The sequence below is a fragment of the Pseudochaenichthys georgianus genome, chromosome 15 (genome assembly GCF_902827115.2).
Source record: "Pseudochaenichthys georgianus chromosome 15, fPseGeo1.2, whole genome shotgun sequence".
In the NCBI taxonomy this organism is placed as follows: Eukaryota; Metazoa; Chordata; class Actinopteri; order Perciformes; family Channichthyidae; genus Pseudochaenichthys; species Pseudochaenichthys georgianus.
This window is the reverse complement of record NC_047517.1, coordinates 34,786,024-34,858,112: the sequence shown is the minus strand read 5'-3', so window position 1 is coordinate 34,858,112 and position 72,089 is coordinate 34,786,024. Positions and strand designations below refer to the sequence as shown.

At 42.2% G+C, this 72,089-nt stretch overlaps 2 protein-coding genes across 3 annotated transcripts in view; both read left to right on the top strand.

Moving 5' to 3' along the window:
- Nucleotides 1-2,839, top strand: part of LOC117459435 (homeobox protein Meis1-like) — a 100,837-nt gene extending 97,998 nt beyond the window's left edge. The window contains exon 10 of the mRNA XM_034100213.1: nucleotides 2,765-2,839. Within this exon, the coding sequence (XP_033956104.1) occupies nucleotides 2,765-2,839 (75 nt within the window). The remainder of the gene's footprint in view (nucleotides 1-2,764) is intronic.
- A 56,630-nt stretch (nucleotides 2,840-59,469) lies between these two features.
- On the top strand, nucleotides 59,470-67,571 carry etaa1b (ETAA1 activator of ATR kinase b). 2 transcript variants are annotated; one of them, XM_034101223.1, is made up of 6 exons: nucleotides 59,470-59,772; nucleotides 62,149-62,260; nucleotides 62,626-62,690; nucleotides 62,818-62,927; nucleotides 63,101-63,963; nucleotides 66,621-67,571. In XM_034101223.1, the coding sequence occupies exons 1-6, from the start codon at nucleotides 59,743-59,745 to the stop codon at nucleotides 66,731-66,733; spliced, it is 1,293 nt and encodes a 430-aa protein (XP_033957114.1). In that variant the 5' UTR covers nucleotides 59,470-59,742; the 3' UTR covers nucleotides 66,734-67,571. The 2 variants fall into 2 exon arrangements, with proteins under 2 accessions (XP_033957114.1, XP_033957113.1); XM_034101222.1 differs by having other exon boundaries at nucleotides 62,149-62,266.
- Nucleotides 67,572-72,089: the final 4,518 nt, after the last annotated feature.

Below are 72,089 nucleotides of genomic sequence, written 5' to 3'. Positions count from 1 at the left end.
ACTGGCCCATCAGCGCTTTCCTGCCCGGCCTCCTGATCCTGTCCGGTCGACACCGGCTCGAGCCCGGCCCCCTGAGAGCTGCGGTCTTCGCCCTCGGGCCCGACCCCCTGACTCTTCCTGCCGTTGCCTTCGCCCTCGGACCCGGGTCCCTGACTCTTCCTGCCGCTGCTTTTGGTCCTCCATGGTCCCCACCTTGGACTCTGTTTTGACCCCGGGCCGTCCGCCCGAGACCCCTTCCTGGTTCTCTGCCTTGTCCCCGGGCAGTCCGCCCGAATCCCCCTTTTTTGGACTGTACCTTGCCCCCCGGGCCGTCCGCCCGAGACCCCTTCCTGGTCCTCCGCTGTGTTCCTGGGCTGTCAGCCCAAGACCCGTCCTCCGGACCCCCTCCGCCCACCCTGCTTGGGGTTTTGGACTTTTTTTTAGGGACGTCTGGAATCCGTCCCTTGAGGGGGGGGTTCTGTCACAATTCACATGTTAGGTCACATTTGTAGTTTTGTCTGTGTTGGTGTTTTTCTTGTCTTTGGGTTTCCTGTCTTATTGTGTTAAGTGTTCACCCCCGTTTCCTGCCTGTCTGCTTTCTGTCTGTTTCCCTCCCTGATTACCCGATTGTGTTCACCTGTTGTCCTTGTGTTTCTCCTCCCCTGCCCGGCTGTTTCTCGTTGTCATGATTACCCCTTCTTGTATTTAGTCTTGTCTCTGTCTGTGTTCAGTGTTGGGTCATTGTTTGTTGGTGACGGAGTTCACCGGAGAGTGTTCTGTTCGGTATTTGTCATTTATCCTGTTTCCTTGGAATAAAGGGTTTCTCAAAAGTTATCTGCATTTGGGTCCTGCTTCCTTCACTCATCCGTGACAGTTGCACTGTTTAGGATTACAGCTGTCATCACAATTAGCTGCATTGATCTACAACCAGCTGTAAACAGTAGTCATGGACTCATGCAGCCTTTTCACAATTTCTTTTTTTATAAGACATCGTGAAACTAGGGATTCGTTCCTCTATCATCAGAAAGAACTGTTGGAAAGGGTTTTTTCTCAAGCTACAACGACAATGTTTATCTCTTGTGCATGGAGTTTCAACTAAACCTTGGTCATTTTACACATCACAGAATATTTATGATATTTAGAGCATAGCTCGCCAAAGACAGAGATAAATCAATTTAAGAAACACTTCATATATTCCAAGACCCAATTCTTCAAAAATGGGTACAACGAAATAAAGGATGATTTAGTATTTCCCATAACCTGTAAGTGACACTTCTCTACACACACACACACACACACACACACCCCGTTCATTCTGTCTAAGCTCATGTACAGTGTTGTCTTTTTCCCAGCGGTGTTCCCACTGCCCAGGTTTTTTAAGGAACGTTGGAGAAACTCTGGACAGTGTCTAATGTCTGGAGCATGTTGTATGGAACAGACACACCTTTAGACAAAAAGCTGGTAAAGCTCACAAAGAGGTGACCAAAAACATAAGCAGAGGAGGAAAGACTCCATCCATCATGGCAGCTAAACATACAGGAGCAGGGCGAAGGAAACAAGGCCACAAAGCGCCGAGAAGACCAGTGTGTGTGTGTGTGTGTGTGTGTGTGTGGTAAGATGACCACCATGTTTTAATGCATGGATGTGGTTAGATACATCTTGTATCAATATATTTTGGAGGTGTAATGACCATGAACAGGTAGATTGTTGACACTGAGATACAGCAGACAGTAAGGTCAGCACCAACTTATGCCAACACGCTTTTCACTAAGAAGGACGTTTTAATTCTCACCAAAAGTGTTCCTGTTAAAAATTTCAAAAACGTGCCAATAAATGAGAAAAGTAAAGTCTATACATTGTAAAAAGTATAATAGTAGATGTATTTATTCCTGTGAAGAAGTGTTGTAAGCTATTTGCTATCATCAATTGGATTTCACCAGCTTTATATTGCAACTTAGGTATATTAAACTCAGCTTAGGTGACTTCACCCCCCAGAGTCCATGGTCAGGCAAAACAAGGCATCCACGATGACGCACGCACGCACGCACGCACGCGCACACACACACACACACACACACGTACACACACACCCACGCGCACACACACACTGGGGTTTGATTGTTGGAGATCCCTGGTTCCCAGCACCCATGTGCTCCACACTGAACTTCTGTTGTCAATAAATAAATCACAGATGAAGTCAGACTCCCGTATTTACACAGTCATTAAAACTCACGAGCCGAGGCGCTTAAACGAACCTAAACAAAACAAATGAGTGCAAAGGTTTCCCACACATGTGTACCGCTAATGTAAACACGTGTACACGGACAGACGTGGAGCTAATCTTAGAAAACACACAGGCACAGGCATCTACAGAGAGCCAAGGAGTGTGTGCATACAGAAATAACTCAAAGTATGTTTCTTATCACTTTATATGCTGGAACATACTGTTTACAGCAACAACAAATCAACATTTATTCCCTCAAAACTATCGTACATGTCAAATGATAAGACTGTGCTTTTGTGAAGAAGATGCCATCTGGTTTGATGCAGCTGTTATGACTTTACTGGAGGCATCCTATGTATACCTCCTCGAGAGCCCTGTGGAGCTGCAGTGTCAATTGTGGCACTCTTGGTTTTAGGGTAAGCAATATGTGTGTTTGTGTCTACCGTGTGCATAAGACATTAAGTGTGGTCCCGTTTCTATCTTAAGACTTAGAAGCCACACGATTTAACATCCATCACAAGTTGAATATCAACTCTCACTTGCTGTTCTCCTTATTTGCAGGCCGAGCCAGATCTCAAGCAGCTGCAGCAGTGGCAGCCCTCAAACTGCAACACCCCCAGAAATCATGTCAGATGACAGGAAACCAGAGGGGAGTGGATCCGACATCAGCGACTCCAGCTGTGTCACTGACAGTTTCCACTTTTCGCTTTAGTTTGTGATTTATACTAAATTCCCAGTGTGTTTCGGTTAATTTCAGTTTCCATGTGACAACTCGACATCGAGCCTGGGTTAGGAGTTCGATTTCTACGAGGGCAAACAAATCAGAGTCTTTTCAGAAAATAATAAGCGATCGGATGGCACTTCAGATTATTATGTGCAGTAAAGAACGCCTGAAGATCACTACAAATGAAAATATTCGAAGCTGGTTTCATCGCAGACCTTTTCTAAGCTCATCAAACATATTGATCAAACATGTAATTTTGTTTATATTGAACAACTGCTGCTAAAAGTCTACTCAACTTCCAAGCAGACTGAAACCTCCTGAGATGGACTTTGATGAGAAAAGCGTCAAATTGGCAGATGGGAAAATCACAGAGCTTCGAATAAATGTCCCTGGGTAAATAACCGACTGCAACACACACACACACACACACACACACACACACACACACACACACACACACACACACACACACACACACACACACACACACACACACACACACACACACACACACACACACACACACACACACACACACACACCTCCAAACCCCGGATCCCTCTGACTCAATCTCCGCTCGAAGCCTCATCCAAGAGCAGCGTCTCGCTAACTATCGGAGAGAAAATCAAATATTTAGTTTTGAGCTTCACTAATATCAGCGTTTTTTACTCCACCCCTAATGGCATTTTTATTGATCGGCTTCTTAATGGCCGGCCCATATATCTGACGGCACTCATTTAAAGTAGAAGTGAGTAATAGCTGTCTGAGGGAAGGCCGTAAAGCTGTGTGTGTGTGTGTGTGTGTGTGTGTGTGTGTGTGTGTGTGTGTGTGTGTGTGTGTGTGTGTGTGTGTGTGTGTGTGTGTGTGTGTGTGTGTGTGTGTGTGTGTGTGTGTGTGTGTGTGTGTGTGTGTGTGTGTGTGTGTGTGTGTGTGTTTTATCGTATTCTGTCAGTGGTGGTATGGATGGATGGAAGGAGATGAAGGAGAAAGGGAGGAAAGAGGAGAAGGGAAGAGATGGCGTTTTAATTTACTGAGCGCTGGAGAGCAAGGGGGAAAAGGGAGAGGAAGTGTAAGAAAAGGGAGACTTTAGAAAAAAGGGGTGAAGGATATAAAAACACATTTTCCATACCTAACTAAATTTGTGCTCAAGCATTTCGGCAAACGCACCTCGTTTCGCCGACACACGGTCATACATCAACTTTCCGCTTTAGCAAACAAACCTCACAACCCCCTTTTTGTCCCCTCCTTCATTTCTCCCTCTCTCCATCCCTCCATCCCTCTCAGGTCATCAGCGAGAGAAACCACAACAAAGGGGGGCCGTTGCCGCGGTGACCTTGGCTGTGACATCATGTGGCGGCAGAAAGAAATGAAGCCATTAGGCCGAGGCAGCGCTCGCCCATAAATCAGACTGTTTCCAATAAGCTGCCTTAATGGTCATCCATCACCCCGCCAGCCAGCGCCCTCCGCACCCAGCAGCCGGGGGAACGGCCAGGGGATGAGGGGAGGGGGGGAGGAATAGTGGGGGAGAGGGAGAGAGCGAGAGAGAGAGAGGAGAAACAGCCCGGGTAAAATCTCAGTGATATGGGGAAGGAGGGAGAAAGAGGAGACGTAGGGATGCGGGAAAGGACAAGGAGGTGGGGAACCAAGTGTGGATGAAGGAGAATAGCGAGGGTTGATGGAAGGATGTCGATCTATGAGAGGGGAGGGAGAGAGATGGAGGGAAAGAGAGTCAAAATGGTTTAATGACAGAAATTAGGAAAACAAAGGAAGCCGAGGAGAGGAGTAGAGGAAGAAATAGGTCTAAAGAGAGGCAGCATTGGGGAGGAGAGAAGGAGAGAAGGGGATAAAAGGAGGAGTAAAAGGGGAGAAAGGAGAAACAGCCAGGGTAAAATCTTGAGGATATAGGAGGACAGAAAAGAGGAGATGTAGGGGCAAGGGAAACATAGTGAGGTGAGGAACCAAGGAGAAGAGGGAACGTTTGAGGAGATAGATAAGGGTTGAGGGAGCGATGTCAATAATGAGGAACGAGGAAGGAAGACAGAGAGAGGAGGAAAGATAAGGTAAAGGGGAACCAAGTGTGGATGAAGGAGAATAGAGAGGGTTGATGGAGGGATGTTGATCTATGAGAGGGGGGAGAGATGGAGGGAAAGAGAGTCAAAATGGTGTAATGACAGAAATGAAGTAGACGAAGACAAAGGAAGCAGAGGAGAGGAGTAGAGGAAGGAATAGGTCCAAGAAGATGGGGCAGAAATGAGGAGCAGGGAAGACACTTTGGGGATGATATTGAAATGCCCAATACCAACTGAGAACAAGAGAGAGAGGAGGAGAGAGGAGGAGTGGCAAAGAATAAGGAAAGGTGATGGGCGTCTGGAGAAAGAGAAGAGGAGAGAGGCTAATATCAGAAACACACATGTACAGCTAGGAGATATAGAACAGGAGGGCAGAGACATGCAAGAGAAAAGGGAAGGCTTTCGGTTGAGCTAAACTAGATGTGGTTGAAGGACAGAATTCAAGAGTGTTCGTCCAATGAAAGAGAAGATGCTGATATGGACGGTAGTGAGGACAGGAAGTGAAGGGCACTCGCTGTCTCCACCTAAACGTGTCAAACTAAATGTGATGTATTCAATCCGATGTCCAGATGCTTCATGGTCCCACAGTGCCAGTCAAGGTGTAGTGCATTAACCGCTGTGCATCTATTCGTGATGCCCACATCGTTCACTCAGTGTATTATCAATAATAATAAATCAACACATTTTCGGCTGCATCTTTCAGAGTCAGGATTGAACGTTACACCACCATGTTTTGTCGAATTACAACCTGCTTTTTATTGTTTTATTACTGCTTTACACTTTATCTGGATATGCCATACTAGTTGTTTTGAGCTAGATAAAGAGAATGATTATACAAAGACCTGGTATATGGTGGCCAGGGACTTTGGGCCCCATGAAAAGATATCACATTGGTTACTTAAACATTTTTTTCTTAATGTTCTTCAAATGTTTGGGCCCCTGTCAGTCAAGGGCCCTTAGAATCGTCCTAACTTTTCACCCCCTTACGGCGCCCCTGATGGCGGCTAAGGTTGGTTTGGTACAATTGGTAAAAAGGTTGTTGTTAATTGCAAAATGTCCACGTTAGTCACATGTGGCTTCAAAATGTGCATCCATGACAAAAAAGACCTGAAAAGTGTAAAACGCGTGTCTCATACTACCACACAGAACAATGAGAACTTCCCTCGTAGCCCACTAAATGATTTGAGTTAATTTAGTTATATCTGTCTTTGCTTTTGGGGCATTTTTTAGTCAAGTCACTGCATTTCCCAAACATTAACATATATATGTATTCCAACCCAGCTGACAGCATATAACAATTGCGACATTTAAAACGCTTAGCAACAGTTCACTTGACCATCTGATGGAAGCCTGCAGCCTTCAGAACAAACCCACAGAGTGAAGAAGTGTATTACATAAAAACATCCCTTTGCTGTGGATAGACGCACGTGTGCCAAACCCAAACCCCTTAGTAGCTAACCATGCTGCCGGAATTACTCCACGCAGCCAGTAGTCATGTCATCAGGAGCCTGTGTGGAGCCCACACCACACCGGCCTCATGATGAAAGCTTCCATGTAAGTTATGACGCCTGCAGTCTGCAATTGTGGTCCAGCATCCTCACTTTCTCTCATTGCTATGTTGCTTTCCATCCTGTCTATTGCTTTCTTTCCTCATCCTGATCCTAAATATTCTCCCTCTTTCTCTTGTTCTCTTCACATTTCTTATCATTTTAACTCCCCTTCTCCACCTCTCTCCGCCTCCCAAGTAAGTCGAGAGCCCATTTTGGCCAAAATCAACTCACCCAGAAGTCACTTTACGACCCCTGCTCTTATGAGACCTCTGAATGCAAGCTGAGAAATAATGTGTGCGGCGCGGCTCTCCTCTTAGGTTTCCCCCAGTACAGCGGCCAAATTGTTTTCACGAGGAACTACGAGAGGCATTATCCATCATTTTGAACGAGCTCTGTAATTGGGATTATAGGAGCAAAAGTGCAGAAATGGACTTTGAGAGTGATAGCATTACAAGTGGACCTTTCAGATGAAATAAGAGGGTGTGTGTGTGTGTGTGTGTGTGTGTGTGTGTGTGTGTGTGTGTGTGTGTGTGTGTGTGTGTGTGTGTGTGTGTGTGTGTGTGTGTGTGTGTGTGTGTGTGTGTGTGTGTGTGTGTGTGTGTGTGTGCGTGTGCGTGTGCGTGTGTGTGTGTGTGTGTGTGTGTGTGTGTGTGTGTGTGTGTGTGTGTGTGTGTGTGTGTGTGTGTGTGTGTGTGTGTGTGGTCTATGCATGTAAGTCAATGTAATGTCCCCTGAAGTGATGTAAGCATGGTATGTGTGTGTGTGTGTGTGTGTGTGTGTGTGTGTGTGTGTGTGTGTGTGTGTGTGTGTGTGTGTGTGTGTGGTGTGTGTGTGTGTGTGTGGTGTGTGTGTGTGTGTGTGTGTGTGTGTGTGTGTGTGTGTGTGTGTGTGTGTGTGTGTGTGTGTGTGTGTGTGTGTGTGTGTGTTTTGGCACATGTGTGTATAACACTGTGTCGCACTGTGTGTGTATTTCGAGCCAATGTCTTTGAATAAACATGTAAAGGTGTGTAGGTGTGAAAATATATACATTTCTGTCTGTGTGTTTTTGCATTGTGGGAGCAAATACATCATGTTATCATGTTACACACTATAGCTTGTTACACGTGAAGCTTAAACCAACAAGCGTACAGTTCCTCTTTAATTAGCTACATTGAAATGGGTTATTTTGGACGGTATTTAGAGGGTTATTCGACACCGTATAGTTCATTTTTCTTAGGAAAATAAACAGTAAAATCAGGATTACAAAAAAGAGAGAACTATATTTAAATTAAAACATTGTAGCAGGCATGTGGAACAAATTAACTTTTCTCTATAACATGTTAAAGACAATATAATATATTGCTGAAACCTGCTAAACAATGTTGCTAGTTTATGATTATAATCCACTCATAGCTCGTATCACTCTCACTATTCATTTACACTCGATTGAAGTACATTATTTATTTTCTGTATGTGTTTTTGTCTGTAAACTAAAGTGCTTCTGAACCCTGTGTTTGCCTCCATGTGTGTGTGAGTGTGTTTTACTGTGAGTGCTGTGGAGTGTGTACAGGGTGTGTACAGAGTGTGTACAGAGTGTGTACAGAGCAGGCAGGCAAACAGGCCCAGCAGGTTCTATTTTATCCATGGTGGGTAATCCCTGCTCTGCACCTCCTTAATCTGCTGCCAGGCCGTGTTTGCCCAGAGGTCAGCCCCACACCGCCTGCCATGTCTCTGCCTCTCAGGCTGCAAACACCCATTCTGATTTCTCCCTTAGCGTGGGACACAGATCAGATGGTTTCCGATAACTATGGCTTCATATTCTGAGTTTGAAGCTTTGAGTACACGGTGAAAAATGACCTGCTGCATGACATGTAGGTTAAACATTCGAATCAGAACGTCCTTTGGTCAGATGTCCGACCTGAGGCCTTATGTGTGAGCTCAGACAGATTTAGTTATGTAGCAAAAAGTAATTTACAGTTGTAGAATATAACTAGGTACAAGTGTACCCAAGTAATCCACTTAAGTACAATTTGAAAGAAGGCTACGTGTACTTTACTACTACTGTTATGTACGGCACTTTATGATTGTATTTTTCACTTTAATCGACTCCATTTTTTTAACTTTGTTTTCAGATTTAGATCTCAAACAACACACTTTCCATTTGACTCACATACACACACGCAGACAAACACACACACCCACACACACAAAAACGCACCCACAAAGGACCTCGATGGCCCTTCTCAGCTGGTACAGAGCCCCATATGCTCCAACTCCTGTTGTTATTGTTGTTGTTTGGCTCCCGGCTCATTTAACATGTGGACCTGTGACAGTGTCCAGGACCCCTTCAAAGACCTGCCCGGTGCCCCTTTCAGTGTGTGTGTGTGTGTGTGTGTGTGTGTGTGTGTGTGTGTGTGTGCGTGCGTGCGTGCGTGCGTGCGTGCGTGCGTGCGCGTGTGTGTGTGTGTGTGTGTGTGTGTACAAACCTCTATATTTCTGGGGACCATGTGTTGGACCTTTCGAGTGAGGAAATCTTCGGAAAGTTGTTACCTCTTCAAAAAGATGTTTGAGGGCTAGGATTTGGTTTTATGGTCACAGTTACGGTAAGGACTGAAGCCGACATGTCAGCGAGGGTTTTTACAACTTTGTGTCTATGTGAGAAAAAACATCTTATCAAAAATAACTCACACAGCCCGATATGGATAGAAAGCCACCCACGTTGACACCACTCTCCCTCTCCCTCTCACACACACACACCCCCCCCCCCCCCCCCCCCCGCATACAGGCACAGGATATAAAAATACATATTTTAAGCAATCTGTATTTTTCAAATTTAGTTAGGTACGAATTATACTTTTATATTCACATTGATATTATCCAAAACACCTGTGAATTTGGAACCATATGCTGCAATATCTCGAATCAAAGTGAAACGAAACCTGAACACGAGTATGGAAATGATAAATGTTACCTCATACTGTTTGAGTTTCCACAGCAGTATTAGGAACATTTCCTTCCCGCTACATGGGACAAACTATAGGGAGATATACAAAGGGTGTCACTTAAACACGACCCTTACAAATACTAAACGCTACTGTTTGGAGATGTTCTGCATGTAAACAAGGACTGTGTTTCTATACTGTGCAACATGTGATGTTTGGCCATCTGTCCGCTGAGCACGCCGCCCACATTGCTTCTTCTGATGAGTTACAGGGATACATTATCTCCACTTAGCCCTTCGCCACTTGGCAACTGCAAGAACCATAACAACCAGTCTTTATGAAGAAACACACATTAAAGCCACAGCTCTTATTGCCTTTGGAGCATTAGGCAACACACTGAGGGCTTTCCAGACCTTTCTTCCTTCCTGGCTCTTTCCTATCCAAGTCCTCCTCCTCTGAAAGTCTTTGGTTTTCATCGCCGAAAGAGAAATGTATTCAAGGAGACATTCATCAGCCAGCTGCCTGTCACGGGGGACGGTATTGGCGGCCATTTTACAGGCCGGGTCAGGGGAAACAGGAAAAGGAAAATGCAGTGAAAGAGAATGACATTTACATGTATATTTACATTTATTCACCGCTGTTGCCGAATGGAAGCAACCCCAAGCGGGAAGACTAGAAAGGTCGCAGCCTGATGCATGCATTAATGTTTTATTAGCTTAGCTTTAGCGTTAGCTTCATCTGCATTCAGGCAGATCCAAGATTCTTCCTTGAGCTTTTGAACTGAGAGAATGTTTCTGTGGCTCATTCTTCTTTTACCAGAATCTTTCACTCGCTGTTAAATCGTGTTGTTAAGCAGGAATTAACATTTTATATGCACATATAAGAAAGATATGAGGCCGGGTTTAAAAGCACGTGTTTGAAAGCATGCTCGGTGAACTGGGAATGTATTTTTCTTCATTTTTTCTGATCTTTCTCTCCACATATTTAATGACATTGGGATTAAAGAGGCAAACATTTAGCTCCAACTGCAAAAAGACTAAAGTGTGATTTCTCAATATGCGAGCGATAAAATCTAAATGAATGCATAGCGCCTGCTGTGTTTAAGTCAGAGATGTGATGCTCATTTCCCTCATTTAATGTGTTAGATTACACAATTACTTCTTCCCCATAAAGAACTGCAGCTGTGATAGTTGCCTGTTAATTACATTAGCTAACACGTTTTTTCAACATTTAAATAATCCTCCCAAATAACATATCTTATCTCCAGAGATGCACATGGCAATGATTCAATTAGGGAGTGGAAACGAAGGACATAAAAAAAAAACGAAACTAAAACAGCAAAGCATCTTCCGTTCCCTTTTATTTAGAAATCTCTTCCCCAGAGTGTTTCAATTTATTTCTGTTCCCATTGAGCGTCAGTGTCTCTGGTCACTGGAGGCTGAAGATACAGTGGTACTAATCCTGAGCTGTTAACGTTGATGTGGCTGCACACGGCTTCCAACAACAGACACTGTCAATGTCTGAGCGGGGAAACTCTTGACACAATGATAAATGACACCTTCCTATTCACAACCACACACATTCAAGCACATAAATACTGTCGGCTTTACACCCACACATATGCATATAAAACACACCTCCACCAGGTTCCCTTCAGACTGATGTTGGCCGAGAGCACACGCTGGCCTTAGAAACCACAGCATGCACCCCCCACTACCTCCAAACCCCCCTTCGTGTCCCTCGCAGGAGCCAAAATGGCGTCCATAAATCAAGGAGCTAGATGTAATCTGCAGTGTCCAGAATGCAAGGGGCGAGGCTGCGGAGCATAATGCGACTGGTTCTCCATTGTCATTCAGACGCAGGCAGCAGCACGGAGAGTCTTGCCTGCACCTGATAAGGGTCCGCTCAGAGTGAGCCATAAATCACACGCCGAGCCAACGGTTACTCCACTGATTTCACACACTGGAGGAGAGACGGGGTGTGTGAGAGGCAGAGAGAGGGGAGGATTAAAGCACAAAGAGTATGGAGACGGAGGTTTACAATACGAGTGGTAGAGGGCCAAAGATGAGGATGAAAATATGAGACGAAGAAGAGAGGAAGAGAAGATGGTGAAGGGAGAATAAGGGAAGATGGAAAAGGAGGGAGGGATGATAGATCTGCAAGTTGCTGCCCTATCTCATCTGGCAAGAAGTTTCTCCACACAAAAGGCCTGACCTTCAGGAAATAAACACCTCGCGCTCCCAGAGAGCTGCTGATGTCTGCGCTGCATGTCAATTCACCAGCTCAGGGCACAACTACAACCAAAGCACAGAGTTCTTGGAAAATACAATCCAAAATATTCCATGGAATCCCAAGGTGTTGGTGATTGCCTCATATACAGTACATGTTGTAAAAGACCTTTGATGGTTAGACTTATATTTGTTCTTTTCAGGTAAAGTCAAAAGATCAATGTTGTCAACCTGAGGATATGATGAAGGTTTCACCCTGACCACAAACACGTTTTTTTATGTTGATGAAAATATATCCCGACGTCCTCATCAAAAAACGTGTTATTTCCTACAAAAACCACAACAAAGCATTGTTACGAATGCACTTTTTGTAAATGACTATGTTTTCATACATTCTCATTTAAAGGAACTGAATGCTAAACTTCGGGAGAAAATGGAGAAAGAAAAACGTGCCTTGTCTTAATTATAGTATTTTATGGGTTCTCTGTTTTTTTAAACCAATGATGAGGTCAGTGTTTTATAATTTTCCTGTTTTCAATTTGCAAAAAACTGCGAAAAATATTATATTATATAATAATAGTTTAGTCTGCCATAAGTGATTAATTCATATACAATATAGGAGGTGCTCTAACTTATTCTGGTGTAGGCCTTGTCCAATAAGTGATGGATTTGTAGTTTTCCATCTATGGTTTTCTCGTCCCTTGACCACCTCGTTGACTAACAAAGTAGCACACTCTCCATACATCTCTAACAGGTGCCACAAAACCAATTGTTATTTCATGCTTTTAAGAACAATTCTTTTAAGTAAAGTAAATGAATGATTCACTCTCCATTTGAAATTAATTTAACAAGGAAGTTTAATAAGGGAGCTAGCATCCCACCATCCCATCACAATCAAAACACTGAATTCAAAATGAAACCATTCAGTCATCCAAGTGAATTATTCCATTATTGTCCATTTTATCACTTCATCACAAACTTTAAAAGATAGGCGATAAATTAGCTCGGTGTGCCTCTAGCTAAATTAAAAACCAAATTTCAAAGTGATCGTCCTGAAGGCCACATGAGCGAGCTTAGTTTCCACCTTTCATGAACAATAATGAAACAGACGATCCCAAAGTGAAATCAGTCAAACTCATTCAGCTGAGAGCGATCCTTCCTCCGAGAGGTTTCACTCTTTGTGTCTCGTCCTAATCACTCTCCCCCCACCGCTCCACCTCGAGTGGCAGCTCTCACTCTCCCATAGCCTCTATTCAATCATCCCCTTATTCCTTATTCATATGCTAAACCCCTATAGCAGAGCCCCTTTGGCCAGGCGCACTGTGAGATAGATGTTAACATGTGTAATCCCCCATTAACGCGAACGAGACAACGTATCCTCCGCGGACGCCCACTCTCCCTCTGGGATTAGCCCTCTGAGAGTGGAGGGGCTGATGGGTAAAGGTTCAGAGAAGCTCCTCTCGGTTTCAAAAGACGTCCTCCCTCCCCTTCAACCCTGGAGTTTGAGCTGGGATCACGGAGGCTAAGTGTGTTTGCTCGAAGGATTTAGCTGATTGTGAAGAGCGATGGTATTTAAAAGACATTCTATTCAAAGCCACTACAGGAGCTGTCTTGATTTTAACTGCACTAAAAAAACAGGAACAAAATATCCAAGGTAAAATAAAGCAGTTGTTGTGGCAGTTAGCTTTGCAGGAAGCAAATGTGACTATCCCGCTGGCAAGACTACACAGTGTATGTGAAACATCTGCATAACGTTTATGACTTCTATGCTGTTGTCAGGGGCGCCGCCAGGGATTTTGGGCCCCATGAAAAGATATCACATTGGTTAATTAAACATTTTTTTCTTAATGTACTAAAATAGTTTGGGCCTCTGTCAGTCACGGGCCCTCAGAATCGCCCTAACTCTTCACCCCCTTACCGCGCCCCTGGCTGTTGTGCAAGTGTTCACAACCCTAGATTCATGGTTGTACGGTTGCTGATTAATAGCAGTGGTCAGTGTTCACCACCATTTTATTATTTACATTTTAAGGAAGCAATGTTGCAGGAAAACAAATCAGACACAGTACATAATAAAGAATGTAATAGGATATACATAACATTAAGACTGGGTAACCTATCAATAAGGCCTACTATGTTAAAATGTTGGTGGCTGCAGTGCAGTTGTATCGCATTATGCTAACAAGTGCTACTATCATTTGTCTATCATTTGTTAAAATATACTTTGAGTCGGTAGGCTAAGTAACAGAAACAAATATCAGTATGATGTATTTTATTGCAGGACTGTTTATAAAACTGCATTCGTTAATAAAGTGTAGATACAGGCGTAAGTTAACCCTTGTGTTATGTTCACATTTCACACCCTTTGGTAATGTTCGGGTCAAATTGACCCGGGACATATTTCAGGGTTTAAAAAAAATACAGAATTAAATTCAACTTGCACAATTCCTTATATATATGTATTTAACTCATTCCCCAACAATATAAATGAAATATATGATTAGTTTTTGAAAATACTCTTTGCTAGATCAAATTTAACAATGGAAGTGTCCATCGCTTTTTGTGATAAAAATGTAATTTATGTTAAAAAATAATACACTGTAATAAAAACTAGGTTTACATTTTGCTCTTGCTTTTCTAGGACAAATGTAAATTAAACGTTTTTTCATTAATGTTTATTATTTTTAATCTGTCACATAATAATCAAAGCCCTGAAGGAAATAAAGCAATTTATCAGCAATTGGAACACAAGAACCACATCCAAAAGTATTTGGCTGTGAAATATAGGGAATGAAACATCCATATAAATTACATAGAACAGATATAAACACAAAGCAAATAAAAACAGTTAACAGTCACTATTCATAAAATACAGTATATCCGAAAAATATATTGATGAAGTGACGCTGCAGAACATCATGTGAGTCAATGGGCAAGTCCGTTTAGGAAACACATGATGCACAGAACTTCTTCGTGTGTATAGCACAGATGTACTTGTTGCAGTTGCTGCATGTAGTCTGTGTCTTGAGTCCTTTGAGGGTCCACAGACTGTGGGGGTCTTTCAGAAGCTGACTGTGGGGTCTTCTTGCAGCTGGCTGTGGGGGTCTTCCAGCAGCTGGCTCTGAGTCAAGTTCATCTTCCAATTTGCTGTCAAATTCTGAGTTCACCTCCACATTATCCTCATCTTCAGAAATGTCTTCCTGTCCCACTTCACCGTGTTCCTCTGATACATTCCACTCACTCTCATCCATCATTAGCTCCAAGGCTCTGAGCAGAACATCTTTTGGCCATTTTGCTGGTAGATAATTGTAGTTCTCCACTACACTGTGAGGTTATGTCTCTGTTTGGTCCCTCCTCCGGCGTGCAGGTGCGAGGGGGGACAGTGCGAGAAAATGTAAAATGTTTATACATTTCTGGAAGATCTAAAATGTTTATAATGTTCTAGGATAGTTTTGTGTACACACAACAAAGGGTAAAGATCAAGGGAAAACAGGATCAAACAGCTTCTCTATGCATACAATTGTGTGTCTGTGCAACACACTCTCACTCCCTAAGCGTCCAATAGCGACGTTTGGTCAGTGTCCGTGGCGTCCAATTGTGACGCTCCTAGGCTCCTTCAGCGTCATAAAGGGACGCAAATAGCTTTCAACTGATTGCAATGTATTACCATCTGCGTCGGGATTTGACGCTCATGGAAGCACGGCATTCGTTTATGTCGGCTGCCCTTAAAGGTAATGTGAGCGTCCATTCCCAGGAGTAAAGGATGGCAGAAGACACTACACTACCCAGAATCCCCAGCTATCGTTTGGACTACACCATGTGCTCTTGACAAACCCCGTGATAGTCCTCAAGCTCTGTGATTGGAGAGTGTGCTCCGAGGGTTAAGCCGATTCTCGAACAGCACTTGAAATGGGATGGAACCACGGCAGACTGTCCAAAACTGGATTTGAACGGGTCCACCGCGTCCCCCCTCCCCCACCCCGTCCCCAGAACTACACATGCTGGCTATTCTGTTTCGCAACATGTTCTCTATGGCACGTCTCTACTGGGAGTTGTAGTTTTAAAAGACGTTTTCGTATTTCCCATAATAAGAAGTTGCCAGTATTAAACTGTGTACATCCCTGGAGGTTTAGGGGACAGGAAACACTCACATTTAAAACATATAATTAATAAATGAGTGAAAATTGCTTGTGCCCATTATGGGCAGCATTAATATATATACCCACACGACAGCTAAGGTCAGAAGAGCTTTATTTAACAGCTGGTCTTATGTGTGTGACCCCTGTGATAACATTACATTACATTAATTGATAAGCCTGAAACATGCACTTGTCAAGGTTCAGAGGCACATTTTGCAAATATGGCAGTAGCCATCGATCAGCTTAAGATAAGATATACTTTATTGATCCCAAGTTGGAACATTTGCGTTACATCAGCATGTGTAACAGTTAAATATGCAGTTGTGTTTATTTGAAAATCATTTAGTATAATCACACAAATTCTGTTTTTTATATTCAACAATTCTGTGTTCTTTATTTATTGATTGTTCAATACCTGACAAGGCCGGAGATGAAATATCTACATACATCTTATAAGAGTATAATACATTATGTATAATATCAGTTAAAATAAGTGCTTCAACATAGTTAACATTGCTGGAGGTATGCACAAATATTGATAGATGTCTTGTAATGCACTATTGAGGAACCTGCAACCCAAGTTTTTCATTCAGTGCAGAACTACACCACAGTTGTGTAGGCCTATATGATATGTCAATAAACCTTAGAAAATCTTGAAATCTTGAAAGGGATGTGCAAAATAGTCATTACATACAGTCTTTAATTAACAATTAGTAGAGAATAACGAGTAATGAATATACTTTATAGGGATCGTATTAATATCTAATAATAAAAATATTGAAATTCAATAACATGCTTTAACCACCAGGTGTCCCTTTATATCATCTGTGCACCTTTATGGTGTAAATACAGCCTATCTACCAATTGGATCAAATATAAAAGTGAGCCGAATTAGTGTTGATACTGCAAGGAGACGTATTGTGTGAAAATAAATGTAAGATGTTGTTTAATGGCTGATATATTTATGATCCACGTCACGTTTTCAGTTCCTCATGTTTGTCTTCTCATCAGGGCTCTATAAATACAGAACTACGGCAGATATGTAATATGTAATGCAGCCGAACCGTGTATTACAATGCCGTTATGTGATGACTTTCAAAGAGAAAAGCAAGCACACTCGGAATAAGGTATTATTATTATTTCGGTCTGTTTCCGGTATTTGTTAATGACGGTGTGCTCTGAGATGTGAGACTGGAATTGCACAGGGGGGAAATAACGTAGGCTATCTTTAGATGCGGATTTTGTTAAACTAATATGTTTAGGCTGTGGACCAACAATATACATTGACGGGAAAGGGGGTAGCAATAAAGATAACACCATTAAACAGTTACACAACATAACAGAAATAATATCGATAGCAGCGTCCCTAGCAACCACCTTGGTAACAATGAAAACGTCGCGATTTCCTGAAGTAATCTTCGTAATAACTAGCAAACTAAAGATCATGTGCATCCACTGCACACATAATCTGAAATAACAACTCATATTTCTCGCATCAAATGACATCAAAACGCATTTTAATGGCCAAACTAACTTTAAAATAGGCATTTTCCACCCAGAATAAAACGAAGTTCGGCCATGTTTTCTTTTTCTGCAGGGAGAAATTTGAAGATCACGTGACATAGACGCCAGCCATCGGAATGAATGGTGAAAAAAACGGGGTTTGTCAAACAGAGCACATGGTGTAGGCCAAACGATAGCTGGGGATTCTGGGTAGTGTAGTGTCTTCTGCCATCCTTTACTCAGAAAACATATTTGTTTCTCCGAATCGAAGGGGAAAAATACAAAAGCATTGCACACAATTTAAACCAATCAATGTTGTGTAATTAACAAGGATAATCTGGTGTTCTTCAGTCGATGAGTAGTGCAGATATCACTGTAAAATCAATCGACAGTAAGAGGAATACTTACTTCCGGGTGTAAAATGATCCGTTATCCAATGGGAATGGATGCTCACATTGCCTTTAAGGGCAGCCGGCACAAACGAATGCCGTGCTTCCATGAGCGTCAAATCCCGACGCAGATGGGAATACATTGCAATCAGTTGAAAGCTATTTGCGTCCCTTTATGACGCTGAAGGAGCCTAGGAGCGTCACAACTGCACGCCACGGAGACTGACCAAACGTCGCTATTGGACGCTTAGGGAGTGAGAGTGTGTTGGTCTGTGTGTGTGTGTTTGTGTGTGCGCACGCGTGTGTGTGTGTGTGTGTGTGTGTGTGTGTGTGTGTGTGTGTGTGTGTGTGTGTGTGTGTGTGTGTGTGTGTGTGTGTGTGTGTGTGTCTTTAGTTTGTGTGTGTTTTTTTCTGTCTGTCTGTCCTGGTATTTTATTCATTGAAAATGGAAATCGGGTCAATTTGACCCGAACACCACACAAGGGTTAAGGGCAATGCACCTCAGCAATGTATGCAGACAAAACACGTGTTTTGAGTGGAGGGTCATTGTGTTAAGATACACCACCGTGCAACTGCCCCAGTGTCAAGAAAAAGCTCAGTATTGGAAACAACGATGATAAATTCAAAAACGAGATAGCATTGAGTCACAGGCTAGCAAAAATATTGTGTCTGTTTGTATCCACAACTTTCCAAAAAAACACATGTTTTAGTTGCATGACCCTACAAGGCCTGAACCATAAGCCATATCAGCTTATTCTCTATGGCCACGGCTTTCCATAACTTTAATTAGTGTTCTCCTGATATCTGCACACAGCAAGAATAGGCATTTTCTTTAACATACAATTGATCATATTTGACGTCACATCCAGGCTACTTTCACTACATTTCCTCACACATGTTCCATCTGTATGTGTGTCTATGTGAAATAGGCATGTGAGGCAAAAGGGCACATTTTCAGTATCAGGATCCACACAAAAGCAATTGTGATGTCATTACACGTCTACACCAAAGTGTGGATGTCCAAAAACCTGTGAATCGCTGTTGCTCTTTCATTGCAAGCCAAGTCCTTCACTCCTCTCCTGTTCACTCAGGGGTGGTTCAGCCCAACAGAGGTTACATCATGTCTGCAGAGTGAGGCGCGGTGTTGGGCTTGTCTGCGTATTGGACCTGCAAGGAAGCCTCGTTGGGTTTCATATTCTGCACCCTAATCCGGCCAGAGACTATCAAAGGGAACATTAGATGGACGACCTTGAAAAGTGTTGCTACGTTGTGGTGCGCTGCTCCACTTGGACCGGTTTCAAAGCGTGGCCTTATATCTGAGGTGATGATTGTTCTGCTTGATGGGTGACTTGGGGGAGAGGAATGACCTTATCTGGAAAATGCTAGAAGACGTTTTATAATATGTGTGTGATTGAACTCCTTTGAAGGTTTTGGAATCTTTTTCAATGACAAAGTGTGGAGGATGCAACAGAAATGTGCTGAAGAAAAGAAAAACAAGGCTTTGATGACTATAATTGTGTAATCTGAGAGTGGGTTTGGATGGGATTAGTCGAGGAACTGTAAAGTCATCTTTTTGAAGTGGAAGCAATGTGTTTTTCTCGTGGATCCGCCTTTAAATGCTCCCAAATCTGTTCAAAATGACATCAACGAAAATATGAAAGTCTTGGGGTGTCACTCCCTCAAACTGCCAAATGATTGTCTCCCTCCCTTCATCCTTCCTTAAGTCTCTCTGGAAATGTGAAATTAGCTGAAACATGAGGACAATTACAAGACGGCCTAGCATAAAGACCGGGGGACTGGTAAAATAAACTGATCACAGACCCCTGCACAAATCTGGTTTACTTTACAAAGCCTCCTCTGAACTCCTGCCAACGTTTTCCCTGTCGAGATAATTCCTCCCTGAGCAGTTGCGTGTTTACACCTTGAACATCGCCGGATGATCAAGAGGGAAGAGACACCGCTGAATCCCTCTCCTTTGTTCTGCCAGAGGACGCTCGGCTGAGCATCACACCTCAGAAGTAACATTAGAAATATCTAATTGGGTGAAAATATGCAGGTCATCCTTTTGAAGTTTCTCTCTGTGGCTTCTGCGCTCCCTCCCATTTACAGTAAATCTGTGGGAGAACACACCCAGTAAGATATCTTCTTCCCTGTCTCTTATTTGAGGTCTTTTCTTTTTTTTTCTTCTTCTCAGCCGCAAAGACCATTGAAGCGTTTTATAGCTTTTCTCATTACTGCATTTTCCAAACAGTGTGCAAGGGGCAGTGGTGCATGGTTGAATTATTCAGGGGTACTGGGGATAACGGTGTTATACTGCGCTGCTGTAAGGGGTCCTGCGAGGGACATCAGAAGACTGCCATGTCAGAATGTAACCCGGCTTTTATAACACACTGAGAGACGGAAAAGACACAATAAAGAGGTCCAGATGAAAGCTTTATTTGGTTACACAGAAGCTAGAGAAAGAAACTCAGTGAAGAGCTGAGCTTTTCATAACACGGATGAAAGTAAGTGGAATGTATACTAATGTTTGGGTGACTTCCTGTTATTTTGTGTCGCAACAGCTAACACAATTAGACACAAAGGAAAACATCCGATTGGCCAATTCAAAAGCAAATCAAAATGGACACTATTGTACTGTCTCCTTTGCACATAAGATATCTCATTAAATAATATTGAGGTTTTCTATGAATGATATGCATATAAGACAGCTCACATGCAATAATAAATAATAAACACTTATAGTTTAAATATGTTTGCAATGCCTGGAAACAAAACACACTTTTTTTCCCCTGAACACAAACATCTGAAAATTACAAACGTCTGGCAGGAAGACCATCCTTTTCCCGAGTTATTCGGCGCTTAGAAAAATATTCCCGAAAAAAGGGCAAAAACTGTATTTCTTGCCAGTAATTGCCACATTCTTGGACTGTGAATTGTTCTTCATAATTCTGTTGTATTCAAGCATATTATTTTAAAGTCACAATGTTGATGTTGGCTTGGTAATGTGACATGATTGGCCCGCAGACACACGGTGCTTTGAGGTGTGTGAGTTGGGGCGGCAGCATACGGCTCCAGTGCCTGACAGTCGCATACAAAACCTACAGTGTGCGCCATATGCGAGTGTGTTTTGTATGCTCAGCCTCGGAGCTTAATGGCTGTAACAATTATACATACCTCCTCTGATCTTGTATCACAGAAGACTTGGTTTCGCTCCAGCATGATTCAATCAGCAGCAGCAGCGTGTCTGCCGTCTCTGAAAAGATAAATTATGCCATTACCGCTCTGAACCGGAGCTCTGTACGCTTAGAAAACAGTAAAGCTACATTGGACTTTAAAAGGAAATGTCACTAATTACCCGCGTTCTGTTTAGGATAATATTGTTACGTCGTTCATCATTCACGGGGTGCCACTGCAGCGGGAACATTATGGATAGCCCTGTCTCTTTTTCGCCTCGCGCTCACAGATTATGTTGGCCTCTGTTCCTTAAACTGAGGTTTTATTCTACCATTAGATGCTGCGACATTCAACAGATACACTGAGACAATGCTATCATAGGAAACCTAACCCACCATATCATATTATTATTACCTACATTTTATAGACGGCAGTTTTCTCCTTTAAAGAAAATGGACAGTAGCATTTCCAGATAGCATTATTTCGACACGGGTGTATGGGATTTTGTAATAACTATCACAAACTATTACAACAGTGCAGCCCAACTGAACTCATTCATTTTCAAATCACTTTTACATGACCGTAGAACCTGCACGGCAGCGTTTGACTTCCCCTCAGTGCTCTTGGAAGTCTCCCCTGACCACTTCCACTTCTTTTCACACCCCGACTCATTTCATTTCGATGCTAGCGTGTGACGGACGCTCAGCATGGCAGCGCTCACATTTCCAATAAGGCGGGCACAATGTGGCTGGACTATTAATATCCAACAATGCCATGGCCGCAGTGGTGGCATCTGTCTTCTTGGGCCTCCCCCGTTTCCTCCCCCTCTCCCCCCATCGCCGCCTGTCTCATCCTTCTCACCTCCTCTCTCCTCTCTCTTCCCCCTCACCCTCCTCTCACCTCTCTCTTCCCCCTCTCCTCTCTCTTCCTCCTCACCTCTCCTCACCCCTCTCCTCTGTCTTCCTTCTCCCCTCCTCTCTCTTTCTCCTCATCTCCTCTCTCCTCTTTCTTCCTCTTCACCTCCTCTCCTCTCTCTTCCTCCTCACCTCTCCTCACCCCCCTCTCCTCTCTCTTCCTCCTGACCTCTCCTCACCCCCCTCTCCTCTCTCTTTCTCCTCACCTCCTCTCTCCTCTTTCTTCCTCTTCACCTCCTCTCCTCTCTCTTCCTCCTCACCTCTCCTCACCCCTCTCTCCTCTCTCTTCCTCCTCACCTCCTCTCTGTTCCTCCTCACCTCCTCTCTCCTCTTTCTTCCTCTTCACCTCCCCTCCTCCCTCGTCCTCCTAACCTCCTCTCATCCTCCTCTCCTCTCTCTTCCTCCTCACCTCCTCTCTCTTCCTCCTCACCTCCTCTCTCCTCTTTCTTCCTCTCCTCTCTCATCCTCCTCTCGTCCTCCTCACCTCCTCTCTCCTCTTTCTTCCTCTTCACCTCACCTCCTCTCCTCTCTCGTCCTCCTCACCTCCTCTCTCTTCCTCCTCACCTCCTCTCTCATCCTCCTCCTCACCTCCTCTCTCCTCTTTCTTCCTCTTCACCTCCTCTCACCCCCTCCTCTCTCACCCTCCTCTCGTCCTCCTCACCTCCTCTCTCCTCTTTCTTCCTATTCACCTCACCTCCTCTCACCCCCTCCTCCTCTTCCTACTCCTCCGTCTCCCTCTCGCTCAGATGGACGGTGCAGTCTAGCAGTACGACACACAGCTTGGTGAAAGGTAGTTGATTCGTTGCCAGCAGACTCACCCTGCTTCGGCTATTTCCATCTCTGAAGAGCAAATGAAATAATAGCGAATAACGGCAGGTAGGACACTTCAAACACCTCTAGAAATGTCACCTGTTACAAATACACATTAATATCAGCTTCATGATGTTCACATCGCATCTCTCAATCGAACATATGAAGCTACATCGGAGGAGCAAATGGACCTGCATGTGTGCGCTAATGTTGCAGATTATAGCCATGATATAAATATGAAATACAGTAGCCTTCCCTAAAAAGGCCACAAGTGCCACTGTGTTATTTTCTCGCCAGCACTTCACACTAATGCTATCTTAGGACTCCGTTTGCATTTATTATGAGCAACATTTTGGACAACTGTCCGGCTGCTCATGGCCCTCGCGTTTCATTAGTTTCACTTGTGCTTTAATTGATCCTTATTTCCCTCGATTATGATCATAATTAAACACCAGAAAGCTGTTGGAGCCGCCAGCCATCTGCCAGGTTGGATGATGGGCACCATCAGTGTGGGTCTATGCGGGTACAAGGCCACCACGGTGCACTCTGCCAAGAGCTACGCCTGGAAATGGCCCTCTGAATGTGCTCTCGTGAGGTCAGCTTCTACTCCGTATGTCCACAGCCGTGAACAATGCTGCTTCGCACAGGATTATCGCTTACATTTAGAGAGTTTGTAAATGTTTATTTTAGAGTGGTATGCTGCTGTGACTTACTAGCATGACTGAGCATAGTGTGTTTTGTCTGCTTAAATAAAACAGGCCTCACAAGGCTTTAAAATCACGTTTATTTTCACAGTTTAATGTCTTTGAACCCAATCTGTCTGTAATGTGAACCAGAATTAACATGACTTTACTTACTTATCTGATTAAGGTTATGTTCAAAGGCCTTGCGACATAGATTGAAGGATATTTATCTAAAATCCCCAAAGAAGACTTCATTACCGGGTAGAATTAGCGCTATCAACTCTTGACCTCTTTGATTGAATAAGTTGAGGTAGTCCAAGGTTAGGAGACCCTAATTTTCGAGAATGGGGCCACACTGGCAACACATGGCTTAGATAGAGTTGATTTGGTCAGCCTTACCCCCCTGAAAGCATAAACAACCTCGCTGATAACTACGGCCGGATTCTGTCTGCCGTGTAGATGAATATCCAATGGATCTGATAAGAGGTCATGTGACCTAACAGGATGTAAAACCGCGCCTCCAATCGCTTAAACCATCCAGCACGGCTGATGAAAAAGCCCTGCTTGTGGATCAAAGATATCAATAGTCATCCAGTCAAAAGGCCATATTCTCATGATGAAAAAGGACGCCATTAAAAACATCTACTTTACATTTTGATTTTCTTCGGATTATGTTCTCGCATTAGATTTATACTCATTCCGATTTTTATTGTCTCCACACAGCTCAAATCGAGTTATGAACTTAATCAATCCGTGCTCTCCTGCATTGACTGTTTTATGATTGGCCGAGGTCGCCAGGTTTTATTGACCCGATAACCTTAGAGGAAAATGGCTGTGCGTATTTGACTAGGAATAGGAGAAATGGGCAGGGCAGAAAATATAGAGCGGCACCAAATCCGTCTCCTCTCGCTAGCACCTACTAGTTAAACGCATCATAAATGAGAGCTGACGTGAACTAATTTCTTCCGATGCGTTCCCTGATCCCTTCACGTCGGCTGACGGTGAAGAGCAGTCCATAAAGACGGTCATATAGGATAGTGTGTGTAAATCTGGGCTGGGGTGAGGAGGCAGACCCTGCATGAAGAGTGATGGATGAGGTGGGGAATCTTGCCCTTTCTCTCTCTCTCTAACTCCTCGATCTCTGCGGCCTATTCCATCTCCTTCCACTGGGATGAGGAGAGACAAGCCTGCATTCCTGACCTCCGTAAGGAAACAAGGCGCTGTTGCTACAGCTGCATGCTGAGCGGCTCCTCGCCCGTTGGGACCGCGCGTGGCTCTTCCACGGGTTTGGGGAGTTTCTGTCTCGGGCCAACAGATCACTGAGCTGCTGCTGCTTCATTTGGTGAGTTGGAGGTGAGGAGGTTAGGAAAGGTTTCAGCGTCTGCGAGATACAACACATCGGTGGATGGAGGGAAAAGGTGATGAATAGGGTTTGGATTCAGTTACATAAAAAGACAGATAGGCACTCTGGACTTACTTCCCAAGCAGCTACTGGAAAGACATCAGACATATTTAATAACAGCTAAAAAGGAAGGAAAGGAACTTGAGTACTTCATCGTTTTACACTCGATATGATACTGTAGATTCTGGCATGCACACGATAGAGCAACATTACGGTTATAGTTATATCATATATTTCTTATTTTGAATTATAGATATTCTATAGACATGAAACATAACCATTTTTAAATGTGGTATCAATAAAGTACATCTAATATAATAACCCAATTGGGATCAAAATAAGGCTTTAAATATTTTTCTTTGCTGCATAACTGTATATTAATTATTGAATTTATAAAAAGCACAGCATGAAACTAAACGTAACCATACTGCATAGATATTGTAGAAAGGGAGAGTCTTTAAAACAAAATGCATAGAATGAAAGAATGAACATAAGTTTCAAACTGTGATTTGTGTGTGCTTTTCACGTTCTTGTTTCAACATCATAGGAAAACCCTCTCTATCCAATGTCATGCCCCGATGGCCCGTCTCCACTGAGAAACACGTCCCATACAGCGAGGTCTCCTCTCGTGTCCTGAGACCTTTACAGACCCAGGTGTAACATTGAGATGTGGCCGTGTGCAGTGTGAGGACAGCAAAGCCATCACGCTGCTTTATTCTGCTCTGCCGCACCGCGCGGCCCCTCCAGCATTAACACATATGGCTTTCCTTAGATCATTACTTCCATTAAGTCATTAAGCCCCGGCCTAAGCGAGGCCTGTTAGTTAGTCACATTAAAGAGTTAACACTTTCCGTCTCCGCAACCCGATGGGCCCGACACGTCTGCCGTGGCAACTGACACATCGCTCCATCGCCATAATTAGGAAAATTGCTTTTAACAGGTCCACCGTTTAGTAATGCTCTCATTTCTTCCATCTCGCTCTGACGAGAGCAAACTGTAAGAAGATGTCCCCATTAACTCTTTGCACCGTGGCTAAACCCCTCCTGTGTCCATTCAGCACGGTCTGATCCGTCACCCCCCCAAACACACACACACACACACACACACACACACACACACACACACACACACACACACACACACACACACACACACACACACACACACACACACACACACACACACACACACACACACACACACGCACACACACACACACACACACACACACACACACACACACACACACACGCACACACACATGCACACACGCACACTCCTTCCTAATGGTCTTAATGAGCCAACCCATGGCCTGTTCCCCTCACGATCTTTAGCATACTTTTGGAGACCTTTGATCGAACAGCTATCATTTCAGACTCTGTTTTTTGGGGGGGGGGGCAATTTGGGAAGAATGAAGGATGGTGAGACAATTCTGCGGAGAATAACACGCCAAGCTTTCATCTTGTCCCTCCCCTCCCCACCTACAAAAGGCAACCAGTCCTCCATCCCTTCATCTCACCCCCCCCATCAATCCCATCACCACCAGCACTATACACCCCCCCCGCCCCCCCTCCCCTCACTTCTCTGACCAAATTAAATTGAAACCAGATGGAGCAGGGCCTGGACTGTGCGTTGTGTCAGATTGTCATGGCGCATTAACCATGATTTCACATTGAGACGGTCGGCCTGGCCAGGAAAAAAGAGACGGAGAGAGGGAGAAAGACAGAGGGATAGAGAGGGAGAGAGTATGAGCTTATGAGATAGAGAGAGGAGAGGATAGAGGGAGGTTTTCAGGGGGAAAGGGGGGAGGAGAGAGAGAGGACTGATGAATTCGGTCCTGCTGCCAACAGATCAATCCCACTGATCGCACAGCTGGCAGCGGCGGATGATCTGAACGCCATGTGACACGCAGACAGGCTGGAACAGCGAGGCTCAGGGTGGTGCCATACCTTTACAGATAGGACTCAACATAAATCTGAATCCAAACCCAATAATCATTTAATTAACATCTGCATATCGCCCACATGTGAGTAAATCGCCTTGGGATTAGAGTTTCACTTTGTCTCTACGTGATCACCTTCGGCGGAGATGGTTCTGTCAGGACTAATGGTCTGTTTTGCTTACAGTGGGTCAAAGCAAGAGACTTTAAGCCCAGGTTAGATCTACAGCACAACAGGGCTTATGCACATTGAAGGGAGAGACTTGTGTGCAGCTTTGCCAAAATATATAAAGAGAAAAAATAATAATAATAATAACTTCAATGACCTTAGAGAAATGTATAGTGTAAGTCCAGTGCACCATGCAAATAAATCATGTTTGACTGAAATGTCCCTAAAAGTCAGGGATCACATGTGTGTCGATTTAGCATTTTGGGGCTGTCCAATTTAAACCATGCATCTCCAAATTAATTTTAAGAAGTTTAAAGGAGTCTTAAGGTAAGGAAACAATGTGACATTGCATTTTATTAAAGCATGTAAAGGAGTTTTAGGTGCTTCTGGGTATTTTTGTTCAACCCATATTTTTTTTTCTTCCAGTTGTATCAGTGTTAAAAATCCTAAAATAAAAAATGTTCACGAATAATTGGATCGCAGGTTAACTCCAGGGACTTATTTTTGCAATTTCACGACAATGGGGAACATACAAAAGACAGATTTCAAAGCAAAATATTCGCAATCAAAGCAGCAGACATACTTTACGCTGCCATACGGGCCACGCTCCAACAATGCTGAATGTTACATGTCACACATTGTAACTCAAAAGCATCTTTTTCTGGTGTTTTAACTTCAACATCTTTAAAACTTCAACAAGCATTTTTCTGGCTTTCTGTTCAAATCTCAAGCCCAAACTAAGATGACTCAGATATCTGGGTCACTGGGGCTTATTTCCTCAGACAGGACAAAGCTCCTCAGGCACTCAAGAAGACGTTACAGTTGATCTTCATGCATAAAGCTGATTGAGCATCTCGTCACGTGAATACCTTCAGCACGGTTGAAATACACTGTTCAAACATAAATTCCAAAGGTATCCATCCTTCACCCTTTATTGAAACACTGCCCAGCATTACTTGAAACTTCACTCTCTTTCTCCTCCAACTTTCCTCAACCACTCCTCGAGCGTACTCCTCTCCACCATAGTGAAACGTTCATCTTCAGAGGATCAGCGGTCCACTTAACCTCTCGAGGGATGGAATTACAAGTTTGACTTCAACCAGCCATATCATCTCATTGCAGGTGTCATTACCCTAGCTTATAATTGACAGACGCATTAACATGTCATTAACACATAAGCTTAGACTTATATTTGAACCTTTTAATGAGGCCATCATTCAACATTAATAGATTAGTTATCATGGGTAATGACCGAGGTGTCTTTGGCTGTCCCCACAGGTCGGAGTATGGAAAACTCAGCATAGTGTTTTTGGTGGTGGTGGTGGTGGTGGGGGGGGGGGCTCCCTCAGGAAATGAGAGGGGAGGTCGTTCAGGGAAAATGTAGGGAGACAAGAGTGGGTACTGTCGTTGGAGCTGAGGTCTTTAGGTGAGGGAGATAATGAATGAGGGAGGCCATTCCTGTGCACAGTGGGCTAAAAGAGGTTTAATCAAAAAAAGTTAGACAGTGACTGAAAGTTTTGTCCTTGTGCTGCGAACGATATAATCTAACGTGACACCTGCTCTGACAAAATGGTCGCTGGCATGAGAGTAAGACCAGATGTCAATTATTCTAAGCTATCTCGAGACCTTTACTCACTAAAAAGTGTACATTTTAGAATTTATGCCCCAATTTGGGATGGGAGAATCTACTCAAAAGTTGGCCTCGTGCCTACATGGCGATGTTGTGTATCAAAATGAAAAATAAATTGGGATAGGTACAGATGCCAAGACACAGGTTCATGTTTTATTGCACCCTAAAATATTCTCCCCAATTAAACAGCTTTCTTTAAGAGTGTGAGATCCATATAAAGTATAGACACGTTGAAGTAACACTAGTTTCGATATGACAAATCTTCCAAGTTTGTGATTTATGGCATGATTGGAACGTACATTTTTTTGCGTCCGCTCACGTTCTGGATCAAAATCACTCTCAAATGTGTATTGAATTGTATTTAAATTGTTTCCAGCTATTAGCTGATCTTCTCTCTACCCAGCCAACTCCAAATACAGCCCTGTTGCCACATACAAATCACACTGAACTTCTTCCATGTTTTGATCATTGAATTTCAGACTACAATTCCTCTCCCAGAATGCCTTTCACCTCAGCTACAGCAGATGATTGATGAAAGCCCGGCTCTGACATGGCAGCGGCTGAACCTGGTTAAAGTTGCACCAACAGGAGAGCAGTGTGTACGGCTCGGTCTCTCTTTCAGAGCCGAACTCGTGGCTCGTGGGCCTTCGGGACGCAACAACCCCCCCCCCCCCCCTCTCCAAACCCTCTGATGTGAAAACCAGGTAGCCCCACAACCCCCCAGCCGACTCCTGACGTCTTTCCTCCTTCACTCCCACTTCCCGGTCCTAACGGAGCTGGTGATGGATTGTATTTTGCTCCTCAGAAACACATTGTGTTCTTTAGCACAGCAGGGTATTCTATTTGCAAAGGTCTGGCCGCTGAAGTATTGTGGATATCTATCACCTCCGGTAAGCACGTCTCTTCCTGTAAGAGGAGGAGCAGCTGGAAGCGATGGATACGGCCCCTGCAGTGGCCCTTATTAATACAAGGCAGAAAACTGCTAACACAAGGATACTAAAGCTGTCTGTGTGAAGAGAAACCTGGGTCAAAGTTATTGTAATACTGTTTGGACAATGGACAATAGATGCTACAATAACAACATCATTTTTTGTTCCGGTACAAGGTGGTTGAAAAGCGTTCAATCATCAAGGTGGTCATACGTACATAGCTACAGCGTCGTTATGACGATGAAAATCTTAGGCTCGTCCAACAGTGCAACACAATAAAAACAGAAAAAGTAAATACAAAAAGAAAAATAGTGAAATAGTGCAGTTAGAGTCTATGCAAGTGATTGGAATATTATATATATATAATGTGTAAGTTGCAGACAGATGAAGGTTATGAAAGTTGTTCATCCTTTACACATTTTAAATATGATATTTTGATTAAACAGGTTGTTGGAGGCAATGGAAAGAAGACACATGTGCTTAAAACATGCAGAGTGTATAGAAAGTAGTTGGACCATGAAGGCAGAAACCACAAACTCGTTTTCTTCAGCTTACAGAAAAACCACCGGACCAGACAACAACAAAAAGGGGCTTATTGTTTACTGGAGAAAAGTTGAAAAATATTTCCTCCAGTCGTGCATTTCACATTTTTGAGGCTCCACGTTGGAATCAATCATTACCACTTAATCAAGAGGCATCAGCGAGCAACGCCTAACCTCGCTGGGTGTTTGAGATCAGAAAGCCCCTAACACCAGCTCCTTTGTGTTTCTCTCAAGTTACGATATCACAATTACCTAAATGGACGCTTTCCAAAGATGGATTACCCGCTCTAAACCTCCTTTTAGCACCTCCATGCGAAAGTCAAACAGCAGCGGTGTTTCGGAGACGGCGACAGATGACAACCTTGAACCCTGAGCGTTCATCGGGCATTCGCTGGATGCGTTTGAGAAGGGCCCGCTTCGTGGCATTTCCACCGCTGCATTTACCTCAGGAGAGACTGAATACATATACAGAGTCCTGATATGTTTTACATGCTGTCCTCCGAGGGGACGGGGGGGTATTTGTAACGCAGCTATTTCAACTGAGCGATGATGTACACACGCCAGCTATGTTGAAATAGATTGGAGATGATGTGGAATGCAAACAGGACCAGACCTGAGGCAACTTGGTCAAAATGAAATAAAACATTTCAAAATTGTCAACAGATTTGTGTCTTAAGTTGTTGCTGGGATTAAATAGCTGAGAATAATAGTGCTTTATTGCAACCTAGTCATACACACGCTCTCTTCAACACACACACACACACACACACACACACACACACACACACACACACACACACACACACACACAAAGGGGAGGCCCAGGGTTCCTGTGTGACCAGCAGACGAGGGAGTTGAACTTGTGACCCCTCCCTGGGCGCGGGGCCCCGGGGGCCGCGGTATCAGAGCTGATCCACTGCAGCCTGCCCACCCACTCCCACAGCTGGCACGTAGCACACAGCACTCAGTGTGCAGCGGGGCTGTGATGCGGCATTAAAACGCACTGGACTGAACTCACTCTGAGGATTTGATATGATCCTGGAAATCATAAAAAAAGATGTAAAATGTTTTTACACCAAGGTTGTCAAATAATGTTTTTTAGTATCATTATTGATCTGTAAAAAAAAAACCTTGGCATACCAAAAAACACCATACATTTTTTTTCGACCCTCACATTTATACAGTTTCATTCGACTGTACTGAATTTAATTTCACATTGTGTTCATCTTGTTTTTTCTTATATGTACATATTTATTCTAATTAATGCAACTTAATCGCACCTTTATGTCTATTGCACTATTGTACTATTTTAAGCCTTGATCTTTTTTTGTTAGGTATATCATAAGTTGAACTGTTGGAGGACCCTGAGACAATTTTCATTGCCAAGCTTAAATAAACTCTTGTGCACAAATAAAGCCTTTGTATCTTTTATACATTCACAACTATCAAAGTATTTTGTTAAATTAGGAATCTTGATGGCAGTCATGGTTAAAAAGCACAGAATAAAACGTTGTCACGTCAGTGTATTTCACCTGCATTGATTTTAAGCAGCAGTAAGAATTCAATTTGGTTTCCTTCACCTGTTGCTGATTTGTAAGATGCATTTGTTGTCGTCATAGCGACGCCCTCCTAGCAGAAGCGCTTCAACAGGCCTCAGATCAGCTCACACTATCACCGTTATGACTGACTATGAACAATTCAGGTCTGCTGTAACCAAAGCGTACTTTCAATTAAAATGTAAATGAACACTACATTGTAATATAGCAACAACAGTCCTGACGAGCTAAAAAATAAATAAAACGGTCATTCATTCTTGCTCATTTGGACGGTTTGTTTTTTAAATATGAAATCACTCAATAATTAAGGCATTTGAGACCCACAGGAATTATTAGAGATGTAAGAAGCATCTCAAAACCTGTAAAAGAAAGATACATCTTTAATACGTAATATTTTAAAGCACTAAATATGACACACCTGCTTTAAGGAATTATGTATAGGGGAAAAGTGAATGATTGAATACTTAATTTAAGTGTAAGGCTATTTGATTTGTCTGTAATAACTAATTGTGAAAAAGGTACATATTTACCATAAGCTATATGTCTATTTTTGCTTCCCATATTATTCATTTATTTCTATATTTCTTACCACAGACGTTTCAAAATTAATCTTTTAGTATATTTAAATACGACTCTTTGGTTTAAACAATCCCGACTGCAGATGTGTAAATATCTGAAGCCTCAATAGTAACTCATTATACAGTTAATTAGGAAATTATTGATAGCAATACTTTATGATAATTAGGGCATTTCACATGAATAATTATTATTTCATAATTAATGAAACGCTTCACTTGTGAAAATGTGACCTGATATTTCAACCTAGTACAGACACTGGAAAACCCTTCCTTATTTAATGATCTGATAAACATGAACCACTTTGTTAATAGATGATAGTGTGAGACATACGTTATACAGGCGGCTGTGAACTCACATTGTTCCTGCCACATTTAAAAAAGAAAATCACAGATATAAGAAAGAAACTTGCTGTAAGGTTAATTTGTAACATCTATACTAAGTTATTCATTTATTATTCCAATATGTTGAAAATGATTTTAATTTAAGTTAGACAGTTAAAAAAAGGCCTGTTTTGCACAATTTAATAAGCTCTGTGTCAACCATAAACATAAACACCATGACTGTCCAACAAGCTCGAATATCCAGAGACTCCCAGAAGCTGCGGACCACGAGCCACAATCAGAGAGGAGGAAGAGGAGGAGGAGGAGGGGAGTTAGCATGGTTATCAGGGTGTCAGCACCCCCTGCTGGCTTCGGCTGCAGACTGGGACATCTGCCCTCGTCTAAACCCCCCCCGACCCACACATCTCTCCTGCTCTCATCATATCTCCGTTTCAAGTCGGATCATTTTCCGACTGTACATTTAGTTCAGGGATTCGATGCAGGCCGAGGACATTCCTCCATTTTGCTCGTGTCACTTCTCAAATTCCTGATCTGAAAAAAACGAGTGTGAATATTGTTGACCGTTTAAATAATGCATTCATAAGGGTTCCACTACTTTCAACGGTGATTTAGAGTAAACAAAAACAAGCTTAAATCATATGTACATGTACACCCAATATCTACTACTGTTGCTGACATTATTTAGTGAACTAACATTTTCTGACATGGATGAATGACTAGCTGATTCCATTTGACACACATAAACCTATTGCCTATTAACTCTGATCTACTTGTGTGTCCTCGGTTTGATCCGGACAGATGCTGGTAATTATATGAAAGCCCTTTTCTCTACTTCACGAGTGTTTGTGTATCTGTATCCGTTGTAATATTTATATGTGAATGTCAGACACAATACAGACCTTGCCGTTTTCGCAACAACACATCACACTACATTTCCATGACGAATAACCAGCCTACAGGTTAATGTCTAAGCTAAGGTCATGTTGGAGATAAGCTGTCTCTTAGTTCATATTTACACAGATACCTTTTATTGCTTAAGTAAACAAGTATATAGCAAATACCAGGAAGATAATAAAAACCCAACAGAATATGAGATACGGGGTTTATATACATCAATATCCCACTAAAATTGTCATATTCTAGCTTTTATTTTACGGTTTCTCATAATTGTGATATGAGTTCAGCGAGACAGTCGTAAACAATAACAATATAATGTGTGCGTTTATCTTCCGAGAGGAGAAGAGAGAGTTTAATGGTAATATAAATAGTGTTATGATTGTATTATTATTATTACACCTCGAGCTGCGACTCATTTTATAACGTTGCACCGATCATTCAGGTTTCCCCCCAGGCTGGTTTTATAGAAATGTGTTAGGACTGGTTTTGAGAGATAATCCGGTCTTTGTTGTGCCCCTTGACTTTACTAATGCGTTTCAGACACTTGCACACAAACAAGGACGGCTCAAAAGTAAACCACCCTCGCCCCAGGGGAGCCGAGTACTAAAGAAAAGTGTTTCTATTGTGAGGAGAACTGACACCTGCTGACAGACGGAAAGAGGTAAACATATGTTGTGGTGCAGTGCTGCTGTGGGGGAGCGATGGGAGGGGACAACAGTAACCACTTGGAAAAGTATGGCATGTGAAGCCATAACTGAATAACAGATTAAGGAAACAAAAGCTGTTCAAAGCGACCACAATGCACTGCAGCTTTTCTGGTACTGCGAATGAAGAAAAGCAGCTTCAACTCGTAGCTCAAAGTGCTTTGTTTTTTTAACAGAGCCTTATTAGTACACAGTAGGGTTGCCAGAAACTGACCATGATCAAAATCGATTATTCGGCAGCCCTGGCGATTAATAATCGATTATTCGACCGATTTTTAAAAATAATATTCGATTATGGAGACTGTAGCGAATATTCGAATAATCGCTGGCATCCCTAGTACACAGCCAATTGGACCTGCTTAGAAGAGTCAAGAATATAAACCTGTGTGCAACCAATGGATGTATTTACCTACTGTACTTAAAGGCTATCCTAAAATCAAATTAAAAATGTTTTCACTTGGAGGCAATCCGAATGATGTTGACATGTTGCACAGTCAACAGAAATAATTATACAGCTGTCACAATGAGAATTGTTAAAAGCTCTGAACACAAACAGAGGTGTTTTAGTCACACGCTGATTAAACTGTCTGTACTGTTCAGACTGTGTTGGACATCTGCCCGACTCTCCCGGTATTTCTGTTCACACGTTAAAACATGACGTAACACCAAAGTAACGCCTATGGGATCCTTTTAGGTACAAAGTGTTTGAGCTAATTTGAAGGTATGATAAATCTGTAACTACAGAAAGTACTTGATTGGGTTTTTCTGTCGTAAATGTCTGATTGGTGATATTTTGCAGAGTCGTTTAATGTGTGGCTCGACTCAAAACAATAAATCAGCTACTGCTGAAAATGTCACCTGCGCTCTCTTTTAATTTCCACACACACTCTCCCGTCTTAACTGACTCATCGTCCTCGATGGGAGGATTTAGCAACCACAGGAATATCAAGGTCTCAAATCAAAGCCTGGAATGTGGAAAGGGAGACGGGAGCAGCACATTACCGTGACACCGCCGTCTCCCACGTGGACCTACGGGAGAGGGGTGACACCACAGGGGGCTCTGGGTCTTGTCGTTAGCCAGGAACGAGCTGCTCTCTCTGGGTTATCTGCCTCCTCCCGTGACCCCCGGTGGAGCAGCGGGGCTGTTCTGTTGTTTCATTATCACAGAGGTTCACGTAGCACGGAGAGGCGCCATCATTATCCATCAGGCTTAATGAGACTATCTCGCTGCCGTAAAAGGTCAGGCAATTACTGCTGGTGCAGTTTTCAGCCTGGAGACGCGAGGAGGGTTGGAGAGGGATGGAGGCGAAATAGATAGTACACACAGACTCCTCACACACACACACACACACAAACAAACACACACACACACACACACACATGCTGCTTGCATGTTTGGCATTCACATATCATCACTGTTTTATGAAAATCTTAAATCTGCAAATGTCAACTTGGAATATAGTAGTACAGTAAGTTCTTTTTATGAATATGCCAGCAATGAATTTGAATATTGTTTGATAACAAATAAAATATTACCTTATTAATAAAACAAGGACGTAAATTAGCTTCTGCTGTTACTTGCACTGGTCTGTGGGTGAGCCTCAGAGGAAGAGCACATCTCTGTAAAACAGCAGGTGACTTTCCAGTCATCTGGATCATGTGCAGTATATGACAAGCCTGTAATTGGATCGGGCATTGGACCTTTGACCTTTGGCATATGACATCACCTTCAGGCTGTGTACGTGTGTGTGTGTCTCGCAGTTCTCCCCATAAGAAGCCACCGCTTCGAACAACAAGTCCCAAAATATACAGAGTGACCAACAGAAACCGACATCGTTTAACAACCAATATAGGTACATGCAAAATAAATTGGACAGTGAAGGCATTTTAAGGTCTGGTATTTTAAATTAAAAGACAACATTTTGGAAAAACTCCCCTTTCAAAAGCCATTTTAGTTCATTTTGAAAAAAAAAATTGAAAAGACTTCAGCCAAAATGACATAAGTGCTTTCTTACTGCAACTACATTATCAGCTTCGAGAAACAAATGTGATTTCTTCTTGTTTTCACCAAATAATCTTCACCCCTATCTTCTGGCTTTTTGAGCAGACCTTACACCTGCATCTCACAGCAGATGGAGTTTTTTCTCAGTTGGCTGTTAATTGTCAACTTTAGTCACATGGTAACAGGTGTTCGTAGAGAAAGATCGTAACCTCTGTCTCTGCTTAAAGATGGCTGTCCGTGTCTGATGGGAATGACCTCGAAATGTGGGTGGAAGTCTAAAATGTGTTAAACTGCTCCCAAAGATAAGTTCTCACATCCTTATACCTTTCATTTCTCAAACGACACTATTGCTGTTAAATAGTTCGGATGGCAGTTCATTTCTTCTTCACGGTGAAACCAAGTTCACTTTGTTTTGATATATTTTGTGACAAAGAAATCTCCCACTCAATATCCAATGAGCATGAATAACCCTGTTGCTACCCTCACAGATACACCCTGAGGTCTTCATTAACAATGAGGAATGATAATAACGCCATGACAACAGTAGAAATGTAGACATTATCTTCTCCTATATTGCCTCTATTTCAACGTATAATCATTTGACTCCAATGAAAGTCTCAGCTATGACAAGATACCTGCAGAAAAATGGCAGCCCTCGTTCCTCTATCTCGCCTCCGGAGCCACAGGCGGTCCTGGGACAGCTTAATGCTCCTCCACAGTGAGTTTCAGCCACTGGTTACAGTGTTTTAACTGCGGGATTAATGGGGTGGCAAGAGGGGCCATAAATTGATAATATAACCGCTGAACATACTTGCCAGGACAATTAAGATAATACAACTGGAAATGGAGGCCCCATGAATCGCCATGGTAAAGACCGGTGGCTGCCTTACGATGATGCGCGCCCTTGAGGCCTTTGGCTGGAAATTGTCGTCTGTGTGTTTCCAGATATGAGCAGCGATAAACTTCTAACAATCACACCGGACTGCTTGAAAGTAAAATTGGACATTTAGAAGATAAGTGTAGTATTTAGGATAGCAATTCCCTGTTTTTAATGTAAATGTGTGATAATGTCATCACAGCACGTCATGCTATATGTCAACAGATGTAAAAAAGGTTCAAAGAAAATGTCTCTTAACATCGCCGGGAGTAATTTGTTCTGTAAAAACACCATCTACAGGCGTATGCATAGTTTATTACACTGGGGCTTGACATTTCAAATGCTATTACAGTGAGTAGAGTGTCCAAAGGTCAATGGGCTTGTCTGTCATTAGCTATGTAGCTGCTTCGCTGAGATGAAGAGCTTACGTGCTGAATGATCCGAACACAATTTGCTTAATACCTCTCATTTCATCAGGCTATATTTGAGCGTGGACATATACAATGGGTTTTAAAAGCAGAGTCAAGATGGGAAAACCCACGCACTGCCATATTATTATAAGTTCACATTAAAGTTGAAAAAAGGAAAATCTGCTGCACCTTAGAGAAAGAGGGGAGAGCGTCCCTTCAGGATCGTTACTCAACATCGGCCATGTTGTTGTGTTCCTGCCCCTGTCGCCCACTGCATAACGAGCACGCGGCGACAAGCGGGTATCAAAAACAAAGGCGTAATAAGAGAGTGAAAAATGATGCGGAGTGGTTGTAATGAAGATGAAAAGACTTGCTCTTATGCCTAATGAAGATACATGCCCGTGTTGCTCAGACACAGTACTAATTACAAGCTGGGTTTCCATTAATAGCTCATGAAATATTAAGTTCCATTAGCTAATAAAAGCAGGCTGCAAAATGAACGCGGGAGCATTGTGAGGCAGGTGGAGAGATGGTCCTGGTTTTATTGCTGAGATCAGATATGATGAAATGTGCCTCCTCATTATTACGACTTAAAGACAGAATTGGTCTCTTTCCTGGTTATTACGAAAACAGAAACTGTCAAGAGATATTTGACATGTTTCCTTGTTAACTCGTCCTTTTCCCTTTTCTCTGTTGCTCACTCGGAGTTCAATTATAATAAGAAGTTAATCATATTATACAAAGTAACACGAGCAGCTAAAACATTTAAATAAATCCACTTTTCCACAATGTGTCTCAATTATCCCATAGCTTAAACATCCGTCATCCTTACTGATGATCTGGATTTAAAAAGTTAGAAAATTAGAAGCTATAGCATTTAGCTATTATCTTTTATAGATAAATGAAAATGCATTGCTTCCCTGCTTAATGAATATCTTTATAAGTGAGCTCATTTGACCAAAGATAATACAGATACATCCTCCCCTATAGTCCTCTGGACCTGAATCCAAGACGAATTTCAGGGAGAATTAGGGGATTAATCATTCACGGTTGGCCGGTAATGATCCCGGGACATGGCGTTATTGGTAAATTACAATGAATGATCATAAAGCCTGGCCGCTCAGGGCCCTTCAGCTCCAAGGCCCCTACAAATGAGAACTGAAAAGACCCGTAGTCGGTGAGTATGGGCAGCCCTGCCAAGCGCCGGATTGATTTTCTTATTTTCGTGCCGGCAGCCTGGCTCTGAGGAATGAGTTTTAATTCTGGCAGTGCATGATTAAGTCTGCTTGTGCTTACCGCCGGCCTGCTCGACTGGAAACGTGGATGCAGCCGGAAAAGGAGGAGAGAGAGTGAGGGCTGAGATAGTGAGGAATGTGTGTAGGCTGGCGAGGCTTCTGTCTGTTGGTGTGCGTGTGTGTGCGTGCGTGCGTGTGTGTGTGTGTGTGGTGGGAGTTGTGGCTGCGGTTGTTCGGGGGCCTGAATGGCACCTGTCAGGCTCTTGATTAACGAGGCCCTCTGCCCTTCAATTCCCCAGCCTGTCACTCAGGGAGGATGCATTAATCTTCATCGCCCGCTTGTCAGGTCAGGGCCGGTCCAAGACACCCACCAGTGTGTGTCCGTATTTTTGTGCCTTTAATGTGTGTTTGGACGTGGGCTGCATGTGTTTCAGTGCGTGTAAGTGCATGTATGTGTCCTTGCTCTTGTGTGAGATTAAACTCGTGTGTGTGTGTGTGTGTGTGTTTGAGTGCATGTGTGAGATTGCTTGGGTGAAGCAGGAGGGAGGAGTGCCATTAGACCGGACTGAAGTACAACGACAGGACTACAAGGGCAAAGTGACAGCGATATGAAAACACTAACACACCAAAAATGCCTCTAATTAATATTTGGCCCTTCAACAGTATGCATTTGCATAATTTATTAAGATTCACATGTGCACTCTGTAACACCCACATCATTCCCCTGTGTGTGAGGTGTGAAGAAAGGCTGTGGTGATGGGGGGGCAGGTTGCTCATCACTGTGTGTGTGTGTGTGTGTGTGTGTGTGTGTGTGTGTGTGTGTGTGTGTGTGTGTGTGTGTGTGTGTGTGTGTGTGTGTGTGTGTGTGTGTGTGTGTGTGTGTGTGTGTGTGTGTGTGTGTGTGTGTGTGTGTGTGTGTGTGTGTGTGTGTGTGTGTGTGTGTGTGTGTGTGTGTGAGTGAGGAGACAGATGGAGAGCAGGGCTAACACTCCTGCCAGCCGCCACTCGCACTCATCCAACCAGCACCCCACCCCTGGACCTTCGGCATAATCTGTCCAACCAATCAGACGAGCCCAGCCGCACAAGTGTCAGCCAATCAGAGAGCCTGCAGTTCAATTAGAGCGTAATAAAGGGCCATTCATCATTCAATTAGGCATCTGTCACCGAGCCACAAAAGGGGGGAAAACTTGGAGATGAGAGAAAGGAAGAAAGGGTGGAGCAGAGACTAAGACTGAGAGAAGAGAAAGGGGGGAAAGGGAAATGGAAAGGAGATATATAAACAAAAGGATGGATGGAAGAGAAGACTTAACAATAAGATGTGTAGAAAGGAGATTACAAAAAGAGAAAAAGAAAGTGAAAAATATAAAGGGTGTCTCGAAAGAAAACAAGGCGGGGTGCATAATATTCATCTTGTTAATTACAGTGCCATTGCAGTGACATTGTTGTGACTAACAGCCATCTCTGGTGTAATGAGGAGCAGGAGAAAAACACATCAGGACATCAGAGATATAGCGGGAGGATTATCTGCTGTGATCGTGTTATAATAAAAACGTTCTCATCAACAATTTGAGAAAACGTGTTTCTGTAATCAGCCTCCAAAGACTTGCCCCATTATTTCAGCAGAAATACCGGAATACACTCTGCTTATAGAACACGGCAGAGAGAGACGGTGATAGCTATTCCCACCACTATTTTAACTTTAAAAACAAATGCTGCAGAGGCATCATCACATAACACAAACATTAAGAGCACTAATCAAGACCGCTGGGCGCCTCTTTACCACACCAGTGGGATTGTTTACGTTGAACAAAATGAAAAGCATTTCCTCGTTTAAAAGTGGATGTCTCCAATCGGCGTTGTGGTTCCATTGTTTGTTTTTTCTTTCATCATACAGAATACTTTGAAAGAGACTAAAACCCTTAGCACTGTTTACTCTGGAGGCACTGATTTTGTCGTACAGGAAGCCAAGAGATTTGCCTTCGGATCAAACCCATTTCTAACGTTAACAGTAGCGTAGTGGATGCCAGTATTTTTTGTGACAGTTGTTGCTGTTTAATAGATGTTAAAATGACGTTAAGGGATCTGTAAAGAACCGCAAGGCAAGGCAAGGCAAGGCAAGTTTATTTATATAGCACCTTTCAGCACCAGGCAATTCAAAGTGCTTTACAATAAATGAAAGACATTAAGCATTAAAAAAGAAAAGCTAATAAAATAAACATTAAAAGGAAAAATACATGGATAAAAGTTACAGTGAAGTCTAAAATATGAATAGTTCAATTAAACATTAAAAGAAAAAGTACAAATTATAATTGTGTATGGTCTTTTAAAAGAGTGAACAGGCCAGTCGATGCTATTTTCTACATCTCTTACTATAGTCTATGTGGCATGTATTCAATATTGATTTGATTTGAATGTGTGAGTTAGAGGAGTCTTGGCACCCAAGTCTTGCTATACTGTATAATATGTAACAAATGTTTTTAAGGATATGACTTTCTTCCTAGTGACCAAGAGATCACACAACTGGCTTGTTCCTGTTGTCGCCAAACATTTAACATTTAACCCTTTATACAGAATTCCACCCTTGAGTAATACATGTCGTTAAAATCCTCATCATTTCAAATCACATGTCTCTTTCTTGTCTTCCCTCTCTCCTTCTTCTCCCTGTCTCTCTCGTGCCAGCTGTCTCCAAACCCCTGTGGCCCCCCCCCCCCCCATCATACCTCCTCCCCTCCACATCTCTCAGTCCCCAACCAAGCAGGAAAATGATCCCTAGTAAATAATATATCAAGATAAATGATAATTGCTCCGATTTTTTGTGGGTCACTTAATGAGCGCCATAAATTAGCAATGAATCGGCGTTTGTCAGAACACGGGCGATGCAAATGTGTCTTGGCATCCCGACGTTTAAAACTTCTTCTCTGTGTTTCGTCTTTCTTGATTTACTTTCTTTAATTATTGGAGGATCAAAGTTTAAAATGTGTGTGTCAAAGAGTTCACGTACTTATTCCATCATGCAGGATGAAGGAACCCGCTGTTAAGCACTTTGCTGGATCCTCTGAGGATGAAGGTGAGGAAGAGGAAGAGCTGTGAAAGACCACAAGAAAGAAAGTGTGTAATCAAAGGTCCACAAGTGAAAGATAATCGTCTATAATTGGCAATTGAAATATAATAAAATTCACAAATTTGGTCTGAAATTCACACTCTTGCACATAGAAGTCAATAAGTGCATTTTGTTCAGTCTTTTTTTCACAAAATAGTTACAATTTCTAGAGAAAAAACATATTTTATTTGATGATTTGATGATACACACCAGGAGACATTAGGTATATTGCAGTAACTTCCCTATAATCCTGAAAATATCATGAAATATGATATTATTGTAGACACACACACACACACACACACGCGCTGATGCTGTACAGTAATTGTATCATGGCTGTAGGTGAGCCCCGGTGCTCCAGCCCTGTCCCTCCGTCCCCATCAGACATCAAACGGGGGGCCTTGGCCACAGATCGCTCACACGGGTATCCCCAGAGACCGCCTGATTGAAACCTGGCAACAGGACCAAACAGCTGCTTCAAACAAAAGACATCTGCATATTTTAGATTTGTTTTTCATAAATTAACACCGCAACCTGCCAATAATCCGGGCGAGGGAGTCTATCGACTTGTGTATAATTAGATAAAGTTTATAAGCTTTGAAAGTTGGGAATTAGCATGAGGTAAAGGGGTGCTCACCGGGGAGAGGAGGGGGACCCAGCTTACAGGCATGTTTCTACCGTCTTTTACAATGACGGGAGGAGGGGGCAGCTCGAGCAAAGAGCGAACACAACTCCTCCGGTCCTCTGGTGTCTGGGGTTTGTTGTTCTCTCCGCAGAGGGTCAGTGCTGACAGTCGGGGAAGCTGCAGCCAATTAAAGACTGTCTGGCTTTTTTAGACCCTGCCTTTGACCTGATGACACCCACTGTGCATGTGTGAGCACATGCATGTGTGAATCTCTGATAGGGGCCCAGTGCGCTGCCTTTATGGGGGTCAGATAGCGAGCTGTCTCACTTGTAAAAACCCCTTCAATTATTCAGTGGAGTCAAGTCTCGCCTTTATCTCCCGCTTGTCTCCCGGTGTGTTCGGGGACAGCAGGGAGAAGGAAGGCAAAAAGAGGGATGGAGAGGAGGGAGGGAGGGAGGGAGGGAGGGAGGGAAGAGTGGGTGGATGGGAAGGAGCGGATGTCTCCTCAAAAGCATTGCTGCCTAATTACTAGCTCATTTAGATCAGCAACCACAGTTATAAATAACCCAACAGCTGGCGCGATGGAACCAGACAACACCAAACACGGAAAAGCAGCACAATATCACAGTCAGCTGAAATAAGCGTTGGAATGATAATGGCGTCTGTGCCGCGCTGAGGGAGACTGATGTGTCTCAACATGGCTGTGCTGTTTACAATCGGCAAACCCTCAAATGGCCCGAGGTAAGGGAGAGGTTAAGAATAGATGTAGCGCTAGAGTTACAATCCAAAACACATTCATTTTGGATATTAGTTTCCTGCCCATTGGGAATCTCAGATCTGAGAATATATTTAAGTGTTCCCATAATGGAATCCTCCAATGCTATAATCAAACGTTTTGAGACAACCTATCAAAGTGAAGGCATATGATTTTTAAGATGAATAAACAAAAACAAATGACCAATAACATGAACTGCTTAACCTGTGTTGTCCTTTTCTGTTTTCCGGGTTCGACTGCTTATCCACATGTGTCGTAAATGATCACCCGAATCTGGGTTTATTCCAAGTCATTATCACCGGTTAACTTGTCTTTTTAAATTTATAGTGAGTAGACCTCATTTAAACAAAATGAAACCTTAATAAAACTGAGGTAATGGTTTTTGGAGCCAAGGCAGAACGTATAAACTTAGCGCTGAGCTTCAGTCTGCAATGTTCAAAACAACAGATGAAGCCAGGAATCTAGGTGTAGTCATGGACTCTGACCTGAGTTTCAACAGTCACATTAAAACAGTTACTAAATCAGCCTACTATCACCTAAAGAACATATCTAGGATTAAAAGACTAATGTCACAGCAGGATTTGGAAAAACTTGTCCATGCCTTTATCTTCAGTAGACTCGACTACTGCAATGGTGTCTTCACAGGTCTCACTAAAACATCTATTAGGAAGCTGCAGCTGATTCAGAACGCTGCTGCTCGAGTCCTCACTAACACTAAGAAAGTGGATCACATCACTCCTGCTCTGAAGTCTTTACACTGGCTTCCTGTGTGTCAAAGAATATATTTCAAAAATACTGCTGCTGGTTTATAAAGCACTGAATGGTTCAGGCCCAAAATACATTACTGACCTCCTGCTAAATTATGAACCATCCAGATCTCTCAGGTCTTCAGGGACTGGTCAGCTTTCTGTCCCCAGAGTCAGAACTAAACATGGAGAAGCAGCGTTCAGTTATTATGCTCCAAATATCTGGAACAAACTCCCAGAAACCTGCAGGTCCGCTGCAACTCGGACTACTTTTAAATCCAGACTGAAGACTTTTCTTTTTGTCGCTGCTTTTAATTGAACTATTCATATCTTAAACGGCACTGTAACTTTTATCCATGTATTTTTTCGTTTAATGTTTATTTTATTTGCTTTTTAATGACTGATTTTAAATGCCATTTTCTTAATGTCTTTCATTTTTGTAAAGCACTTTGAATTGCCTTGTGTTGAAAGGTGCTGTATAAATAAACGTGCCTTCCCCTGCCTTAGTTTTGAGTAAAAAAAAAGGCGAAAGGTGTAACTATTTGACTGTGGAGGAGCAGCGGAACACGTCTGGATGGATTACCACAGACTGGTATTGGTCAAAGCTTAGTCAGGATTATTGTTCTGAAACCATATCAAGCAGAATAAAATAACCTACAATTAAATAAAACACACACAGTTTTAGAAAAGAAGTGAACATGAATTGTTCTTGCAAAGAACGTATGAAACCTTCTATTGGATTTTGTGGCAATATGATGATAAAACCCCTTATTCGGAAATAAAAACATTTAGAAGCGGGTCAAAGTCAACCCAAGGACAACGGGGAGGTTGAAACTCCACTTCGGCAGGAAAGTTATGAATGAAAACTCAATTTTCATCGAAGGTAAACAACCTCACAACTCCTCTCGGCACCAAAAGAACTGCCTGTTTCCGCGTGTCTCCTCCTCCACACACTCCTTGTGTTGTGGTCAAGTGTGTTTCTGTCTTATTTTGTTTATGAAACATGTCATAAACGTCCTCAGACCAGGCGGTGAAAATAGATAAATGCAACAATGCACAACTAACAGCTCACATATTACTGTACATATATATTAAATATTGACATATCGTTTCCCTGAAGGAAACATTTGAAACCTTTCTCAGATTGTGTCAGCGCTCTCACCAACGCAGGGCTGCTTCTTCTGTTAAGTGATTATACAGACAACTTGCGAGTGATATAATTACCTCTAACATGGCAACCCTGGTGGTGGAGCTTGTGGAGGTGATAATATATGGTAATTACCAGTTTCTAGGGCTGAACAATCTGGAAAGAATGTATTTAAGATAAAAGCATGAAAACAACCCCGACAGCGCTTTTGCATGCAGCGCAGTGTTTGCACTGCAAAGGAAGACAATGGCTGTAAACACTTAAGAAATGGTAATGAGATAAATGCTGTATCCCTTCCGGAGAACATGTGTATTTTTGTTCATAGACGTACAGTTAAGGATTTAACAATAAAAAGATTCAAATCTCAATCCCCAGAAAGTAAATGAAATGGCCGTCTAGACACTTGTAATTAGGTTTCGATCGTAATTAAAGGTTTATTGTTATTTTAGTAATCCGTTCTGTTCACTTGAGGGGACTTTAAAATCAGCCCAAAACTACTATAAAGAGTCCAGAGTTTTTATAAAAGTCTGAAGAAACCAGTTGAGAAATATAAAAATATTGTTTTATCTCTGACTCTAAATGATTATAACTTTTGCTCAACGTTAATTAAAGGTGAATGAAAATATCTTCCTCCCAATGAAGCCTCAAAATACAGCCCTGCAGAGTCTAATTTGTACAAATAGATTACTATATTATATAATAACTTAATACATTACTTTTACTAGCAATGTTTCGGTACTAGAACTAATTCCTAAAGATGACCTCGCTAATAAATATATATTGCAGTTTAGACAGTATGCGATAGCTTTTTTGCAAACTTTAACTAACCGTTCGTCTCCTATTGTTCATTAAATATATGTGCAAAGTTTTGTTCTGCTCCCAATTTAGCCCTGAAATGTCTTTAACTACTTTGCCGTGACTGTTAAATCGTTGTCCCGACCACACAAACCTCCACAGGTGAAACACAACTCTCAGACCGGACTGTCTGCGAGCATCAAGGGAACATCGGTTTTCAAAAGGTATCCATTCAGTCGGATCTCTTTGACTACCAGCCTCTGATACAGTGGATCTGCTTTGGTCGTTGTCTCATGATGGACATGTTGGCAGCAGATGACGGCTGCTCAGTCCGACATGAGGAGACCAAAAGACTGCAGCTCTCTGTTAGCAAACAATGGGCGGGTTTCTGTTTCAGCAAAGTGAAAGAGCAGAGTGAGAAAGGTGATCTTCATGTCCCAGGACGGACTCGCAGAAATGAGAAATCTGATGGGGCAAATCTAGTTTTCCACCCTAAAATGTAGGACATTTAAAATTACACTATAAGATCTAAACCAGGGGTGTCCAAACTACGGCCCGGGGGCCAAATGCGGCCTGCGGACCATTTTGAATCGGCCCTCACCAAATTCAAAAAGTATAATGGAATATGGCCCACAAATTAAACTTGTGCTTGTCTTATATTGTACTTCTTAAATATATATATTACTCAGTAGTTTTCATGTGTTATTAATAAGACCACTTTTCAAATAAATTCAGTCAAGTAAAGTTGGACATTTTTTCCAACATATCTTAGTTGATAAGAAAAAAGCCCAATGACTTATTTACAAAACAAGCTTGAAATACACCCTTCCTATTTCTCCTTATTATAATCAACGAGGCTTCTGTTTTAAGGGATGAGCTGCCAACACTCACAAGCATCATCTCCCTACATTTAATTGATTTTGCTAACTTATAACTGAACTTATGAGGCAGTGTACCTCTAGGGAGCGGCCCAGCCCTTCGTATATTTGTCTGTCTGTGGCCCTCGGTGAAAAAAGGTGTGGACACCCCTGATCCAAACGAATGAACGCCGCCTTCATGGAACCTGAAACAAAGATGGAAGTGGGTGAGATCAAGTTATCAATTGACCATTTATCTTGATGTTGCCAATTGCCAAAAAAGGTGATATTTAAAAGCTAATTTAAACTATTTTAGCCTTGTAAGCTGTCACAGCTATAACACTATATCTAATGTAGCACCCAGAGTGATGGCAGGACTCTGGGAATAGGGGTTGTTAGGAGTGGGCGGGCCCCCCTGTTGGAGGAAACTCCGGTGAGGGGTGTTCGCCATATGCTCTCCGGGATCCGAGGGAAAAGGGCTCAGAGGATAAAAGTGAGCGCGGCAGCGACGGCCCTCCATCAGTGTGTTCAAAGCCTCCATATGAAAATGACTGTGTACAAGACTTCTGCCGAGGCCAAATTTAGATCAAAGGCAACCAAAGGAGGGGAGCAGAGGGGGGGGGGGGGGGGGGGGGCGGATGGAGCAGAAATGAAAGTTTGTGCAATGTGATGAGCAAATCTACGTGTGCACGGGAATGTTAATAATAATAAATGGGGAAAATGTGTCAATTTATTTCCCCCCCTTACACTGAGGATGTCAATAGCAAACTGGAGCTATAACTTGTGATGTGACTTCCATCAGGATGAAAGGAAGTTGTGTTTTTTTCCAGGTCACAAAATTGGCCGTTTCACTGTACAGACTCTGAACGGGATTGAATTTAAAGAACGGGATATGTTAAAGATGATTTAGGGTATAGTAGTTTGTAGAAATGTTTCTCTTGCAGTGGATTCAGAAAGAATCCATATGTGTTAGCAAACGTCCTCTGGGAAACGTACTGTACATGCAGAACCAGTTGTAACTTTGTGATTAAATGAATCAAGGAAAGAATCTAAATGTTTTTGCACCTAGCTTTTCCAGAGATAAATTCACAAAACAGTATGGGTGACTTTCAGATGTGTCTTTTTAAATGAGAAGGCTATGGTGTTGTTCTATATTGTTCTTCCTGGAAACAAATCACATACAAAGCCGAAACTAACAACATTTAATTCCATCTCTCATGACTGACTTTTTTACTATGTGGAAACGTTTTTTTCGTCACATATACATTGTTTTGTTTTCAGAAAAGACAAAATAATGTATTTTATAGCAAATGTTACTCAAATGAGTATAAATAGTGCACTTACTGAAACATTCCCTAAGTGGACCAATGAGCATTTACAGCACCAGGACAGGGTTCTTACTCAATAAAAAAAAAGGGTTTTCCTAGCAATATCTTATACAAAATATTGGTATTTCATCACTTCCTGCTCACTAAAACTATTTTTTTTCACATAACACCAGATGTAAAATGCTTTCATGAAACGACTGCAATCACGGTGCTGTATCGTTCGGGATATAAAACAGAGCCGGGTGCATTTCTTTGTATGAAGATGTTATTGGCTTCTGAATAAAATATTTGACCATAAATCACAATCTTAAAGCTCCTGATCTTACCGCTGGAACACACGCTAACACTGACATATTAGAGGCTCAGTCGGCTGCACTCCTCTCATCTTTCTTCCATCTCTTCACCTCCTTTCCTTAATCTCAGTCCCCCTCCTCGTCCTCGTCTTCGCTCCTCCCTCCTCTCCTCCTCCTTGCTTCCTGCCTCTCCAGAGACGAGGTCACATGCTGCAGACCTGCTCTGTGCCATCTGGCTGACTTCCTGTCATCCTTACCCCAGGAGAGAGTGGCTCTGCAGGGTATAGGACTGGAGAAACCCCCCTCCTCCTCTAGGCCCCCGCACACCTGAGCAGAACAGTGAGGGAAAACACAGGCAGCAAAACAGAGACAGAAGAAAAGAGTGGGAGAGCGCAAGACAAAGAGTACAGTGGAAAGAAAGAGATGAGGAAAGAGACCGGGAAGAAAATGATAAAAACCTGCTTGAAAAAAACGCTCTGAAGATTAATCAAGTTGGATTTTAAACCATGTGGTTTGGGAGGAGGAAAAACAAGTTGAAATGTCACCACAACCAAAACGCTGAGGGGCAGTTTTGATGTCATTATATATGTTTGAAAAACGAAAGGGAAAGAGTCCCAGCACTTTTCCTTTAATCAGAGGCTCATGCAAATATACTTCTGATTCATCGCTGTAGACATTAACATTGAAAACTCAGCATTAGGGAAATGGTGGTTGAATTTCCATCGAGGTCCTTCATGAGAGTGTAGCCCACTTTGTTTCTCACCTTCCTCTCACACGTCTGCGTCCAACACAAGAACATTAGCATTGGTTAAAAGCGCATACAAGCCAGATTCATCTTAATGTCCCACCCATGGTCTTGCATATTCATATAAATATAACATGACTGCCGCTCACATCTGAATTTATTGGTTTTCCTCCTCCGCAAATTAGGGGGCCTCCAATTGATGAATATTTTAGCACATGTGCACTCTGCGGGACATTTATCATCGGCCTTGCTATTCTAAACAGAATAAATGAGCAGTCAAAGTAGGCTGCTGCTAGCGAGCTACGCAGACACACCGCCCCGCCACTTTAGCTGCCTCCACGACTGCTACTGCGTCTAGATTGTGCAATTGGCGTCTCCTATACATTTTAGATGATGATGACTTCAAGCACATGGGGTTTACTATAATGAAGTATGTCACAGGTTCGCCCTTATATGGAGACGATAGAGAACACAACAGAAAGGTCCTGCACTTATTCTGTGACTCTGAAAGCGGAGCTGCAGTGAAGACAACCTTAGTTGGATCTATGTTAAGTGAAGCCCTAAGGGGGTCGAGACAGAGGTTAATTGGATATACTAAAATTATGTTATTTCATTTAAGTTTTGGAGGTTAGCCTAATAAAATAGGGTATGATTTTTTTAAATAAAGGTATTGCTTAAATCTTGATTCGTAATCTTTGCGTCCTTGCTGCTGAGCTCATTCGTTGGTTTCTGTATCGCGCTCTCTAGAGGTCATCTGTCAATCAAACGGTTTGGATGGCACAGTCTTTCTTATTTGAGTTTTCGGAAATGACTTACAAAATAAAAATGCATAGGCTACTTGGCGGGTAGAGCAGCAAATATTAAGGTTTACCTGAATAACGAAGATACATAATTCTATTTTGACAAATCATGAACACCTGCATTCAGTTAGGTGAGGTAGTTCCACGCTGCTGGTGTTCTCAATGCTGGCTCGCGGTAATGGCTTTACTTGGACGCTTAAGCCAGTGTTAACAACATCTTGTTCCCTTGAGTGTTCCTGTTCCTGTTCCTGTTCGTGTTCCTGTTCGTGTTCCTGTTCCTGTTCCTGTTCCTGTTCCTAGTGTTCCTATTGTTCCTGTTCCTAGTGTTCCTGTTCCTAGTGTTCCTGTTCCTAGTGTTCCTAGTGTTCCTGTTCCTAGTGTTCCTGTTCCTATTCCTAGTGTTCCTGTTCCTGGTGTTCCTAGTGTTCCTGTTCCTAGTGTTCCTAGTGTTCCTGTTCCTAGTGTTCCTAGTGTTCCTGTTCCTAGTGTTCCTGTTCCTAGTGTTCCTAGTGTTCCTGTTCCTAGTGTTCCTAGTGTTCCTGTTCCTAGTGTTCCTAGTGTTCCTGTTCCTAGTGTTCCTGTTCCTAGTGTTCCTAGTGTTCCTAGTGTTCCTGTTCCTAGTGTTCCTGTTCCTAGTGTTCCTAGTATTCCTGTTCCTAGTGTTCCTAGTGTTAGTGTTCCTAGTGTTCCTGTTCCTAGTGTTCCTAGTGTTCCTAGTGTTCCTGTTCCTAGTGTTCCTGTTCCTAGTGTTCCTGTTCCTAGTGTTCCTAGTGTTCCTAGTGTTCCTGTTCCTATTGTTCCTGTTCCTAGTGTTCCTGTTCCTAGTGTTCCTAGTGTTCCTAGTGTTCCTGTTTTCCTAGTGTTCCTAGTGTTCCTAGTGTTCCTAGTGTTCCTAGTGTTCCTAGTGTTCCTGTTCCTATTGTTCCTGTTCCTAGTGTTCCTGTTCCTAGTGTTCCTGTTTTCCTAGTGTTCCTAGTGTTCCTACTGTTCCTAGTGTTCCTACTGTTCCTACTGTTCCTGTTTTCCTAGTGTTCCTGTTTTCCTAGTGTTCCTAGTGTTATAGTGTTCCTGTTCCTAGTGTTCCTAGTGTTCCTGTTCCTAGTGTTCCTAGTGTTCCTAGTGTTCCTAGTGTTCCTGTTCCTAGTGTTCCTGTTCCTAGTGTTCCTAGTATTCCTGTTCCTAGTGTTCCTAGTGTTAGTGTTCCTAGTGTTCCTGTTCCTAGTGTTCCTAGTGTTCCTAGTGTTCCTGTTCCTAGTGTTCCTGTTTCTAGTGTTCCTAGTGTTCCTGTTCCTAGTGTTCCTGTTCCTAGTGTTCCTAGTATTCCTGTTCCTAGTGTTCCTAGTGTTAGTGTTCCTAGTGTTCCTGTTCCTAGTGTTCCTAGTGTTCCTAGTGTTCCTAGTGTTCCTGTTCCTAGTGTTCCTGTTCCTAGTGTTCCTAGTGTTCCTAGTGTTCCTGTTCCTATTGTTCCTGTTCCTAGTGTTCCTGTTCCTAGTGTTCCTGTTTTCCTAGTGTTCCTAGTGTTCCTGTTCCTAGTGTTCCTACTGTTCCTACTGTTCCTAGTGTTCCTAGTGTTCCTGTGTTCCTAGTGTTATAGTGTTCCTGTTCCTAGTGTTCCTAGTGTTCCTGTTCCTAGTGTTCCTAGTGTTCCTAGTGTTCCTGTTTCCTAGTGTTCCTGTTCCTAGTGTTCCTAGTATTCCTGTTCCTAGTGTTCCTAGTGTTAGTGTTCCTAGTGTTCCTGTTCCTAGTGTTCCTAGTGTTCCTAGTGTTCCTGTTCCTAGTGTTCCTGTTCCTAGTGTTCCTAGTATTCCTGTTCCTAGTGTTCCTAGTGTTAGTGTTCCTAGTGTTCCTGTTCCTAGTGTTCCTAGTGTTCCTAGTGTTCCTGTTCCTATTGTTCCTGTTCCTATTGTTCCTGTTCCTAGTGTTCCTGTTCCTAGTGTTCCTGTTTTCCTAGTGTTCCTAGTGTTCCTGTTCCTAGTGTTCCTACTGTTCCTACTGTTCCTGTTTTCCTAGTGTTCCTGTTTTCCTAGTGTTCCTAGTGTTATAGTGTTCCTGTTCCTAGTGTTCCTAGTGTTCCTGTTCCTAGTGTTCCTAGTGTTCCTAGTGTTCCTGTTCCTAGTGTTCCTGTTTTCCTAGTGTTCCTAGTGTTCCTACTGTTCCTACTGTTCCTGTTTTCCTAGTGTTCCTGTTCCTAGTGTTCCTAGTGTTCCTGTTCCTAGTGTTCCTAGTGTTCCTGTTCCTAGTGTTCCTGTTCCTAGTGTTCCTAGTATTCCTGTTCCTAGTGTTCCTAGTGTTCCTGTTCCTAGTGTTCCTAGTGTTAGTGTTCCTAGTGTTCCTGTTCCTAGTGTTCCTAGTGTTCCTAGTGTTCCTGTTCCTAGTGTTCCTAGTATTCCTGTTCCTAGTGTTCCTAGTGTTAGTGTTCCTAGTGTTCCTGTTCCTAGTGTTCCTAGTGTTCCTAGTGTTCCTGTTCCTAGTGTTCCTGTTCCTAGTGTTCCTGTTCCTAGTGTTCCTAGTGTTCCTGTTCCTAGTGTTCCTAGTGTTCCTAGTGTTCCTGTTCCTATTGTTCCTGTTCCTAGTGTTCCTGTTCCTAGTGTTCCTAGTGTTCCTAGTGTTCCTAGTGTTCCTGTTCCTATTGTTCCTGTTCCTGTTCCTAGTGTTCCTGTTCCTAGTGTTCCTGTTTTCCTAGTGTTCCTAGTGTTCCTGTTCCTAGTGTTCCTACTGTTCCTACTGTTCCTGTTTTCCTAGTGTTCCTGTTTTCCTAGTGTTCCTAGTGTTATAGTGTTCCTGTTCCTAGTGTTCCTAGTGTTCCTGTTCCTAGTGTTCCTAGTGTTCCTAGTGTTCCTAGTGTTCCTGTTCCTAGTGTTCCTAGTATTCCTGTTCCTAGTGTTCCTAGTGTTAGTGTTCCTAGTGTTCCTGTTCCTAGTGTTCCTAGTGTTCCTGTTCCTAGTGTTCCTGTTTCTAGTGTTCCTGTTCCTAGTGTTCCTGTTCCTAGTGTTCCTAGTGTTCCTGTTCCTATTGTTCCTGTTCCTAGTGTTCCTGTTCCTAGTGTTCCTGTTTTCCTAGTGTTCCTAGTGTTCCTGTTCCTAGTGTTCCTACTGTTCCTACTGTTCCTGTTTTCCTAGTGTTCCTGTTTTCCTAGTGTTCCTAGTGTTATAGTGTTCCTGTTCCTAGTGTTCCTAGTGTTCCTGTTCCTAGTGTTCCTAGTGTTCCTAGTGTTCCTAGTGTTCCTGTTCCTAGTGTTCCTAGTGTTCCTAGTGTTCCTGTTCCTAGTGTTCCTGTTCCTAGTGTTCCTGTTTTCCTAGTGTTCCTAGTGTTCCTGTTCCTAGTGTTCCTACTGTTCCTACTGTTCCTGTTTTCCTAGTGTTCCTGTTTTCCTAGTGTTCCTAGTGTTATAGTGTTCCTGTTCCTACTGTTCCTAGTGTTCCTAGTGTTCCTACTGTTCCTACTGTTCCTACTGTTCCTAGTGTTCCTACTGTTCCTACTGTTCCTACTGTTCCTAGTGTTCCTACTGTTCCTACTGTTCCTAGTGTTCCTTGTTCCTACTGTTCCTACTGTTCCTAGTGTTCCTAGTGTTCCTAGTGTTCCTAGTGTTAGTGTTCCTAGTGTTCCTTGTTCCTATGTGGCACGTCAAAATGGCATGACAAAAGTCTATTTCATCATAAAGACTTTAAAACAAATAGAAACTGTGACTTGTGTCCCTGTAAGCAACTGGAGAACTTGAGCAAATTAAATGTTTGACTTGTTCAGAATCCTGAAATCACACCAGTAAAATACGCCGGGAGAATATAATGAAACAGAAAGCCAAATCAAACCACAACTGTCCTGCTTTGATGCTCTCTTCTCCTCTTTCTCCTCTTCATCTCAACCATCCACCGCTGGTTGAAAGTGCAGTTGCTCGCCCTTTAGCACTTCCTTTTCGCCCCAAAGCGACCAAAGAATCGCTGCTGGGATTCTTTCAGATGGACGCCAAAGCACCTTAGGCCGCATCTAACCACTGCTGAAGCCCACTGATCTGACACTGCAGAAGCAGGCATTGTTTCAAATGCTTTCATTCACAGTCCCAGCCATTGGCAGACACTGTGAAGTGGGTGAAATCCCAGCTTGGTGAAGCTGGCACAGAAACCCAGCCTCCTGGATCCCTTCCACTTCAGAGAGCTCTGCCACATGCTAACTGTCATCCACGAGGCCCTGCTAGCCCAAAGGGGGGTCTGGCAGAATTGCTGAGGGAGAATGGGGGAGTAGATGGGGTGGTATAAACATTGGGATATACCCTTCACATACAAATATGGAAGAAAACATGGACTCCTTCGAGATGCAGCACCAGAGGCCATCAGAGGTGATCATTATTCAGGCAGACACTATTCTGAGTTAAGCTTCATATTCTCCAGCCTGTCTCACTCACCTGGCATCTGCCCAGTGAGAGCCGTCCCTGGGATCCACAGCAATGATGAACCCCCCCCGACTTCACACACACACACCTCCTTGTCCTCATTGCTGTCTACGCCTGGTAGATCCCCTGGCATGTTTGCTCCTCCTTCATAAACACTAGCAGCTGCTTGGGCAATTAGCCATTAGCTCTTTACTTTTTACTATAATACCGGTCCTCAGAAATCTTCACAATTAGCTCCTTAATTGCTTCTAAACAACCCAGGCGTAGCCGATAAATACAAGAAGGCGGTAGGTAGTTAGGTGAAAAGACAGGCTTCTGGGAAAGAATCAAGCTAGCTAAAAAGCCAGGCTAAACTGTTCTTCCTTTCGCCTCCCTGTGCTGCCTCTGGTCATTTTGTTCCTGCCGTGCCACAGCTTGGAAAGGCTTGCATGGATGGGAATCTCAGAGCGGGTAAAAACACAAGGCAGCAGAAGCCTAATGCCTCATATTCAAATTGAAGCCGACACAGCCATGCCCTTTATTCTGTGGTCTAACTATCACATCTGAGAAAATGCTAACATTCAGTGTGACAGAGGGTGTTACGGTGACTTTTAGACGGGCAGGACACGGCCCCCCCTGGCGTGGATCTGCGTGGCAGCGAGATATGACACAGCTCGCCTGACAGAGCAATGGGGATACCCCCAAGATTAACTGAATGCATTAAAGGGAGGCATGAAACGAAGCTAACTGTTGATTAAATCGCTGTTACATCCATACTGGCAGTTCCAGTTAACCTGTTTAACTTTGACAACAGCTATGCCGCGAACATGGCAATCGCCCACAGGCCTAATGTGCTGTGTGTGGCATCGAAACGGACATGTTTATCAAATAAATGGACGACGAAGTAATGATGTTTTTTAAGATGCCAGTGTGTGAAGGATTTGGATATGAAGTCAAAGGACAGAAAGCCAAATAACTAAATATTTGATGTTTGTTTATATAATTTATTGAGCAATATACTATAGTGTGTATAACACAATGCAAATATTAATAGAGGAATTGCTCCGTTTCTTTATTTGGTATCCTTGTCATTGTATTACATTTGAGAGAGAATATGTTACTTTGGGAACTTTTTAATATATGTTTTCAATTTTGTAGATTGATTAATCACTTAATAAAATGACGAAAATAATCATTTTGAATGTGCATTTTCTCCAGAATCCAAGTCAGGTCAGAGTGCAAACGGATGATCAATGTTAAACTAAAACTGTACATTTGTAATTCACTATTTATGATATACTTGTTGACATAATTCGTAGTGTGTCTGTTTTCTTTCCAATACTGTGCTGGTTGTTTGGTTGTTTTGTATACAGTCTGACATATTGTTTGTTTCTTTAATGATGAGTACAAAAACATTAGCACACTTATACCAATTTGGACGATCTGGAGCCCATGAAAAAACATCGCTTGTGATTGAGTAAATGAGAATGAGTTTGCCCCAAAGATGACACATGTTGCTGTTGGCCTCCAGCCCCACACATTTATCGTTAGCGGTGGCTAAATATCTGCTGATGTTTTGATGAAAAAAGAAATATGCTTTAACTATGGCTGTGGAGAACGTCTGTCCGCAACAGTTTCTGGCGTTCAATCAAAGAAACACACTTGATTGGCTTCCTCAATTCTCTATATTGATAAACTGCTTCCAAATGAAAACAATCAAAGCTGAATCAAGTATAATCAAGCATAGTAATACCCTGCAGTGTGTGTGTGTGTGTGTGTGTGTGTGTGTGTGTGTGTGTGTGTGTGTGTGTGTGTGTGTGTGTGTGTGTGTGTGTGTGTGTGTGTGTGTGTGTGTGTGTGTGTGTGTGTGTTACAAAACACTATTCCAGCACCGCTGTACAATATGTTCTACACAAATCTACACAAATCTCTTCTAAACAGACTTTACTTACCGTTTTCACTTTCACTCGCTTTTTTTATCAAACACACACACACACACACACACACCAAACACACACACACACACACCAAACACACACAGTACCAAGGAGGTATACAAGCACCATCTAGTGCTTTATTCTGGAATTTGCTCTGCAGAAGGACAGAAATGTGATGAAGAATCCCACATGTTCAGTTATTTTCTATTTAGAATATTTGTTCTTACATGATTCAACATTTAAATATTCAAATTCTCAATGTAGAGAGATGGTTAAGTACATTTGGCATCTCATTAGGAGAATAGGATAACAACTGTGACCAAAGCATATTCAGCAAAGCTGCACAAATACAAAACCATGAAGAAAACAATGCCTGTTTGATTATAAGTCCAGTCCATAATTGTGCCTCTTAGTCAGCCTGACTCCTGTCGTGAGGGACTTGCATGTGTTTAAAAACAAAGGAAAAAGCAATTAACACATCAAATAAACAAATATTACTATGTATACGTTACTTAAACGTTCACTAATCCATTGTCAAAACTTAGAATTCCTTTTTAAAAACAAGTTTCTCATTCTACATCAAGACTTATGCTCAATGGACACTGAGTACTGTGTGCGTGTGTGTGTGTGCGTGTGTGTGTGCATGTTTAACATTATGTACCTCCTTTCCTCAGCTTTCATAGATAAGTAGACGCTGATGGTGGAAACATGGACTAGTTTCAACAACTCGGCTGTATCTGGAATCATCACCTAACCCTAACCCTAACCCGTTAGCGCTGAAGCCATCACTCATTTCACTGAGACGTGTGCATTTTTTAACAATTATGCAACAAAAAGCCAAATACAGTTTAAAGCAATGATATAACTGAAGTTCAGATTTAAGACGTGTTTTTCTCTTTCCTGGGAAAAAGCCAATGCATGAGAGGTTTCTTAAGAAATGATCTGAATCAAACTCTTTATAATTTCTATTAGAAACCCAGATGTTTTAAATACAAAAGTACAAAAGTATTCCCGTCACTTCTTGTAGTACTGTAGATGAAACAAACAAAGGTGTACTGAGTGTAGAAAAATGTTTCATGGGCTGGAAAAGTCCCAATGACACCCATGGGCGGCCTAAATCACTACAAGTCCAGGTTAAAAAAGTTTTAAAGGTCAGAAAAATAGTCTGGAGACAGAAACGTTATACTAACTATACAGAACTGGATGTCACCTTTGACGAATGTGTTTTAATTAAAAGTGTAAATGTATTTCAGACTCAGATTTGGACTCTGACGTGCACTCCCTATAAGCACGCCAAAACAAAAGATAAGCTGCTGACCCATCAGCCCTCTTTATCGAAAAAGCTTGGCTGACATACTCAGCCTGAGTGCACCGTATTAATAGTCTCTTTGACCTTTGATCTTAAGGCTCTAGAGTTATCACGTAAGATTGGTTATGAAAGTATTCTTGCCTTAATGTATCTCAAGACACTGACATTTGACTGTTACTGAGAGATATCTGGAGACTGGGGGTTAAAGTCCCCCTCGGCACACAGGCTGCCGTTGACCTTCCCTGTGCCGACTGATGCATGTGATACTACTGCTTCCACTTTCTCCTACAGAGAAGGAATAAGTGTCTCTGCTCAGCTTTAACCTGAGTTTAAGATGTGTGAGTACAAGAATGATTGGAGACATCAATATTTTTGGAAGCTAGTATGGAAGCCACGTAAGGTCAAATAGGCAACCTAAATAGTCGATGTGAAAACCCACAGCTTTTCATTGAAAAGAAGACATTTTCTGTCTCGGTCAAACAATTTCTAACATTAAAACCTTGTATTTCTTGTTTTAGCAAGAAATACAATACGGAAAAATCATATCAAACACAAATTGTTATTCCAATCAGTCTATTCTATATGTCTTTCAGTATGTCTAAATGGGGTCTTTGAACAATAAATACTCATAGTTATTGGTTATTGTTTAGGCTCATCCACACTGATAATCCTGAAGGCAAACCAGTTACAGACACAGCTGTAGTACCATGCTAACCTCAACAGACCTTTGTGGCATTTCTGCCAAACACCGTGTAATTTGAATTGAGCATACAAATTAGTTTGAGTCAGATAATAAACATGTGTGGAAAGAGTGATTGATTTATTTGACATTATGCATGCAATACACACAAACAACATACAACAAGGCTTCCGCAAACAAACAAGCTTCAGGCCCAATGAAGCCTGCACAATTACTGACTAAACATATGGGTAAACCTACTTGGTGGTACCCAGCTGTCCGCCATAATATTTACTGCACTGCTTGCATCCAGCCAAGAGTAATACAGGCTCAGATTTAATGTCTGGATTTCAAGGAGTTCACAGATAAAGCACAGACTTGTTGAAATTAACTTTTAAAAAACTGCACTGATAATTGTTTTTTCAGAGCATTGGTAGTGTTGCCAGAAACTGACAACACGATGAGACACATTTTATTGTATGTAGTCTGAAGCACTGGTACACCACTTAAGTCCAGGCACTGCTGTTGACCCTTAAAGAGGCTTCAGTGGATCAGCAGTATCACTTCTCAAAGATAAACACTATACTCATACTATGTGTGAGTGTCTTGTCTAAAATCCAAACTCGTCCACTAATATTCAGTGGTGGAAGAAATATTCAGATATTTGATTTCAGTTCAAATAAACATACCACAATGTCATAATACTTCAGTAGAAAATAAAAGTTGTGTAGCCTATTTTAATGCTAGTAGTACATTAGGTTAAAGCCTTATGAGTTCTTACAGAAAAACCTATAATAGTAAAAGTATTAACTATGGGAGAAAAATAACTCTTTAACTCAGTTAGATTATTATGTATTATACTATTTCAATGTTGTGGAGCTATGTACAGTATTGTTAAGTATAATATTTTACTGATTGTTTAATTAACTGTAACAAAGGCTAGACATTGATATGCTCATTGTATGTCTTATAATAAAATCTGCAAAGTAGCTAGCTGCTAAGTAATGAATGTAGTAAATGTAGCATAGTCAAATAAAAAGCAGGCTTATAGTATTTCCTTCTGAATTGTAGTGACGTCGTATGAGGTTTAATGATAAGAAAGTACTTGAGAGAAACACACGTAAAGATTGAGGGCTTTTTTTAAAAACTACTTAGCTTTACTTGGCAAAATCTGTAGGCGGTCATCATGAAGTTAACTATAGTCCAGGTTTGGGACATTTTATTAGCTTTATTCGTCATAGTAAAACCATTGGAACATGTAAGTGAACTTCTGACAAACACACATGTTCATACCTTACAATATGGTTCACTTCTTACCTTACAGTCTTTGGTTCATACCTTGACAACACAACAGCGCAGTTGTTCTGCCTTTCGCATTCTACTGCAGCGCCGTCGAAGAAGAGCCATAAAAGCTCCCCGGCACCCGTAGTTTGATGACGTTGCCGGCCAAACATGGTGGAGTGAGCACAATTTAAAAACACAGCAAAAGTGTTTGCGGAACAGAATGAACACACCGTGAATATAAACGATCAGACTGGCTGCTCCAAGACACGAACCATCTACGGAGCACTTAACACAACAATGTACAGCAGAGGTTGCGCTATTTTTGTAGTTTTAGTGAGCGATGTCACAACCACATGGCTCTGAGTCCACTGAGATGTGGAGGAGTGTTTGCAAACTGAGCAGCAACAACACAACGGACAAGAAAACAGGACAGCAAATACATGTCACACCAACAACAGCCATGTGTAAAGGTGAGGATGCAGATCTTTTAGATGTATGCTCTGCATGATTAGGTTAAACAACTGGTGGATTGAAGCCACTTAACCCTGTGTGCTACTAAGCCTAGGGGAGCGGGGCAGCGGCCATGAGATCAAACACAATTGTGACAACATGCTTACTTACTTCACTTATTACTTTATCTAATGTCACAATACACCATAAACCTTTTATGTGTCTAAAAGGTTCATGATTTAGTGTCAATGTTAATCCATGTGACACGTGGGAAAGATTATATATTGATAAGCATCTTCTTACTTAGAGAGATCGAATTTGATATTTTTAAAGGCCTTAAATATATTATTTCACACACATACGGGTATTGGGCCGAGTGCGACACCGTACTTCCGGTATCCGCCATTTCACGAGGTGCAAGCAGAATATCATAGTCTATTGCCATAATCAATATCTAGTCAACTCTAAAATACCACATATATGCAATGGCATGATAATATTATTGTGACAAGTGGGGTATTCACCTGGTGTTTCCAGAAATTAGACGTAGATGCAGCCAAAATCGACGAAGGCCACTTTCAAGGTTCGTTTTTCCATACATCTGCAGGCAGTCTTGTAAAGGCAATCCGACAACCCACACAGCTCTACTTTACACTGGTAACGACCTAGAGCACACCCCTCAAATCCAGAGATGTAATCCGAAAACATGCAGCGATTTCTTCGGTCGTTAATTCAGAAAAAAAACCTAGTGCGCTCTGCCTGGCTACTTTAGCTAGCTGTTTATATTAGCACCTCCAGGATATTAGCACCTCCAGGAAAATGGCATATATATATATATATATATATGTATATATATATATATATATATATATATTAGTGCTGTCAAAATTATCGCGTTAACGGCGGTAATTAATTTGTTGAATTAATTGCGTTAACATATTTAACGCATTTAACGCATGTGCAGAATGGCTCGCCGGCTGGGGTAGGCTACACCCATACCAAGAAATGGCTTAGCCCCACCATGAAAAATGATGTTAAAGTAAGCAAAATAAAGTCTGCCAACTCGCACGGAGTAAATTGCACAGACAGCCGTTAGTAAGATTGATTTCAGTAGCCACGGTTTTGAAAACTTTTGTCACGTGGTGATCATCTTCTCAATAGAACATCTTTGATAACGGCGTGGTGTTGTTGCAGGAAGTCCCGACGGAGAATACTCTTGCTGTAGTACAGGGCAGAGCCATATAATAGTAATAATATGGCTCTGGTCCAGGGGTGCACATAACTGGTACGCAGGTTATGTGCGTAATCTGAAATGCGTACCGTCACTTGTGTCACAAAGCGCATTTGCGTACCGACGTACTTGTGAAGCTTTTCCAGAAGGCGGTTCGATCACCGGACGACAGAGTCGGTCTCCGTGTGCACAGACAGGGTTGCTGTTAACGTCGGTCTGTACAACGGAACTGTGCCAAAACTACGCCGACCGGCTGCGGAGGGAGACTCCCCCCTTCACGGGAGAACTGCGCTAAAACAGCTGATCACAACGTTCACACTCTGTGGTCACGAAGTACTCCACTAGCCGCCGCCGCCGCCGCCCCCCCCTCCTCTGTCGACTTTCCTGAAGTACTCCCCCGTTGTTAGAAATCAACACGTAATGAATTAAGACCCCATGGTTTGATGATTGATAGGTGTGTGGGTTGTCTTTCATTTTGACATGCAGAAAAATGTTATAATAAACATAGATACTGTATGTTAAATTGATATATCCGCCTTCTTTCATTTATCTTTCCATTCCCAACAATATACATAAATAAATGGCATATTTTGGACATAGTTCGAATGGTGATTAATCATGATTAATTCATTTTTAAGCTGTGATTAATCTGATTAAAAATGTTAATCGTTTGACAGCCCTAATATATATATATATATATATATATATATATATATATATATATATATATATATAGCGCGTGTTGCATTCTGGGTAGCTCGTGGCGTCACTGTGTGTGAACAACGGTGTCCTTGACGCTTAACGTTAGGATGAGGTTTGGGATCTAAGTTGGTCATATTAGAACTCAATTAAGATGTTAATTGTGCAGGACTGTTAGCTAACTTATTACATTTTCTGTAGCTGCTAGAAGCTGATGGCATCAGCTGTTTAACAGACGCTTAGGACTTTACCAGTTGCATAAATGTTACTAAGTGTTCCTCTCAGATCTAAATTATTGTCATCTCAGAAAAGCCTCTGAAGTACCATTTACATCAACAATGTCACACTAAGAAGACTTATACTAATCCTATCATGTATATTGTTTTCCTAAATGCACAAACTAATTGTTGTCATGGAACAACATGGAGGATAATAGTCTAACACTTGATTTGTGTTTGATGCGCAGAGCCCAAAGCGGATAGGCTTCAGCAGATACCCCGGCTTGAATAATGGGGATTCTCCAGGTGATGGAGAACCATCACAGGACATCTTCTGGGACTCTACATCACCCACAGCTGGTACTGGTAAACCAAATAGATACCCAACACAGAAATCACATCTGTTTTCTGTTTCCATTTGATTTATTTTTTTTAAATCACAGACTTTTATATCCGAATTACAGCTTAATGATCTTATACTTAATTGACAACCTGCACACCTGCTAAAGATGCGTCTTGCTGTTTTACTAGCGGCTGTACTTGGGGATGGAAACTACACATAGATACAAATAATTATGTTATATGACCATACACATGCAATAACACTGAAATTACTTTCAATAATACTTTGAAAACACAACTTGGATCCCATTTATGATGTATGTATAAGTAATTTCCATTGTTTTTAGGGCGTTTAGTAAGTAACAGTTTCTATCTGTCTCCAGGGCCCGGACACGTGAACACAAGAGTTGTGGAAATATCCGATATTGCCAACCGTATTGCTCCAAAGGTCAGTTATTTCTTATTTTCTTGGTTGTACCACTCAGTTTGAGGCGCTGTATTAAGGTGTTTGACTTCTTCGGCAATTATTTTGAATACAATTCTTAAACTATTGCTTATTTTGTGTGTTTTAAAAGGATGTGAAGCGGAATGAGAATGATTCTCCTCTGGTGCAGTGGATAGGTGACGGTGCCTTCCATTGCACACCGGAAACACCAACGCCAAGCGTGAGAAAGAGGTCCTCAAGGTGTGTTATCTATTCATTAAACCAGAAAGTCTCTCACTCGGGACAACAGGTGTATTGCCTACATTAACAAACACTATTTGCAAGCATTAAAGTACATTTTTACTAGTAGCATTTGTTTATTTTGGATTAGAAGAAACACATTTTTTCTTTATTTTTTTTCTTTCTCTCTACAGGAAGAATAGCGTGGACGACCTCAAGAAACTGGCCTGGCAGTTTGATGAAAACATGAAGCAGGACAGAAAACTGACAGAGACATCAGTCCTTGGTAATGTGAAGGACCCAACGGATCAGGTGGAGGCCGAGCTGCACGCTCTATTTGACTCCTCCACCCAGCAAATCAGCGGCTTCCTGAGCCAGGGCTCGTCAACATCGGCCCGCACACAGAAAACAGCTGCACATCCTGCAAGGGGATCCTGTCATGACGACTGGGAGGACGACGGCCTCCTTGACTCCTTTGTGCTGTCTATTCCTATTCCTGACACAATCACTGAATATCAGAAGGGTGGTGTAGACTCTGTTAAAGACATTTCAGACAGCTTATGGGATGATGGGGACGACGACGCGCTGCTCTACCAGGTATGTGACACCGTGGAGAAGATCTCTAACAGTCAGCCACAGCAAGCAAGCACCAGCAACTGCCAAGCAAAGCAAGATATTTATGTAGACAGACAGAGAAAAACCCCTGTGCCAATCGACACGTCCCGGCTCATGGTCGCCGGTGCGAATAGTCGGTCGCCACGTGCTTTTGTTCGCTCCAACTCATTACCGGAGACTAGCAGTAAAGCTGTGAACTACCAAGGGTGGAACATTCCCATAAAGGGTGCCAGCAACAGATCACAGATGTCCCGGAGCCACCCGGGAAGCCGTGGGAGTCTGGGCACATTTAACCAGGACAGGGATTCCTCTGGAACTTTCCAGGCCGGGAATGTGGACATGAAGCCGCACTCAGTGTCAGCCGGGACATCGCAGAGCTCCAAGTCCCACCACACGGCCTTCAAGAGAAACGTGTCTCACTCGGCAGCTATAAGCAGCAAAGGTGAGCCGTCTAACATGTGCTATTTACTCCTGGTCTCTACTAAAGCATGATAAAGAATAGTTTAGATTACATTTGATTGTCATTGCACAGAGTAAAAGTACTGTTAGCATCTCTAACCAGCAGCGCAAGAGAAGCCGTAAAGTGCTTCATATAAATATGACAGATATAAAAAAATTAAAAAAGCATGTACACTATGAAAAGTATTATAGTTTCCAAACACTCTGAACAGTAGTATGAATGTTGAATACACTATAGAGGTAATAGGAAAATAAACAGTATACTATCGACTAGTGCTGCGTACCGGCAAGCCGAACCGGTACTGGACTTGTAAAAAGTTTCGGTTCAAGTCCGGTTAAAACCGGAACGTCGGGAACCGGTACTTGGACTCGCAAAAAAACTAGCATTTACGTATATTCTGGTGTCTGTTGTTATTTAAACATTCCCTGATAAACGTTATTCAGCGTCAATAAATGAGTGCTAATCCCAGTGTGCTCAGTGTACAACATCACATGTAATTTCACCTTCGATTCACGGTTTGAAAACGTAGCCTTTCGCCACATGCTAATGCTAACCGGAAGTGAAGAATTTTCAGAATAAAAGTATTAGTTAAGTTAATAGTGTGAACTTCCGGTTTTTTCAGAATAAAACTGATTTAAATTAAATAGTGTATTTAATTCAAAATTATGCCATATCAACATTGATTTTAATTTCTAACAGTATGTATGTACATCACTATGTATGTAGTATGTACTGTATAATGTACACATGTAGAGTTGTAGAAAATACATGTACAGACAGTACAGTACACTCTGACTGTACAGTCACTACAGTTTAGCCTATACTGTATAGTAGGTGTGTAACAGTGTAATGCGTATAGTCTACTCTACACTCTACCTTTCAGCAACGTTTTAGGGATTTAGGCTCAGTCAGCTCAGGGACTGTTTGGTTACTTTAGTTTGGTAAATGAAATAAATGTTTGAACTTTGTAGTAGTTCACTGTAGTTGCTGTCATAAGTCATTTGTAGACTAAGTGGCAAAAAGTGTTTTTTCTACATTTGTACTTTGTAGAGAAATGTAGACACAAGTTGGAAGGGAGCACAATAAACCTGATGAGTTTGAATTTGAGTTGATTATTGTTAATTTTAAATTGATAATTAGCTCACAATAAGTTCACTTTAGTTACTCACACAACTTGACACAAGACATGGGTTCAGGTCCGGACTTATAAGTCCGGACCTGAACCTGAACCTCTGGACTTGAGTCCGGACCTGAACCTGAATGTGAGTCCAGGTACGCAGCACTACTATCGACGCTGACATAACAAACGTATGAACACCTTATAGAACAGTAAAGACACTATAGACACAAATAATATGAATTATTATTATTAGTATACTATAGAACGTATAACTAGTATGGACAGTTTTATAATAAAAATAAGAAAATAAATGACTTATTCAAAGAAAAAATGATTAAATTAAGCTAAAGTTAAATGATGTTAACAAGTAAGAACACATGTTGTTTGTCGTAAGAACACTTTTCTATAATTCGACAGCATTATAGTAAATGCATTTGATAAGTGGTATCCAGTAGAATATGTGAAAACTAAAGCGGGGGTCCGCGGGGTCTTTAAAAGTTGATAAATCAATTTAGCGAAAATGAAGGCTATTAAAAAGTATTAAACGGCATTTCCCAAGGTATTACCTTTAGTAGCTTGTTTTCAATAAGTATATAAAGTGTCCAAAGAGGTTGTGTTCTACCGTCTGCCTGAATGTAGTCATGGCGTAGGTGTGTAGTGTGATTCTGTGGAGTTTATTGATGGCATCCCGTTGGATTGGACGTCATCTGAACAGGACATCGCACGCTCGCTGCTTGATGGCGTGCGACGGTCCGTTTACGCCGGTTGCTAAGCAACATCGTTATGGGGAAATGCAAGTCTGCGTCCAAATGGTTGGAAGATAAGGAGGAAGGACAATCAATACTGTATATAGTGAATGTGAGGTAAAGTGTGTCGCCAAGGTAACCGGTTAGAACTCAAAGTGGCGATGAGGTCTTAAAATGTATGGAAAGGGTCTTAAAAGGTCTTGAAAGGTCTTACATTTGACTTCAGGATTCCTGCATACACCTTGTAGGTATTCCATCAAGCAAGTGCTGGTTTATGTTTTTTTCCTCCACTCAATGCTTCTTGGCAGTTTGTCTATTCCATTTACTGTCTTAAATACTCTGCATTTAGACTGGATATTGAAGTGAAAACTCACAAGTGAAACAGATGTCACATGTTGTTCTTATAATGAATGACAGCGTGTGCACATGGACAATTCCCCCACAGAACAAGTAAACAGAGCTATGGATTTAATTTGGGATGCTGTCAGAAGTCCAAACCTCGGGAAGCTTCATTGCCAATGAATTGCAAACTGATTTTTTTTTTTCTGGACATGGAGGGTGGGTTTTAGTACTTTCCAAATGAGCTCCACCATGCTGGTTCTAGTTATGGTAGCGAATTATGTATGTCATCAAATTAAAACTTAGCTGCTCAGTCGCCACACAAGTTCTGATTTAGGGTCAATTTGAACCTTTTTTCTTCAAGTGTTTAATTCTCAATGATTTCTAAGCTCGTGTCTTCATTAATTTCCCTCACTTCCCTTCCTCCTTTTCAGTTTTTGTCACAAGCCAGATGACAGCAAAGTGCTCTGCAGCCGAGATCGAGAGGAAGAAGCAGGAGGCGTTAGCCAGGAGACGACAGCGAATGCAGAACGCCCCGAAACCGTAGAGGAGCTTCGTCCTGAATAAAGGGATATTATAACACTACAATACGAATCAGTCCTTTTCACCAATGATGGCATCCAAGATATATCATGTTGGTATTAATCAGTATTATTATTATTATTATTGTTGAAAAAGCTGCTCTGTGCTCTTGCTGCTGATGTAGAAATGTGAAGCTAGATTTAAGCACTGTTCTCTGATCTGCCGCTGGGATAACAATAGAAGAGATTTCCCAGAGCTTTTCTAATGCTGACTGAAAAAGAGTTTACATTCCAGTTGGAAAAAGTTCTAAATGTTCTGTTGTGTAATGTCTGCACATATTTTGGATAACTTTTGTTTGCTTTTGTTTAAAAGTAGTAAATAGTTTCATCTGTGTTTCTCTTGGAACTGAAATTCCAAGGGCAGAGAGTCGGTAACACGTGATTGGTTGAAGTTATTCATTCGACATTTCTTCATCTAAGTAACAATGAAGACAGTCATTGCTGTATTGTTGACTGTATGTGTTTGATCAAACAGTGTATGTGTCTTCCTATATATATTTATATATATATATAGCCGACTTTTGTTTGTGCTTGAAACTTTTTTTGTAGCTTTTATTTGCACAGGCCAGAATTATGTGTTATATTGTAACGACAGTGAGCCTCTGTAGACAACACATCATGTTAATGGCCATTCACCTGAAGATGATTGCCTTACTATTCCTAGAAGTTGTGATCAGCTGTGTTATGAGGGTAGACTTGTCGTAAACAGGTGATCAGATATACTTTCCTCAGTGCCTTTGTTTTTTGACTCCAGCCTGTTACCTCACAACAACATGATGAACTTATTGACAATATGAATTTTGAATAAACACAAACTACTACTGTTTTCTATGATGTTGTGTCGACCTGCCAAACCCAAATCAAAGGATACATTATTCAGACTGTATAAACGACTTTAATCGTATTTAGTGTGAATGCAAATTAAAGCTAACAATGCAACTTTCAAACAATGTTGACGGGGAGAGAAGTTCTGTATTGAATAGAAAATACAAAAAAAGGAAGCGGCAGGTGCTTTGGGAAATGCAGACCAATCGGTATATCAACCAGTATTATGCAAGACTCAATTAAAGCAACAATGTGCAAAATACTGCTGCACTAACTCTCAAGCTAACTGCAGAAGAAATATCTTAACAGCAGTCGTGTGGAATATCGGAGCGTGTAATTGCAAAAAAATCTGATTTATAATCCGATATCAACATTTTAGATCGTTCAAACCACTGTTCAGGGGACTCCAATAACCACATCTGATCTGGGATAAAAGTGGCGGGATTAATTTAATTAATCGGGCACAATCGAGTCCGGCAGTGGCTCAGTCAGTAGGGGCTTGGACTGTGAGCCGTAGGGTCACCGGTTCAAGTCCCCGAACAGACCTAAATATGGAGTGTGGACTGCTACTTCGAGAGGTCCCAGTTCACCTCCTGGGCCCTGCCGTGGTATCCTTGAGCAAGGCACCGGACAATATATATATATATGTATATATATGAATGGGCTAAAACTGAGCGTAAATGCCTGCAGTGCTTTTAAAAAAATGTTCAACAGTTGTAGTCTTAGCTATAATGGTATTCAATACATTTCCCATAATGCATCTGAACAGTGTCCGTCAAGATTTCAAACCGGAGAGACGTGATGTATGGAATACATATTTATTGTTACACGTCATATGAATGAAATGATTGCCATGATAATACATCAGGAGAATGGAATGGTGTTTGGCGATTAGGCCCCGGTTTGCAGGATAATCATTCAGGAGGGAAAGAACCGCTCCGGAGTCTAGACACTGGTGGTGGTGATAAGTAGGTGGGACCGGTCTGAAGGAGGAAGGTTTTAGCTTTGTCCTGGAGGAGACGGGAGGCGAGAGGGGTGGAGGAGGGTTGCGTGTGGTCATCTGCAATGACAACTGACAGGAAGGAAGAGCAGGCATTTAAGGAATTTAACATGTGCAGCAATTGGCTGCTGAGGGGTGACGCCCACGCATTTAATGTTACTTGTTGGTTAAATGTCTTATCCTTCAAACTTTGTACAGCTGTTTTCACAGGCTGAGAACTCCTCAGGACGAAACAACTGGACCTTGTTTAAAATGGATGGAGTTCCCCTATAGAGACACTTTGTCGGAGTCTTTTCGCTGCATCATTGACTCTACTGTTGAATCAGACAGCTGCTCAGGATTTTGAGTGTACACAGATTTACTGCAGTTATTGGCATCCATTACTGTAACCTCCGTGTATTGCAGGCCTGTTGACAGGTCCAGCAGATATGATGGGCCCATTTCACAAACACTCAAATCTGTTTTCAACAAGTTGCTGCCTGAAAAGGAACACCATTGTGACCTCGCAAAGCCTCCGTGTGGAGCGTATTATTGTTATTAGACGTAAGGGATTATTTTAATATGAGGGCTAATTTGTCCTGTGGCCCCTTATCACTCTCCTCACCTGCTGTAGTGTGTGTGAGGGGAGGACAATGTTCCTCTTTGTAATCCCAGGAGAATTCCTCAGTGTTCCTCCCTCTAGCTAGCCCATCCCCAGCCATTACGTGCCCGTGAGTTCCCAGGTGTGTGTGTGTGTGCGCGCGCGCGCGCGCGTGTGTGTGTGTGTGTGTGTGTGTGTGTGTGTGTGTGTGTGTGTGTGTGTGTGTGTGTGTGTGTGTGTGTGTGTGTGTGTGTGTGTGTGTGTGTGTGTGTGTGAGTGAGAGAGAGACGGGTGGTCCGCAGGTGTGTATATTTGAGTATTTATCCCATTCCTTGCACGTAATAGGCCCCATCCTCCTCCCTGCTCCCTGTCTTCTTCCCCTCCCCACTCACTGTAAATCAGATGGCAGGGCAATTTGGCAACAGCATAAAGGCCCCTGGTTTTTATGACTATGATTATGGTTATGATGATGACTAGTATTTATTTCAACTATCTGATGAAACCCTTGGCTAAAGCTAACAGGTGTCGGGCAGGTACAATATCGTGCTCGCTGAATGATCCCTGTATCGTCGCCATTGAGGGGGAAATATCGCGGAGCACACAGAAGAAAGGGCTGTTTCAGCTCCCACTCGTTACGCCGTACACGGAGCAATTTCTGATTATTGGATGGGAGTGGAGCGCCACAACGTCCCCTTTGTAGAAGGAAGAATGATGTATGACTGTTAGTCGGGCATAAGGCAGTAATTGCCGCAGTGACGATTATGTTACCATGGCACCTGTTTAAACTGTCCATTCTTATGTGAATGTATTCATTTTTGGAAGAGGGGGATTTGCAGCTTGAAACTGATGTGTGGAGACATTAATTGAAGTTTGGGATGGTGTGGTAATAATGTAGGGGGGAAAGGGAGAGTGTATGATGGACAGATGTGTGTTGTGTTATCTGATATATTAGGGAAAGTTTGCTTGAAACCCGGGATATTATCTTAGGCATCAAGACAGAAGCAGTCTATTCAGCAAGTGTGATAAATAAAACATGTGCCATATTGCTACCCTTTCCCCCAATGTTACTGCTTTACTACTAAATAATTGAATTTATACAAAAGCTAAAAAGTCAACAAGTGCTACATGAAAAGCAAAATAGGAGTTAAAGCGTAATGATGCTCGAGTCCATACGTGTTAATCTTTATGTAAACATGTAGCACTCAGTAACGATAATTAGGGGCAGCGCACTCATGGCGTGACAGCTTAGAGGTTGTTGTTCTGTGCTGAGTTTGACCTTTGACCTCCTCTGCGTAGGTGTTCCAGTGAAAAGAAGATGTCTCCTTCCTGTATCAAAACAATATTTGTGTTGAAACCCTGTCGTACCACAGGTTCAAGACTCAAAGACCTCTACTAATGCCGGATATCGAAAATAAAGATTGATGCCTCAAATCTCAAAAAAGGCAAAAACACTTCCTGAAACCTCGCGCTCCGGTACTGACTTGTTATAATCTACACAGGGGAAATGAGGGGAAATTATATTGGGTTCAATCTTCCTAACATTCTTATTCTCAAATGTAATTTAGTTAAATAACTACAATTATAATTAAGTTCAATCACTAAACTGCATCATCTCACTCTTTCAAATATTGTACTGTTATAATCTAAAGTGATACTGTTTTAGGAACAAGAGCTGGGAGACTATTCCCCTTTTTGTCACCTCTCGTTGCCTCCCTTCTACACTCACTCTCAGTGTGGGGTCGAAGTGGCGGAAGTGAGTAATGAGACCTGGAGGCCTACTCGTGTGCAGGATTACAAATGCATTTGTAGTAGATTAGCATGAGCCAACATTTTCCCTGGGCATCCACGGTTCCACAAAACAGACTCCAAGAACAGCAAACACACATTAAACTTCTTTGGAAATACGACCTATTGCCTACTTCAAGTGCAGAGCAGCCTTGGGAGATAGCATCTCTAATTGCTTTTCCTGCTGCAGAAAGGCTAAACACTGTTATCATAGCTCACAGATTACCTCCCAATGTAGGACTAATGCATATCACACATACATGAGCTCCTTCTCCACTTTCTTTCAACTCTCTAAATCAGGCTATCTTTTTCATATGTTTGTATATCTGTGTCCCTCTGTCTGTCTGTCTCTCACACACACACACACACACACACACACACACACACACACACACACACACACACACGCAGACAGGGAGTGGAGGAGGTGTGCAGCGCTGTGGCAGCAGCCTGTCAGCAGCGTAAATGACCTGTGAAGAGTTTCACGGTGCGTGTCATTAGGCAGCTTTAGATTTGTTTCAACAGCGCTTTACCTGAGGGCTCCATTCATGGGCCCCCAGGTATGACCGCCCTCCCCACTGGGGGGGAAGTCGAGGGGTGCCAAATTCCCCCACTCCCTCCTTGGAGGACAGTGATGGAAAGCCCATGAGCATGATGGGGCAACACTTAAGTGTAGAGTTCAGGGTGTTTTGGGAGTACAAACGGCCAGAGAGTCATCTTTTAAAAGTCGTCTGGACAGATTTGTGCTCATGTTGTTTGTCTGGAAACACTTTACTATACTTAATAAATATTATTATTGGCTTTTATATTTATCGGTTGCCATGAGGAAACAAGATGTCTGATAGTAGAATAAACTATGGGATTTTAAGACATTAAAGCCAAGACTTTCTCAGTGATATTGATCTTTTGTTGTGTCTTTAAACATGACTATTATAGTGATGTATAGTCTTAACAATGGAACCTGTTTATATTCGTCGTGGTGTGGAACAACATACCTCCCACTTTCAAAGTCTAAAAGGGATTATCTTTCACCCACCTGGGGCAAAACTCACATTTAAATTGTCTAGTTGACAATCTCGTCTAAGTAATTTACAACTACGTAATCAGTGGAATATCTTTCCAACAAAAACAA

Excerpts from the sequence above, each read along its gene's own strand:
- etaa1b (XM_034101222.1), top strand. The coding sequence starts at position 59,743 with ATGTCACACCAACAACAGCCATGTGTAAAG. Across the intron at positions 62,267-62,625 it reads ATCACCCACAGCTGGTACTG|GGCCCGGACACGTGAACACA; the intron begins GTAAACCAAATA and ends ATCTGTCTCCAG. Across the intron at positions 62,691-62,817 it reads CCAACCGTATTGCTCCAAAG|GATGTGAAGCGGAATGAGAA; the intron begins GTCAGTTATTTC and ends GTGTTTTAAAAG.